The sequence below is a fragment of the Gallinula chloropus genome (genome assembly GCF_964237585.1).
Source record: "Gallinula chloropus genome assembly, chromosome: 19".
NCBI lineage: Eukaryota > Metazoa > Chordata > Aves > Gruiformes > Rallidae > Gallinula > Gallinula chloropus.
In genome coordinates this window covers 4072904-4141094 of record NC_140104.1, presented here as the reverse complement: position 1 = coordinate 4141094, position 68191 = coordinate 4072904, and the positions used below count along the sequence as shown (strand labels likewise).

General features: G+C 44.2%; 2 protein-coding genes across 2 annotated transcripts in view; one reads left to right on the top strand and one right to left on the bottom strand.

Annotated features, from left to right (window-relative positions):
* Positions 1-28231: 28231 nt before the first annotated feature.
* On the bottom strand, positions 28232-48464 carry APPBP2 (amyloid beta precursor protein binding protein 2; the record flags this gene model as incomplete). The annotated part of the gene is made up of 13 exons (XM_084273175.1): positions 28232-28836; positions 29649-29814; positions 30198-30388; positions 30742-30827; positions 31006-31130; positions 31416-31521; positions 31597-31664; positions 31982-32071; positions 32658-32826; positions 37150-37273; positions 37832-37983; positions 38415-38503; positions 48324-48464. 13 exons carry the CDS (start codon positions 48462-48464, stop codon positions 28583-28585), a joined length of 1761 nt encoding a protein of 586 aa, XP_084129301.1. The 3' UTR covers positions 28232-28582.
* Positions 48465-57777: 9313 nt separating this feature from the next.
* The window catches only part of PPM1D (protein phosphatase, Mg2+/Mn2+ dependent 1D), a gene marked incomplete at its 5' end in the record, with an annotated part of 26567 nt that continues 16153 nt past the window's right edge, over positions 57778-68191 (top strand). The window contains 3 exons of the mRNA XM_084272828.1: positions 57778-58228; positions 64791-65019; positions 67435-67559. Coding sequence (XP_084128954.1) covers positions 57778-58228; positions 64791-65019; positions 67435-67559 — 805 coding nt within the window. The remainder of the gene's footprint in view (positions 58229-64790; positions 65020-67434; positions 67560-68191) is intronic.

The window sequence follows — 68191 nt, the reverse complement described above, 5'->3', positions numbered from 1 at the left end:
ATAGTGTTCTATGGAAACTGATGGCCCAGCAGACAAAAAAACCCACACACAGCACCCCCCAAAAAAACCCAACCACACAAAGGGATGAGGAATTGATAGAGCAATAGGAAAACTCATGTCAAAGGCCTAGGTCGAGAAGAGCAAAGTGAATCTCCAATTTTGGACTCCCAGAGAATAGTAGTACATAGCACCAGAGATTCTCTGTCTGTCTATATTGCATAAATATTTCCTTATAGTTATTACTTGTAATATTTTTGTAAAGTAGCTTCATATTATGAATATGGGTTATTTATAAAAAGGAGAATTCTGCTAAACCTTGCTCTGGGATGGATCAACATTAAGAATTTGTGTTAGGAACTCAGTAAGGGAGTTTTCTGAGGTTTTCATACTCCAGCAACTGAACTGCTGATCATCAAAATCAAATTTTTGACTAGGAGAATACATGACCATTGTAAATGCTCAGTCATGTGGGGCTTAAATTTTTACATGTCCAAGGTCAGCATTTCAGTCTTCTGTCTGTTTAAGAAACCCTTCCTTGTCTGTCCCGATCTAATCCAAGCAACTAGAGCCAGAGAAGGGAAGTGTGTCCCCCCCCGGCATTTAAACTTACTAAAACTAATTATTTCATTAAATAAAAAACCCTAAACCCGAGCAGAACCACAGTCCTGCAGGAGAAGCACATGGAAAAGTTTGTTTTCTCAAAAGGTCACAGAGCAGAAACGTAAGGGTGGAACTTGTAATTGCATTTCACGGATTCTGGCCAGATGAGCCCTACTCACTGCACAACGATTTATTCTATTAAGACATCCATGTGCTTTTGAAGTGTAGATCCCAACCAAAACAGACACGGCCAACAGAACTATCTTCACCCTCCAGACTGGAACGAATCTTGGTAGAGGACTGAGAGAGACGATTATCACCTATAATTTGCATTTATCACCACCAGCGAGGGTTTGAGACACACTGTGCTGGGCACTGCACAAACACGGGACTTCTACCCCTTCCTGCTTCACAGAGAGCGCAGCAAAGCACATCTCAAACATTTGGAAAGAGCAGAAGGTGGGAGAGGTATCGAGGTGCAGTAAGAGTATTCATTCACTCTAGGCCTGCAGTGATGATAACTGATGGTTCCATATCTTTCCCATTAGAATGGACGGACGAATGAGAGAAATACCTGGCATCGTTATCTGCCAATTTAATTCCGATGTTATCAGAGGGAGAGGGGAAAACACAAAAGGCTTCCTCAAAGAACAACAGGACCACACATGCAATTTGCAGCTTGTATCACATCCCACGTTATCTAGGAAACAAGTGGTTTAGAAGAGTAGGCAGAGGGTGACAGTCGCTACAGATTAATAAGAACCAGGAAAAAGAAAAAGAAAGGAACAGATTCTTACCAGGACCATCCTATGCCACATCATTGTGAGCTGTACTCCACACTATGCCAGCATGAACTCTGTGGCACAACAGAGCAGGGGAAAAGGCCATGGCTTTAATGGTCAAAGCTGAATTAAGAAAATAACAACAACAAAAAACACACCAACCAACCATGAAAAAACCCTTAGAAGTAATATCAAAGTGATTTACAGAATTCAGTTTTAATAAGCTCGCTGTAAGTAGCAGATAAGAAAATGAAGCCTTAATATTATCTTCTCTCTCAGGAAGCCCCACCCTATGCTTAATCAATTCTGTGTTTATGTTTTTAACCACAAATCCTGCAAACCCAGTAATCATCCCCCTGGTTGCAAGGATGTGTTAATGAACACGGTGCTCACCAGCGTTGCAGCGCGGCGTAGCCGGGCGACTTGCAGGCTTGAGATGATGTGGGTTTTCCGTCCTTACTTGCAGTATGAGGGCACTTTTTACACCTGCACTGCTGGGAAGCAGGGATCTACAGCACAGCTCTGTACAGCATGGAGGTGACAGCTCCTGCTATGCAGGCAAGAGCGACAGGACACCTGTGGTGTACACCCACGCGTGGCAAATACCATACCTGTATATCAGGTTGTAGCGGATGTGGGAAGATGGGATTGAACAGCAGCTCCCAGTTCTCTCCAGGAAGAGAGACAGTAAAGGAAGTGGAACGATTCCCACAGGCCTTATTTGGGCTGTGGGCTACCCCTGTTGAACTTTGACACCCCTTTATAAGAGAGTTAAATAAATACTTTTGCTGAGCCACTTCCCTCTGGTTGTTTTTGTTCAGGGAGTTTAGGCCACTCAGAATTGCTGCTCATATTACTACTGAGTACATCATTTCAGCTTACATTATTAGTAGTGTTATCCATACAACCAGAGAAACGAGGCACATCACCCACAGTGGGTAAGTGATCCCCCACTTTTAAAGCAGTTGCCTTTGAAACACACAGAAGAAAAGACGTATTAGGCACCCTCCATCCTTGGTGTTCTCTTAAGTACAGCTTCCCTGTGTGTGGAAGGGTGAGACAATCACACTTAAGGCCCACAAAGAACAGTAAAACACCTTTTTATCCTGGGAGACTTTGCTGATGTTCCTCCAACCCAGCAGAAACACGGTGGCACAACTAATGAAAGTCAAAAGCTAAGTAAAACATTAGAACCTTATGAATCTCACATCCTTCCTGGTTTTCTATCAACCTGCTTGATTATGCTGTATAGAGGGGAAAGCGTGATAGAATTAATCAGCCTGCTGGAGTGAATGTTGAAGGAACAGATAAGTGCTGGCAAAGCTATTGCTAGCATTGCAAAAGAAAAACTGTGACCAAAAAAAAAGCAGACCTAAATCCAGGGGCATGTCATTCAGAAAGTGAGACATGCTATGATTTATCAATGTAACAAAACCTGATGGGAACACAGATCTCCCATTTCACAGTGTTGTCTGTGAGTAGATTAAGAGTAGTATCTGTCACCAAGAAACAATAGGAAAATAAATATGTTTGGTAAAAGAAATTCTGTGCTCCCTTGTAGGCAGGAAACCACTGTGTCATTGGAATGGAAGTAAGGATTTCTCTGCAGTTCCATCCTCAGCAGCAAAACCCGTGTCAAGAGGAAGTGAAAATAATTAACAAAAGATCAAATTAAAGGAGCGGCTCTGTGAGAAGTGATTGTTTACTCCGTTTCAGAGCAGTTGAAGGAGGATGCCTGCATCGCCCCCAGAGTGCAACAGCCAACCGGGTGCACAGCAGGCAGTGGCTTACCACTGTGGCACAACAGGGCAACCTTCTCTTTCAAAGCAAAGGGCTGCTTTCTTCCTGGCTCAACAGCTGCTGCACACAGGGCCTCCAACATCTTAGCAGTTTGACTGTTGTGTATAGGAAGAGCAATACCAAAGCATCAAACGTGTAACAACTCCACGAAGGTTTTGCCAGCAGCTGGTACAATGGGAAGCTCATCTCAAAACAGCAGGACAAAGTAAAACAAAAACCACGGAACCACTATCATCATGTCATTGGCACATCCTTGCACTTCCCTTAATTTCGTTTGAGATCTTGGAAAGGAAGGCTGAAGCATCTTATTTAGTAATTAAGGTTTCTCGTGATTCAGACACTGAACAAGCAGAGGACATCCCCAAATAGAGAAACCTGCCAGCCTTCACGACCTTGCCAACTTCCTGATGTCTCAGTTCAGTGCTTTCACAACACAGAAGAACTCGGGACAACTGCATATACAAATATGTGTGCGCATGAACACGCTTTAGTGCTGGTATGCACACACTGCCACTGATCAGGATCCAAGAGTTCCACCTCCCTGTCTGAGTCAAGGATGCTCCAGACACCCTTCAGACAGATTAAAAAAAAAAAAAAAGACATTGCAATCTCAGACCTCTATTTATAGTGTGAAACAGCTAACCATAGTCATTAAGGATTTTTAAAGTTCTTTACCAAGTGGCATTATCTGAGATAGTATCACACCTGTAATCTGTCCAGAGTCAGTGATGAACTGCTGACCAACAAAACTAGAAAAAGTCTGACAGCTTACCATCTGCTCAGACTCCTAGATCACACCTCATGCCCCTAAAAACCAACAACTACTCACAACAGGATGCAGATGACCAGATTATTTAGCTGTCACTTCAGCTGAACACACAGTGGCTGGTGATGTGTTACAGTGGACTCTAAAAACCAAACATGACATATCACTGCTGGACAAAAAGATCCTTCAGCATCACACCTGGCTGTTTCTGTGGCTTGACTGTACCGAAGCAACAAGGGAAACCATTAGGAGTTAATCAAATTTTACCTCCTATATTAAGTATTTGCATGTGGCTTAATATATAAAACATACCAATAAATGATCCATAAAAGCCTTTGGCACTCATTCTCCCTTTGGTTAGAAGCCCAGCTACTCCTAGAAGAGCTTTTGACCTAGCAGCTCCTTTAGTGACTGTAATAAAAATTAGGCCTGGAATATTGAGTAGATTCTTGAGCAGATTTCCTAGCAATAGAAGGTAAGTTCAGAGTAGCTGGAGGTTGCCAAATTGTTGCAGCTTGAAAAAGAAAATTGGTACATTCAAGGAAGGGAGCAATTTGAAGTTGTTATAAAGCACTTGGATGCCACAATGATAGGCAAGAGTTTCTCCTCTCGCTTGTCTTATCACTTCACAGCCCTTTCTTCCACTTTCAGGTAGTTTCAATTTATCTTTCCATTTTTACCCACAGTTAGCTAACAGCTTTCTAGTCAAGATTCTGCTGGCTTTAGTGATGAGGTCCCAGCTGCACATCCCTACAAGCTGGTGCATCTATGACCTTGAAGTTTTCCATATAGCCAATCAAAAACCACCTTTAAACAGTGTTTCCTATCCCCTAAAGAGCATCTCAATTTTTAGCTTTACAGCAACCGGAGTGTGGTGGAACCAGCTAATACCAACAAGAATCACTCCCCTCCCAGCCTATACCCTGTTACTGTACAAGTAAGAGTTCCTCCATTTCCCTGAAGCCAGCCCAGGCAGCTCTATCTTCCCTTGCTCCTCTGTAGGAATATTAAAGCAGAATGAGAATAAAGATAGCTGTTAATTCTGTGTCACAGCTAGGAAACCAAAGGTCTTCAGATCACACTTTCCCCTCAGTCTTTAATTGCAAAATTATACTTCAGGATTTGACACAAGCTTCTCACCTCCCTATTTTCAAGCTTCTTGCAAGCAAAACCAGACAAAACCCCTACTTTTTTGCTCTTTATCTGCAGAGCCTGCACAATGCTTTAATTTCAAATAGGTGAAATACTGCTAATTACTAGCATATTCTAACAGTCCTTGCAATTTTACAGAGAGCTATGTCAAACTAAACCAAATTATAGGTCAGAACGTGCCAGTCTTTTCATCATTATCACTAATTTCCTTTGTGGTTTATGCCCCCCTCCCCAAACACATCTTCCCAGGTTCGTTGAGCCTCTGGCTAGCATTGCTCAGCCGCTCTATAATTATTCACCACACTAGATCCAGCAACAAGACATTCACAGCATGTTCTTCTCACATTTTGTTTAAGCATTAGGCACAACTGCAGATAATAGAAAATTAAGATTTTTGAGCCAGGAGACACAGGAATTTGGGTAAAAGCAGACAACTAATAGAATTTTTTTGCTAAAAAAAAAGGAGGGGTAAAAAAGGATTCTTGAGCAGATGTAAAGTACTAATCTAGACTCTAGAATACTCCTTCTTCTAGATATGATGCTTAACCCATTCCTAATTTCATATTCAATTTTAATTAAAATAATTAGAATGTTCCCTAAACACATTAGACATGTGATCCTTTTCCAGACCCCACACTTTCTGCCTTTGCCATCAGACCTACATTAACTCAGCAGTGCTGTGACCAGCAGTGTCCCCAGACCCTCGCCTGACATCAAGTCCCTCAGCCTCACCTTCTCTTTCCCCCTGTTGAAACTCCACCTTCTAAGACAGAAACACACACCCTGCATCTGCATAGCACCTAGCACCACAGGCTCTTACCACCCAGAGGCCCAGCTGTGAATTATACAAACAATAAATCATTAAACCCCATTTTTTTTCTGCAGATTAATGTTATACAAGTTATGCCTGCCATAAAAATATAAACAGCGTAAAATGCACCTCTCTGCATTCCAGCGTGTTGTGGAAGATCATAAAAGCACTTAATATATTATTTAAGCCAGTTAAGCTAGATAGCACAACTGCTGTAATTAGCAACTATTCTCCAAATCCCCATATGCCAGACAAAGGATCATGTTTAGCATTTCCAGGCTGGTAGGAGAGAATCCAAACACTGCAGAAATTAAGTGGCATGAACTGCCTATTTCTTTTTTTTTTTTCCTTTAATTATTTTTTATTTTTCTTCTGCCTACCTCAGCAGAGCCTGCGTTTCACTACGGTTGCTGCACTGCACTCTCAATAGAAGAGACAAACACAGCCCATAAATAAGGCTGGCTTTTTTTGGGTTTATTATTTTCAGCATATCAGGGTGTTCAAAGAGAAACGAAGCCGCTTCTTTTGATAGCTACAATCTGTAGGCTGGAGGGGAATTTCCTTGTCTTTTTTTTTTTAAAAAATAAGCCCAAAATGAATAAAAAAAATACCCCCAAACCTGACTTCCTCTGGAAAATCCATGAACTGAGTGTTAACTGGAAATGTAAAAATACTACAAGCCCTATCCACGCTCCTTGTGTACAGGGTCAGGCACGGGGCAGCGTGAGGTGAGGCACGAGTACGGGGCTGGGAGAAAGGCAGGGAACTCAAGGTGGGATGCATATGGATATGGCATCAATGACAGCAGAGGGATGAGACAGGAATACTACTGGCAGACTGAACTTTGTTACCTCTTGCAACCCTGGCACACATCACATGCCCAGAAGCCTCATCACACTGCGTGCCAGCAGGCAGCCAGCCCAGCAGTACCAATCGCACCAGGAACCGCAGCCAGCCCGACACTCCTGTGCAAAGAACAAGATCACTAGAGGTAGATATCAAAACCTTCTAAAGGAGCAGGGAAAGAAGGGAGAGATTTAAGAGCCTCTGCCATAAAGGGAGGCTTTGAAATTGAGGGTGCCATGAGTCAGAGAGGAAAGAGACCTGATGCAGGCAGCTCCTGGCTCTGAGCCCCAGCTGCTCCAGCCAGTTGTTATTTTCCATCCCCTTCCTACGTACAGATACGACACAGCAAAAGTTTTTCCCCGGTGAGCTGTTCAGAGAAAAGCCTCAAGACTGGGAACAAGAAGAAAAAAACCAGGACAGGAGAACCCCTTCTGGTGGCCTGAACATTTCATTTCTCTATTGCAGAGTCAGGAAAATCCCCTTTTATTCCTCTACAGTTTTTATTATTTTATGAGTTATTTTATTATTTTCTTCCTCTCTATTGCAAAGAGAGGAAAACACCTCATGGAAGAGCAGCTTTGTGAGGAGGGCTCGCAGCATGCCCAGGGCAGAGCTGTGACCATGGGGTACTGGGCACACAGAGGGAGATCACAAGCTTCTCACTTCATCTCCCCAGCACAGAGCTGCGTGCAAGCAGGCCAACACTTAGCTCTCTGAACGAGCAGGGGCTTTCCCAGGAGTTCAGATTCTTCATATCTAACTGCAAAAAATTCTCCCTGAAGGCATCCTTGTCTCAATGGGCATTTCTCTACCAGGTTGTCTCTCTCCCTCTCTGCTTCAGACTGTCTTCTTCCACAGACTAGGAGAGCTCTTTCTCCAGCTCCCAGAGTAACTGGGTTTCCCACCTGGCTATGCCCACCTTTCTCCCTTGATATCCATTTCAAGCCCTCTGCTCCCTCCCAATCAGTGCTGAGCTCTCCCTCCTCTTCTTCCTTTCTATTTTTCACTCCCTCCCTCTGGGCTCCTATCAGGTTTATACACGTGGTGCTTCAGCACATCCTGCTAATCCCACACAAACCCCTGTCCCATTGCCCAGGCAGAGCTGACCTTTTGGCAGAGGCATACCATTCCCACCATTTTCCAGGCTGCTCCTATTTGTTACTGACAGGGTGAGCAGATTTCTTCAGGAGAGGGAACAAGGCAGATAGTACCTACCATAGGTTGTATTACATAATCCAAGAGATTAACAAGAGAAGTTAAATTATTTTCAGTATTAGCAGAGACCAAACTTATTCTAGACTCTATTTTACAAGCAGCGGTGAAGGGATGGGCTTATTAACATCTCATTAACAATACCTTTTCCAGTTTGCATAAAAATCTGAAAACTTAGAAGCACAACAAGGAGGAAAGCCTTTAACTATCTGGTTACTCACAGGCTGCAAGTTGCAAAGCATGGAGGAAGCTGATAATGCTCTTTCAGTTCCTGGGAACTTCAAGCAGCTTAAAAATTAGATATATGACATTAGCAAATGCCACTAATAAGCTCACTAACAGCTGGCTGAAGAGAGACAAACATCTACAAAACTGTTGAAGCATAAAGCAGTGCAGGAACACCTACAATACATCTATCAACAAGGAGATGTCCAGCTTGTGAAGTTAGTCACCAGCAGCTTGGGGCACTGTGGAAGATTTGGCTAGCTGGGTCGTCCTGTCTGGGAATACTGGAACACACCTCAGCAGATTTTACAAGTGGATAAAGGAGATGCAGATATATTTATGGCTCCTACACATCACTGGTCACAAATCATGTTTGGGTTCTTTACCACATTCATTCAAACGAGTGATTTAACAAGCAACTCCCAGCACTTATCAGAAAGGGACTCCTGTGGTATGTTAAAATGCCTCTAGTAACACCACACAGAAACAACACCGAGACCCAAATTCTTTCAGATCCCCTAACACCAGATTTATTAACTTGAGCTGTATTTATTGGCGTGCAACTGCAGGGAGAGGATGGGTCTCCAGTTGGCTGTGAGAGTTATCATCCTGAAGCACCAGGAAAGAAATTTCCAGATCAAATTAGCAAAGCCTCCGCCCCTGCAGCGCGAGCGGTTGCGCCATCGAACGAAGCATTCGCCACCCTCCCGGCAGGAACAGGTTACTGAAAAGCAACCCTTGGTCCAATTCCTATTTAACATCCTATCACAACTCGCCTGGCAATGCCCTTTGGTTTTAGTGTTTAACTAAACCACCCGTACAGACAGTCAGTTTAAGTATAATGTAAAATACCTATAATATTTATCTGCCTTTATCAGCCCTCCTTCCCCGTGACCTACCAGTAAATAAATATTGCATCAGTTGCCTGCGTATATTATATGCAACCTGACTCATCGCATCACACGTGACCTTCATGCTAAATCTGCCTAAACCAGCAAATAACAACCAGCAGCATAAACAGAGCATCTTCGCAGCTGTTTCTCTTCTGGCTACGTGCCTATTGTCACACTGGAAGAGGTGCTGTACTAGAGAAGGTGGTTCATGTTTGCACTCCCACAGCCCCTGGAAAGCCAAAGACACTCAAATAGTAGAAATTAATAATCACAAAAGAGCTGGCAGGGGAAAAATGAAAGTTTTCCCTGAGGCACGCTGTTACAGTGCAGTGTTTGACTGGTGCTTGGGATCCCTTCCCTTCACAGGGAGAAATAGGAGATGCATCATCTGTTTGTAGTGCTGACTTCTCCCCATCCAATTAGAACTTGGTGTCAAAGGGCTCCTGACCTTAAACAGGCCATATAATCCCACAGATTTACATAGATGTGGTCAGGATTATGCCATCACCCAATACGACAGGCTGCAGAGTGGGAAGTAACGTTTCCTACCAGAAAGGCAAGGGAAGGGATATAACCAGATACTTGGGAGGATTCAGAGGCACGTCTCATGCCTGGTTGCCCAGGAGTTGGCTTGCCCACAAGACCTTACATGATGAACAGAAATAACTGAAATCTGACTCAGTGCTACCACAGAAATTCAAGAGATGGGGAAGGTTTATAGCTTCAAGTGGTCAGAGCACAGCTTTGAATGTTACTGCACAGTTCAACAATGAGAATTTTGCAGCCTCAGCCTTCTGATCTCCTGCTCTGCCACTGTACTAAGGAACACCAGAGAGAACTACTGAGATCATTGCTGCACTGCAAACCAGGGTAATGGACAGCTCCTAAATAACAGCAAGATCCTCAGATGAACACGGGCCAGAGAAGTCCATCTTTAACTCCTGCTTGTGTATTTATGGCTTTGGCTGAGCTCCGAGTACAGTGCACACAGAAAGGTACAAGAACAAAGACTAGGAGTTTTCAAGGGGAACTCAAGGCCTTCTCCATCTTCTAAAAGAGAGGAGTGTACACATGATAAGCCAAGAGAGCCTCTCCGTGCTGTAGTCACGTGCTCCATGGAAACCATAACCTCACAAGGACACAGATACGGCCATACAAATATTCCCTGTGCCTATGCTAATAGTTGTCCTATGTCCCTAGGGCTCCTGAATGCCTTTTAATCTAGCTGCTAAGGCACAGGAAAGTTTGTGCTGAGGCAGGTTCATTTCTCTTGTGCTCCTGTTGGCCAGGAACACAGCACCCTTTGACAGTCTGACTTGAGAGGTGTGGACATAAGCTAGCAGGTTCTTGGTTTAAACCTCTGGAGGTGAAGAGGAGAGGAGCTGCCTGCCATGCCGGGGACAGATGTCACAACTGCAGGCAGCAAGAGGACAGTTGGCAACAGGCATTGAGAAACCAGCTGCATTTTCAACATCCCCTTCAACCAAACCACCTCTAACACAATCCTCACAGCAACCAGGCTGAAGCTGGCCTAGATGTGCTTATCCATGTGCTATCACCATTGCCTCACTCCGCATCGCTTACCTTGTGTTAAGTAATACATAACACAGTGTAAAATCCTAGTATAGGCTACACAAGTCGTAACATACCCCAGATGGTGAAAGGAAACCTAACTGCAGAGCATTAGGAGGTAATTGTCTTTGCATCTGCTCAGCACCAGCCTGTACAAGGCTTCTGCGTCAGAGCTGACTGCAAAATTTCAGACGTGGGGGAGGCAGAAAGCAGACACAGGAGGGAAAAATGCCACAGATCCCTTAAGGGGAGGGCTCATCTTCATGGATTTTTGTCATTATTGGCTTCAATCACAGGGAAAGGCCAGACTTCCTGCAGACAGCCTGCAAGCAAGAACCCGTCTCTGCTTTGAGACTCACCGATAGACACTCTCTGGGCTACTACCTGCACCAGGCCTGTGGCTCGGCAGGTGCTCAGCAGCGCTGGATGCACAGAGAAATGCTTGACCAAAAGCATCCAAACTTCTGCCAAGAGCAGCGCCAGTCCCTCCACACAGGCGTGCCCGGGGAGACCTTGGAGAAAGGGTGGCCTTTGTACAGCCCTAGAGATCACTGGGGTGCCAGAAGCGACCTGGCACAGAGGCCCAGCCTAATGCAGCTGCAGCAATTGCACTGATTGTCCAAGGGACAAAACAATTGCACTTGTCTGACCGGTCAGGGCATGATGGGAGCCTGACACTTTTTTCTTTGTGAAAGCATTTTGCCTTGAAGTAAGTTTGCTAAACAAAGGCCCTTTAAGTCCAAGTCTTCCCAGACTTCTTCCTGGCAAGTACAATTTATTCTTTCTAAAACTGAGAGCTTTAAAAAGAGATGTTACCCAGGAGAGAGAGATCTTGCTGCAGTTGGCTTTCACCACCATCTGTGAAGGAGGTAACTCTGAATTTCCATTACGCTGTGATGGGAATTAAGGTCTCAACTCCAAGCAGCTCTAAAAAACACCTAGGGCGCAGGTCAAGGTCCCTTTTCATGGTTAAACCTCTGGTCCCCACCACACAGGGCTGCCTCTGTTATGGACATCATCCCCAGCCCCATGCAAGCCAGGCTCTCTGGCCCCGCCCCACCATGGCTCAGCATGTCCTATGGGAATTGGACAAAGGCCCACCTGTGAACTTCTTGGAGCACAAGCCATAGAGGAAAACTGTGACTGATCACACCAGGAGCTGCACCCACACTCTCAGATAGCCACTGCAGCACACAGAGCCACGTGTGAGTCAAAGAGCTGCACTTTGCACCGCCTTCAGAGGCCAAAATAACCCTGGCTAACACAGTTACAGGTGCTAGAATCACTGCAGGTGCAAAACCAGTTCCAACCAAGAGACACAGAGACTCTCCCTAGCTCTTCCAGATGCAAACAAAGGCAAGGGACATTTCCCTCCCATCACCCACAGGAGCTGCTGACAGCACTGAACATCATGACCACTGCCAGCAAGGGGAAAATCCAGAGGGTTCTACCCATTTCTTTAGAACCACAACTCAATGCCAAAACTGATGGAGAGAGGTGATGGAGGCTGGAGGGTCCCAACAGCCTCCACAGTTGGCCAAACTCGGAACTGGTGTCTGGGCAACCTGGTTGCCTTGGTCACCCCAGCACACTGTGGTCCAAACACAGATCTGTGGCAGCTTTTGCTTCACACCCGGTGCGAGTGAGCTCCTGGGGAACAGAGAGCGTGTCTGTGTCCCATGGAAGGGACAGGCTGTAAGGATGCAGTGGATGGAGGGACAGGCTGTAAGGATGCAGTGGATGGAGACAGAGCAAGGGACAGCAGTATGGATGGCACAGCCAACCAGGTGAGCGTGGGCAGGGAAATCAGCACGGAGAGAGGGCAAAGTCCAGCTTTGGATTCACCTCCAAGATGTAATTCAGGATCAAACTCAGAGAAGTAATACTCCTGCAGAGCATGTTGGAAAGGAAAGGACTCCTCTTCCTACACACTCCGGCGTGGTTTAAGGCAACAGAAGCTTGTGTTTGAGGCAGTTATGTAAGTGTCGCTTCCCAAAGACAAGTGGAGGAGTTACCTATGGAAACACTGACACAAGGAAAACAACCAGTGCCCTTTGCAAGAAAACATATCCCCCTCCCTGGGCCTGGGAGACACAAGAGCAACAGCTCAGGATTTGGTTTGGTTTCCAATCTGGCTTGGCAGCAGGTCAGCCAGGGTACCTTCACCATCAATCACACCTGCGGATGGAGCAGCGCACTGGTACAATGAGCCTATTGTAACCACTGTTCCCACTTAACGAGCGGCTGCCAGCCCATATTTGATTAATGCCATTAGGAACGAGTGACCATTGTTTACCCTGTAATTTATTAGGGGTAGGATTTCTGAAAGGGACTTCAAGTAGGCACCTGATTCTTACAGACTTTTAATTAAAGCTCGATACCTGGCTTCTTGAAGCACCCCTGAAAATCCAACCTGAAGTGATTTGGCAGGAAGAGAAATGCTTCTGAGCTTTAGGACGTGGTTTTTCCTTGGCATGTTTTTAAAGGAAGAATGCAAGATTTGCACAGGCTGGAAGACTAACCTATGGCTTTGGCAATTTGTAGCCCACAGAGGAGGCTCTGGCTGGTACAGCAATGGAGGCAGCATCAGCAACGGGAAGTGAGAGCGCTCCACCGTGCAAGACCCCACTCATCTGCTCTGCAGACGGCCTCGATCATGACACCTTTAAAATTGTGAGATACTGAGTAGAGTGTGGTAATAGGAAAAGCCAGCGGCACCTCGGGTTCTCAACAAAGAGGGAGCAGATAAAACCCAGGAGTTGGGTTGAGGGAGGGGAAAGAGCAGGACAAGACGCTTCATTCTGCAGCTGTCTGCCATGTCTGAAAGCGTTTAACCTCATCATTGTTTTCCAGTCACCTGGACGTTGCACTTTTGCTTTTAAAGAAAACAAAACAAACCACAAAACCATAAAACCCCCAGAACAGCAGCAACAAGTTAATCACATCTCCCATACCCTGTTGTGTTGTCTGAAACAAGCCCAGCTGCGTTATCATTTCACGTGACACCCTTGGCTACGATGCTCTGGGTCCTCTGCACCACTTAGGCCACAGCCAGAGCTCCATCTCACACTACCCTCCTCCGACTGATGATACGACCTTCCTGTTCCTGGCGCATCGCGGCACAACCACACACAACCACAGGCAGCCCCGGTCACAGCCCGTGCACACAGCAGATAAACAAGTTGGCAGGCAGGAGGGAGGGCATCCAGACACAGCATTTGCTCCCCTGTCACATGCAAATGTTTGCAACACATCCCAGGTCTGGCCACAGGAAGAAGCTGCATGAGAAAAGGAGTAAAGAAGTTCCTTTCCCCTGCCTGCACAACAGCAGCTGGTTTGTAGACTGAAATTTAAGACTTTTTTGCCTTACAAGGTTGAGAAGGTATTCCCAGACTTGGAAACCCCCCAAATCCCTTCCCTTTGCCCAAGGTGTAGCAAACCTCAGGATGTGCAGAAATGACTCCTGGGTGCATCTGACACAAGTCCTGCTAAAACCCCACGTCAGCTCTCCTATGTCTGCACCCACCAAAACACAACACTCCATCAGAGCTTTCCCAGCCACCATTTAATCCATTTCTTTAGTGAAAGGGAATGCCTGAAACTGAAATTTTAGGTGCTTGAACACTTCTGTCAACACTTCTTCTCTACAGTGCAAGGAGCTTTTCAGACCCTTCAAGAAGTCGCTTCGGAAACTGAATTTGTCTCAGGACCTCCCCACAGAGAAGAGACTGAAGTACATGAAGGAAACTCTGAGTGTCATTGGGGAGCGCATCGATCTCTTCCTCCAGCGGTACTGCAAGGCCTCAGAAGTCAAGCTCTGGCAGAAGTAAGGGTCTCCTCTTACTGGCACCAGTGGTACTGCACCACAACTGCCAGCACAACTGGCTCCAGCCCCTGCTGCTCCCAGTGGGTGCTTCAACATGTACTCTGGCCCAGCATTCCCAGGCACTGGAAGGGAGGTTGGGTGTCAGCAGCAGGCTTGTACAGCTGGCTGTAACCACTGCCTGCTCACAGATTCCATGGGTCATTTCATCAGGGACGTACAGCACTTAGTCCTGCCCAGGACAAGGCCAGTTTTGATGTGCTGTCCATCAGCAACATCCCTTTGCAAGGGAAGAGGCTGCTATGTGGCCACCTGAGTTAACAGATAGTCCTTCCTACACTTAGAGAAGAGCAGTTCTTTAAAAAAATTATAAGTTTGGGGTAGAAAAAAGAAGGGGTATGTGGGGGGAGAAGCCATGCCAAGGGTACGTCAGTGGTTACACATGCCATGCCAGAACTAGGGAGCAGGATGAGGAAGAGGATGAAGTTTGTACTCACAAGCTCAATCCATGCCTCTTTCTTTTCCCAAGAATGTTATGGCAGTTCATCTCCCTCTTCTCAGAGATGGATGCAGATGTGCTGCAGAAGCTGCACGAATACATCAAGAACAACCAAATGGATAAGTTTCAGGTAAGCAAACAGGACAGTTAATACCCCACAAGGAGTTCCTGCTCTGCTGACTTTGAGGATAACCATACCACAGGGCTTACATGGCTCAACCCATGTCAAAGGAGAATCCTGTGACTGAGAAGTCAGTTTGTCAGAAAGCCACAAACCCCACAACACCAGCACTGAGCTATTGCTGGTGCCAGGAGCTTTTCCCAGTTAGCTCTAGCTGTCCCCAGCACTGCAGTTCCCAATTTTCAGGGCTCTCCCCTGATCTCAGGTTCTCCATCATGCTTTACAGATAAATCTGATCCATAGTTTTACATGATGATGTAATAGTTAAACCTCAAAAGCAGCAGCTAGTTCAGGTATGACCTGTGTTTGCCCAGGCTGATTTCTGGGCCCGAGCAGCAGCTGCACAAGGAAATGGCCCTGAAGAGCTTCCTGAGAACACCAGCTCCAAAGGGTTAACCCACTTAGGCACACTCATAGCCAACCATAAATACATCTCCTGAGCAAAGGCTGGGTACACCAGGAAGTTCAAAGGTCCACAAGAAACACTTAAAGAAGTTGATTAAAAAGAAAGATTAAATAGATCTACAATTAAAAAGAAATCAACTAGGAAATTGTTTTGAGTAGATTAAAACACTGCAGGAGGGGAGAGCTTGTTGGGTTACACAGACACTGCTTTCTTCATGTCAAGAAGGCAGCTATCTCCAACCACCCCATAGCTGGCAGTGATAAGGCCATAAATAAGTTTGGGGCCCTGGGTAACCAGATCTCCCCTCTGGTTAGAGAGACAGGGGGTAACTGGAATTAATGTGTCACTACAGGTGACATGTAAGCAAAACTGCTTGTTGATTTTTCAGGCTCTAAGATGACATTCCAACAATGAGGAAATCAAACCCATCTTGAAGGACAAACCCCAGACGAATTCTTGTTGCCTGCAGATACCCAGGGTGAATCAGGAGGTGTTAACAGAGCAGCTGAGGGGGGCAGGCAGCAGCAACAGGTGCTCCTGCTCCCTTAAATCTGTGAGGGAGAAATGGAGCTCCATTCCCAGCACTGCCCTTCCCAGAGGCTTGCTTGAGCCCAGGACACACCTCAGCCAAGGACAAGCCCAGCTGTCCCCCCAAGCACAGGGCTGAGGCAGCTCCCCATGGCCTCCTGAGTAAAAAGCAAACAATCCCCCCCACACACCTTCCCATCCTTTTGCTTCCCTAAGTAAAAACACAGCCACACACCTCCAAGGAAAAACCCAACCCACAGATGGTGGGTGACAGGCGTTAGCTGCACCGTGTGTGACCAGGAGGCACCAATGCATCCCAAAAAGCCTGCTCCACCCCGCAGCCAGCGGGAGCCTGCCGGCTGCGCGGCGCTGGGGCCCAGCCTGCCTCCGAGAAGGCCGACAGAGGCAGCGACAAACTCTGCCGTTATGTAACGGTTGACAAATGCCTTTTGTTATGCAAGACAAGTGGGAGAAAAATAAGTATCTTTGCCCTTTGTGGGAAGGGAACAGCAGTCAGCTCCCTAGCAAAGCATAAACAACAGGCTGCGGATCTGGGGGGGGAACCGGCGCGCTCGACGCCCCAGAAATAGATTATCTGGAAATGTCTCGTTATTTAGACGAGTGAGCATAAAAACACAGACTTGGGATGTAATTAGGAAGTGACTGAGGTTGTCAGCATGGTAATCTGCTAATTTTGTGAGTTTTGGTAAAGGAGAGAAGGCAGCGAGCAGCCATCCACCAGCCACGCTCGCTGGGTATCTTAGCATCCAGCATCTCTGCCTCCTGCCCTCACATCTGGGCTTTCAGGCTTTTTGGTATTATTATTATTTAAAAGAACACAACCACGGTTCTATTTCAACACTGGCCCCTGCTCTCTGTTTTCAGAATTACTGCAAACACCAAAGCAGACCCACTTCCCAGCGTAAAGCCCGAAGGGAGCATCACTTTCACTTTGAGAGCCGCTGTTTCCCTGAGGCTGCTCAGAGCTGGGGGAATCAGCCCCACGTCTCAGAGTAATAAAACTCTTCCGGGCTGAGGCTCTGGAAGGTGATTCTCCCTTTAACAAGTCAGACAGCACGACCACCGGCACCACAAGAGCTGTTTGTCTCTGGGACTGCCTAGAAGGATGTGCAGCACAGGCAGCCAGCTCCGTGGTACCACCCCAGCACCCTTGGGAAGCTGGGCCCACCCGCACCCCAAACCCACAGGGTGCCATAAAGCGACAGTGACATCCAGTGGCAGCCGGTCCACAGCTCCCACATCCCATTGCACATCCTCGAGCCTTGTTCGAGCACGGCCACCCAACGGCAGTGCTGGCTACTGACCATCTCCCTAAAGCACCTTAAAAACGAGTCAGCTCACTACTGCACTGAGAAGAGCTCTTGCTTTAAGCCAAGGGGGGTTTTGGGCAGGCTGGGCTGGGTGAACAGGGCTGCACGGGGAGCTGAGCTGGATGTCCACGCAGGGACACAGTAACAGCACGGAAAACACGGTTTTATCCAGGTCAGTGGGTCTCCGTGCTGGGCGGGACGGAGCCTCAGAGCTCAACTGCACGGAACAAACACAGCAGCAGGTGGGGAGCTGTGCAGGCAGCAGCGTCATTTCTCGGCTCACTGCTGCTGCCACCCGACAGGACCATGGTTAAGCAAGAGTTATTGCCCAAGCATGAGTCAGTGTGTGCTGTTTGCTCGTATAAATATCTTTAAATATGTTTTTTGTTCTTTTTTTTTTTGTTCTTTTAAAGCAATTATGCTGTCCTTCAGAAAACCCCAATTCAATTCTGGAAGAAGAGAAAATGAAGCAGCTTTATATGAGTTGGGGGCTCTACAAGAGTACGACAGACCTGCAGGAACACCCAGGTCGAGAAGACGGGCACCAGCAGCACAACCCCGAAGTCACCACCCAGCAGGAGGGCTGAGGGATGACAGGTACTGGTGTAGCCTGTGTCACACCAGCAACAAGCAGGAAAAGCGTTTTCCTGCCACCTACACCCAGCATTTTTGCAAAGGGATCAGCAGTGGAGCCCGAGGAGCTGAGCAGGTTGAACTGTCTCAGAGAAGAGACACGGGAGGAGAAAGAAAACCAGCAGCAAGAGAAGCTGCTGTAGCAAAAGGCAGTAGTGAGGACGATGACATCCCTTCGTTGGCCCGCGTCAGTTGGTGCTAATTACTGCGCCTGTACATAGCAATCTGCATGCTCAGAACATCCCTGTGGTTTGCCTCGGGGCCCAGAGCTTGTCTTCTGGAGCAAAAATGCAGACCAACCTGTAGCAGGCATGTTTGCTGGCCGAGCCCCTGGCAGCCTGTTTACCCCAGCAAGAGCTTGGCACACAAACCCTGAAGGAGGAAGGAGAAAAGGGACATCAGAGGCACAAACAGGTGTCGCAGTCTGGCTGTGGAAGGAGGGTTTGTCCCACGTAAGCCTATTTTCAAGCTGCTAAAATGCAATCACGTGTCCTGTGGGAGTTCTCATGTGTTCAACCATCTTGCTTTTCATCTCTTTTTTTTCCCCCTCCAGTCTCTCTATTTACCTCTAGAGAAGTCCAATCTGGTATGTAACAGCTCTGAGGGAGCGCTCAAAATCCAAAGTTGATAAACTACAAGTCAAAATACAAGAGCTAGCCAGACAGCACGAGCTGGAAGGCTGCGGAGGAGTCCCACACTAACCTGCTGGCTGTGCAGCTCCAGGCAATCCTCCTCCACTTGTCTGCTCCCTCAGAAGAATGGGGAAAATACCACCAGCCAGTTCTTACGCAGATGAACACACCGGAGATGCAAAGCACATGAAATCCTGAACAACAGTGGAGCTGGAGTGTAAGGAATGCAGCGAGGGTCTGGGACTGCTGGCTGCTTGAGAGCCCGGCGGTGAGCCAGCACGAGCAGCCTGGTGTTCCCCAGTATTTCGGGTGCCAGGGTGTTTGTGGGATGAGCCACAAGCAGAAGGCAGGAGGTCAGGCCCCTGAGGGCAGCCAGGGCAGGTGCAGCTCCCAGAGGAGTTGTGAATCCACTGACTTGGGTTTTATTGTTTTTAAGGTTCCCAGTCAAATTCGGAGGTCAAGAGAAAGACAGAAATGGAGAACACGGTGCTATCAACTGGACAAAAACCCATCCCAGGCAATAAAGGCAGTCTCCATGGTTTCCTCAAACCAGAAAGTACTGAAATACTTCCAGCGTCATAGCAACAAGCTTCGATCCCAGCAAAACGAAATCCACGCTACTTAAACCCACTTTATCTTATTTATTATTATCCTGGAGTTTCCCAACAGCTCTGCACCAGCAGAGAGACCTGAGTAATGACATGTAAGCATCAGACCTCCCTTTACTACCTCATTCTTTTTGTCTCAACCTCAATAATGGAGGATCAGCCCTTGAAAAGGAGGGGGCAGCTGCTCCTTTCCTTGCTACGGCAGGAACCCTCTCCTGATGAGAGCGGGACCCATTCCCCACTCACCTCTACTCACACATGCAAAGCCTCCACATGGTTACAATGGGGAGGAGGGAGTGAAAGAGGAAGGGAAGAGACCAGTGCATGGAATACATTCCATCATTAACTGCCCAGGTGCCTGCACACACAGCGCTGCTCGTGGCCAGTGCAGCAGCTGCCATCCAGTGATCCAGGCAGGGAGAGACTGATCTGAGAGCGAACACATCAGGATAGGAACAGCAAGAACATGGTAACAAACCTGGCTGGGCTTCAGGGTTGTCTAGATTTGGATTATAGCAGATTCCAGGTTTAAGGAAACATCAGTAGGTTGGCAGGGAAATCTTTTAGTCTGACCAGTAAAATCAAACAACCCCAAAGATCCTTCCTACATGGCCAAAGTCAGATGGCTGGGCAATGGCTTAGTTACCGTCTTCAGATCTGAACTCAAGCAAGAAAAATCCCTCGTAGATGCCTTTGGAAGGGCAGAACACACAGGCCATTTTTAGAATCACAACAACAGATTTCCCTTTTAAACAGCATCTTGGATCACATCCACAGACCTTGGCAAGAGACTAAAGTCCCTGGCTGTGCTGCCCGGCGAGGCACCACTGCCAAGCGCTTCCAGGAGAGGTGGTGAAGGAGGATGTTGTGCGTTGCCGTCAACGGGCAGCAGATCTGGCTTCTCTCACTGGCCTCTATGTGCCTACGAGCGGATGTGCAGTTATCCTGACGGATCCCAGCCACTTGCACAGCACAGACCTGGCTCAGCAGCAGAGCACAAGCAACTTTCTACAAATAACAGAGTATTTCTTCCAACCAGAGGTTCTGTGCTTTCTCCAGAGCACAAACTGTATAAAACCACATGTAGCATCACGTGCAGCTGCATCAGAAGAACACTGTATGCCCTCAAAATGTCACACCAGCTTAAGATGAAACTGAGCAAGATTAAAGCCTACTCAAGACTTGGATTACTGTACAATTTTTCCAGTAGGACTTGAGGTGATTTAGAAGTGACAGGAGAGCTCTCAAGGAAAACAGAACTCTGCCAGAAATAACCTCACAGAGTTTCCAGACCAGAGGATGCAAGCAAAGCAAGGGAAAGGATTCCAGCTTTGGAGGTCCCTGCTCTAAATGTAGGAGGAGAAGACCTCAGGTATGAACTCTGGGATGCATCAGCGCTGCTCCTGCTCTGTGGCAGGGATCTTTTCCCAGCTGTTTCATTTTGGGGGTGGGCAGGCAGCGGGGCTGCTTGCACAACTGCACAGCTCGTAGTGTGCACAGCTCATAGCGCTCAGCACACGTTTCCTAACTTGGGCTGTTTGCTCTTCCCTGTTTAAATGGAGCATCAGGGAATTCAGGGAAGCATTACACAACCTTGGCCTTGGCTCTTAAGGAAAGTAACACTTCCAGGCATTTATAAAGTGTCAGTGTGCAGTGTAGAACCTAAGGAGGAAACCCAAAGGGAGACACAAACCCCCATTTACCCCCAAAACTCCCAGTCTGAAGGGAGTCAAGCTGGGGCTGCTGTTGACAGTGCGGTTCAGGACAGCAACGCACACTTTTTGTGCCACAGAAAGCAGAAACTTTGTTCAGAGGGGAATGAAAGATGTCGGGAATAAGCAGAACTTTTACTGCCCACAGCATGATGTCTCCTGGCAGCCAGTCACCCCAGGCAGACAGTCCCAGCACTGAAAAGGTCCCTTTGAGTCAGAACAAGCTCCTTGTGCTTCAGAAAGTCCAAGAGAGCATCTGTCTGAATGCTTAAAAACCCCAAGCCACCCACAAACTGAGCAGCCTCAGGCCAGATTTAGGGGAACTGGGGTTGCATTTTGTCAACATGAGGAAGAGCAGGATCCTTGCTGATGTCAGGGGAAGAGAGCAATTCCTGGGAGGCAGCTTTTACCCAGCTTGGTTTGCTGACTCCACAGAAATCAGCAACACAGGCTCCTACCTCAGCTTTCAACACCAGGTCACCTTTACCCAGGCAGGAACAGCTTGTGAGTTGGCGTTAATTCTTCCTTTGTGCCAGCTGAACCCAACAGACCTTTCACCAAGCCTCCTGTCAGTGGTTTGTGCTCAGTAGTTTGGCTTCAGCACTTCCAGAACATCCCTGGAGAAAAGGAAGAGAATTGAGAAAGTTGTAGGAACACACAGGGACACCCAGGGACTGGCATCTTTCACCCATTTAATTGGCATCTTTCACCCATTTCAGCTTCCATGGATATGACTTACGGGGCTATGCCACCGAGGGCACTGCCACAGCCCCGAGGCCTTCAGCCTCACCACCTCCTCTCCAGTCATCCTGGAACTACACCAGGTGAACCTGGCACCAAGACCTTACCTGGGCTCCTCAGGGTGCAGCACCTTCCAGCTGCGCTCACACTCCCAGCAGCCAGGCGAGTGGTTAAAGGTATTTATCCTTTGACAACTGAAATCCCAGACCTGTGGAATGAGAGACCTCTGACTGAGCCCAGTGCACCCTGGGGGTGGGGTTGGAGAGGGAGGGGAGCAGGCCACTGACAGGTGACCTGAAGACAAACTCAGATGACTCAAATCTGATGGTTGAAAAAGAAAAGCTCCTAGAAACAGCAGTTTCCAAGCTTTGCTGTGCTCAGGCAGCCTCAGGGGAGGCTCGATGTGCTGTGGCAGCTCACTCACATGACAGATTTTGTATTCCCATGGCTACTTTAGGGGAAAAGGCCAACAAAAGCAGGGTGGGACCCACCTCTGGCAGGTAAGGAGGGCTCCACCCTCCCCTGGTTCACACTTCACAGGTACCCAACTGGCACAGTCGGTTACTGCAGCTCACAAACACCATCTGTAGTGATTTCCCCACAAGTGCATCCGAGTGTGAAGGATCACAGCCAGCACCCCGGTGAACAGGGAGCAACTGGTTGGGGTTGCATACCCAAAGTAAGGTAAGAGTCTTCAGAAACAACTTCATCCCAATGTCCCTCTCCTGGAAACGCTTTCGGACTGTCCCACCCAAGTGAAACATGGAGGCTTGGAAGAAAAAAGGTTTCCCTGGACCCATACACCACCACAAGACAAGAACCACCACACCACCCAAAGTCTCATTACAGACCTGCTCCAGAAGAAGCTTGTCCACACTCCTGAAGGCAGGAGAAACCCACCTGCTCTTCCACCAGAGGCCTCACTGGGTGGCTGGAACACAGCCCCCTTCAGCAGCTTTTAGGTATCTGGAGCTGGAAGGGCAGCTCTTCAGCAGCAGCAATGAGCTTTTAGGGATGTTTCCAGATCAATCTGCATACATGGTCAAACCAAATAATCAACAAGATGTGCAGCTCCCTTCCACCTCCCCGTGCCTGCCAGAGCCGGCCTTGCTGGAGGAGAGCTCAGAGGACATGATAGAAGACCTGCTGCAAGCTGGCCCCAGCGTTCAGACCAACCTCTGGCCTTGCTCTAACTCTGAGCAAAAGCAGACCCAGCCCCATACTCACTTATCTATGCACTATGATAAAGGGGGGTTAAGGGGGGGGGCAAGAGGGGTGGTATTTAATCAAACTGAATTTAACCCAATTCAATGCAGATACTTCGAGGTGCGGGAACACTATATTTATTAGGTCAATATCTCATTTTAGCAATACAGTTACAGAATATCACAATGCTGGTTACAAACAGAGTATGGTTTGATGGTTACAAATCATGTCGGGCACTGCAGTCCGTGAGAAGTAGGATACGAAACGTTAGTCTTGACACGACAAGTAGGGTGGTCTTCAAAGCCTAGTAATGAGCAAGATACTCTCCTATAAACGAACGTGGCACTACAGGTGGAGATTCTGGGTTCCAGGTGGGGTTTGGGTAAGTGGTTCGATTTATACAGTTATACAGTTCAAGCAACATCATTTTTTTTTTTTAAATGCTATTAAATTAAAATCCCCTGTAGTTCAATAAAGTATAAAAATAGTACTGAACCTGGTAATATTCAATAAAATGTAGAGTTCGTTCACATCATTAAGTAGTAAAGAAACTGTAAAGTTGTAGTTACCATGGCAACATCGCTTCCCATAAAGGAATATACAGAAGAGAAAGAAAAGTTACACATATGGTACCTGCGACAATTATTTAGCGATCCAACACTGAACTTGTGCACCACAAACCAAGTTTCTAAATAGCTCTATATATTTATATAGTATATATCTTTTTTTTTTTCATCTTTAAATTTACTTCTGGAAAAAAAAAATGTGCACTTCAACAAACTCACTAAGGCCACTCATGCTATAGATACCCAGGATTGCAACGAAAGAGTGTCAGACAAAACCCTAGCACACGCACCTTCGTAGCGCCGGAGGGAAACCTGTTTCACTGCCTAAAACATTCCTGAGATTGAGGGACAAAAGCATTACCAGTGCCACCAATTTAGGGTCAGTTTAATCTCTGGGTAAAGGGAATTTCCCCCCCCTCGCCACTGACCAAACTCCTCACCAGGCCCAGAAATACAACAGGCAGTGGGCCAGACAACACCACAACCAAGAGTCAGATTTGCAGCTGATGCTTGGCTCGTGATTTTCTTATTACACAATGTAATTACAAGGAAAATGATGCCCATTCGATGAAATCAGGTCTCTGCACAGGCAGGAGCTGGTACAGCAACACCTGTTGGCCACTCGCCTGTTGAGTCCCATCCCTATCAATCAAGTAACATTTTTGTCAACAGCTTCAATCATGTTTTAGGCATGATGTGTTTTCCTTCCCATGCGCTACCAACACGTAAGACTGTGGGGAGGAGATGGAGTTACATGTGCATTTCTCTGTACCGTGAGAAGCAGCGCAATGGCACCGTTAGCAAAGTTCAGGCTGCAGCACGTTTAAAGAACAACTTCATTTCGAAAGGTAACGCCAGAACATCGCTGTCCTAATGAATAAGTTAGAATTCAACAACAAAACCCCTTCAAAAATATCTAACAAGAACTCTGTGCAAACAAACAAAAAAGTCTTAACCCATAAGTCTTGATACAGAGGATGCCGAGGCAGACACTGGTTGCAATTAATACCGTGCTACAAAAGTGACCTAACGACTATCTGGGGCCAAACAGTCGTCGCCTGTTTTACTTCAAGTAGCTGAGGGATGTATTTATTTCCAAATATCTTCCTGCAGGTCCTAAAGTCTCTGCGTACTCTGCCCCTTCCATCAAGCCATGCAGAGCAGCCCCAGCGCCAAGCACAGCGGAGGGACCCTGACTGCACCTTCCTTCCCCCTCACAAACTGCGGCCTTTGAATGGTACAGGACACACGAGCTACAGATTCAGACAGCTTCAGGCTGCAAGTAAGTTACCAAGGGCTTAATTCAAGCAACAGGTACAATAACTTTCCTTGAAGGTGACCCCATCCTCACCACTTGCATCCCACTGCATTACTTACCTCCAGATGCATCTCACTGGATCTCTGCTCACGGTCTCCCCCTTTAACACCAGCACTGGGCAGAACAGCTCAGCCAGCCATGGGTGTGCTGAGCCTCTATGAAACACCAAGAATTAGCTTCCTCCAGCATTTTATAGCCAGCTGCTTGGGTCAGAGGGGGCACAAGCTCTTCCAGGGCACAGGGCTACCATGCAGCCCCACTACTCGCATTCAGATGTGCGCAGAGAACCCACCCAGGGTATGTTGTGAGGGGACAGACCGCCCTGTTCTGCCTCCCAGGACAGGGAGGTGCAGGGGTCCTGTCTGGCAGATCTGCACTGTTAAGCCACACAGCATTGAGAAGGGAGCGATTACACCCTCTGCCTGGACCAGAAATCATGAAATGCCAAAGTAGTGGCAAGACCTACTGCTACCACACCAGCATGGGGGATCAAGGCATTCACCTTCCTCAGAAGCCATCCAGTTGGACTCCTCCTTCCTCACAAACACCAAACAAGCAGCTGTAGCAGCAGACAGGAACATTAACCAAGGACTCACACCACAACACTGCAAACAGCCCCCACAGCCCAACTCAGCCACCTTTGCAAACTCGATTTAGGAGACACAGAACCAAGAACTAGAAAGGTTGTGTTTACGTTCTTACATGGAGAACCAGTATTATGCCTGCAGCAATGACAGCAGCAGGCGAGGGTTCTAAGCTGTGGCACGTGGAATGGGCAACAGCGTTTCGCAGGCAGCTGTGAAGTCGTTCTGCAAACCTCCGTGCTTAACAGCTTCAGCAACGTGCCATGGCTGCCCTTCCGAGTTAACATGCCTTGGCATGACCAGAGTTGCAGAGATGCTACAAGGAGGAGATCAGGCCAAGACTCAAGCTGGGCCTGAATTCAGCCACATGGAAAGCTCGTTAGTAGCCCCACAAGGATCACCGCAGTTTCTCTTGGCCAACGTCCCTTATTAAAGCAGATTCTTGGTGACTTTCAGGACCTTAATCCCTTCCAGACATGCCAGGGCACCAATGCAAAGCAGCATGTGGGGGAAGGAGCTTCAGGAAAGAAATATAAATACATCTGCCCAGAAAGATTTGAGACCAAAGCTACTGTTTAAACACACCGAGCTAGTGCCTTTGGTCACCAGAAGCACACCAGCACCCTGATCTGCCCCAGGCTGAAAGCTTTCCTCCCGGTTGCTGTAACTGGCAGGCAAACCATGCAACACATACACAAAGCTGAGCTGCAGTAACACCTTTGAGAGCGGCCTCCATGAGACAAGGCGACCAGCCAAGTAACCCTCCTCATCCCAAACACACACCCTTGAGATCAGAGAGATTCCTTAGCCAAAAGCTGGGAATGGAGACCCACAACTGGAAACCCTGAGCCAACAAACAGTCTCCAGACAGTGCAAGTGCAACTCCATGTACCTGCCTGTAGCCTTCAAACCCTCCCACAGAGAAGAAGTTACACACCTTCATTAGGATAACTTTAAGCAGACCTTCCCTGCCTCAGCTCCAACCAGCATGACACGCTCCATTTAATTGTACATGGTTTTAATAGGATTCAAGAAACCATAAAGACTCTGTAAGTCACCAGGGTCCTGCTGTATGGGCACACAAGGGAGAAAAGGGTTTGCTTTGCAGATAGCTGTGTTTATTTTTAGTGCTCAGAGCAGCCATAAACAAAACCAGCTATAAATAAAGTCATTTTAAATCCACACATCATTTTAAGTTGGATCTGCATCGAACAGCCGTTGAGGAGATACTGCAGTGTAAGTCTTAATACCACAGGGCGTTTATGCAAATACTTCTTTTCACATCAGTGAAGCTATTCCAAGCAAGGAATCATTAACTGCGCATTCACTCATTACAGAACTGCATTGTAAAGTTGGTATTATTCAGCCTTTCCCCCCCAAAACGCACTTGAAGGCACCAGCATATGAACTATTGGCCTGTAAAGTATCAGTTCTCAGAAGAGCCGCAAAGCTGAGTTGCACCCTAAACCTGTTTCTTCTCTGCACTCCCTTGAAGGCCAAGCAGCAGCTTTCCCTGTCCCCAGATAAACTAAGAACCAGACCCCCAAACAAAATCCAGTTCAAGTCCTGCAGGATCCATGCTCAGAGGGACCTTCACTGCCCAGCTGAACCCCTGAAGGTAGCGGGTAAGGGAGAAGACCCAAATCAGAGAGAATCCTCACCATGTAGGCAGTTTGTACTGCTCAGAACTCAGGTAATAGCAGGGAGTTGTTTCTAGTTTGCTGTCACACAGACTTCCAAATAAGAATTACCTCAACATTACCAAAACAACCAACCCCCCCCAAAGCCCCCAAACCAAAAAGCCACTCAACCAAGCAGCCCCCCCCAACAGAAGAAAAAAAATTAAGACAAGCTAGTGAGATAGGCATTACTGAAGGGTCTTTACAGCTGACTTCTGCTTTTTAAATTAATATAAAGGAATCAGTTTCTGGTTGTACTGTTGTTTAATGTAGAAATGAAGCATCACAGAAAAAAAAAAGACCTGTTGTGCTTTTTTGGCATTTTGCGCTGACCCCTGCAAACTGTACAATGAGTTTGTGTTCTCCAAAAACAGAACATGGAACTGGATTGGAATACAAAAAAAAAATCATTAACCAGTATAAACAAGTTACTGCCTCAATGCTGAGAGCAAAAGCCCGTTGGGGAAGGAGGAAGATGGCTGCAGCAAATAGTGAAGCGTTTCTAGTTTCTGCCTGTGGCATTGACATTAATACTTGTATAAAGCTGACTAGCTAAAGACATGCCATCGCAACCGCTAACGAACGTTCACTTCCTAGTTTTGTATCTATTACATGAATATAGTTTTGCACTGATCATACATCTAAATGAAAGAATTCTACCGTAAAAGTGAATGCAGGGGCAGAAATATTAAATTAAAGCCACTGGTCCAAAAAACTGGTTCTAGCAGGCTGGTCCACTTCTGATTTTCCTGGTCCTGTTCAGGAGGTTAGCACTCTTGGTTGGTACCAAAGGAAAAAACCAAACCCTAGGATTGCTGGTCTATGGATCTTCTACTGCTCCTAGGGGAACACTGGTCCAGTTCAGGATATGACAGAGAACAGACGGTGGTTACTTGCTTAACAACCTACGGTGGTTCACAAGGAGTAGGTTGCTCTCCAGAGTGGCTCCTCACCACTTCTCTTCACAATGCAGCAGCCAAGGCTAGGGCCTTCTCCCTTTCCGTGGTATTTAGGATTAACTTTGCTACAACACACACAGCAGAAAGGCCTTTCTCCTGTAACTTCTCAGAGCACAGCATTTATTCTTTCTATACGCCAGGCGAAAGCTCTTGATGAAACCTTCCATTCATAATAAGAATGCAACTCTTTTGAGCTCAAACAGTTTTATTTAATCTTTTCTCGCAGACTTTCTGCAAAGTAGCTTCTTGTGAGAAAAAAAAAAAGAGATAAAAGAAGGGGTTGTCAGGAATACCACGTTAAAAGTGTGAGCCGAACTAAACATGCCATAACATGCTGATAAGAATTTAACACACATTCATCCGTATGGGCACTCTTCAGCAGACTGGACCAGTGTTTCAATGCAAATTCCAGCCCCCAGAGAACTACATGATTTAGGTTTCACAGTATGACTTTCCCCCCTTGTAACCTGGGGGAAAAAAAATAAACCAAACCTTAACTGGTTAATTGACTGAGTTCTTAGCTACTCTGTCCATCAACGTTCTGAGACCTCAGAAAAGACTGGACCACTTCTTCAGTGGACTGAGGGCTGGTGCTTACGTCCTCCAGAGCATCCGTCACGGAGAACTGCCGATCCCGCAACCGGTTCCAATTGGCCAAAATATTGTGGTATTCAAAAACTTTCTCATAATTGCCAATGGAATTGTACAGTTTGATGAGACCTCTGTAATCATATTCAAGTCCACTGTATCCTTCACCAAAAAGTTTTTTTCCTAGAGAAATCCAAAAGAAAAGAGAGTTAAAAAGGTAATGCACCCACACACTGCATCTTATCTCACGTGTCATGTTACCAACACTGTGAATGCTTTTGTTATGGCAATAGGAAATCAAGATCCCAAGCAATGTGCAAGCTTCCTGGCTGACAGAGTGAATTCTGCCCCCCCATCTCCTTTCAGGGTGCTGTAGCTTGTCGTCAGGGACTCTACTAGCCCATCATTAACTGCACCACAGACTTACACACATAAAAAGTCTACCAGGCATACCAAGGTGACAATCCTTTCATGTCCCAATTGCACCCAAAGAGTGAAGCTAGTTTTCTACTCTGAAATTGTATATTGTTCTGGAACATGCTGTGCCCAGAAACGTATGAAGTACAACTGTGACTCAAACCTGAGCTACAGCATGGGCCAAAGATGCCTTCAATTTGGAACTGTAAGTTCACTGCAAATGATAGTGGGCAAGAAAACAGTTAATAGAAATACAGTTGGACTACAGGCACAATTTTTCCATTTCTTCCAAAATTTAACTGCATTCTGTAGCCCACAAACTAACACCTAAGCCTCAAATTCACCAGTTTTCAGATGCTTCCAAGAGTGACAGCTGACAGAGCACTGGCAAAAACAGCTCCAGAGCTCAGTCCTCAGGAGAATGATAAAAAAAAAGCATTATATTTAGACTGAAAACACATACACAATAAACACCTTGCATTTCCTTAAGTTCTTCACTGAAAGCTTTAACACCCTCTTCACTGCTATGTCCTGTAGCACGAGAACTGCTATAAAGCCCCGCGCGTAAGGCCACCTACCAATCGCTATGGATCTCAAATAAAGCTTTTCAGCATTTTCATACTGGTTCATATCGTAGTTATAGAGAGAAGCTAGATGACCCACTGACAGGGCAACTTCATAATCTTCTTGGCCCAGAAGCTGCTCCTTAATCTGAATTGCCTTGATGTGCATTTCTTCTGCTTCCTGTGAGGATCAAATTCACACAGGTCAGTCAGATACCACTTGCTGTGCCACAAGAGGAAGAAAAAGAGTAAGTTTAAAAAAAAACAACAGTGTGATGGCTGGGTAGTCTGTGGTGTTTTATAAAAGGCAGAACAGCAAGCCCAAACCAAATCAAGTCCTCCAAATTCTTGGTTAAGCAGATCAGTAAACACCCTCATGTTTTCTTGTCATTAAAACTGCCATCACCCTGTCTCTGAAGGCATCGTGCATCTTAATGGGTCAGCTTTGCACAAAGCTTTAGAGAGGAGTTACAAAGTATGAGTTTTCCACTACCTGGTGTTACGAACCGTGGGCACTGCAAATGATCCTTTGTGCTACAGACCGTTACATCAATAGACCCTTACCTTAAACTTCCTCATGGACTGATACAGTCTTCCAAGGTTGCCATAGTGTTTTGCTGTTTGGACATTAAACTCCCCGAAGGCTTTTTTAGCTAACTGGAGTGAGGACAGGTGTAAGTCATGAGCTTCCTGAAGTAACCTCTGCTCAGTTTCCTTGTTGTGACAGTCTATTGCAATCTCCTCCAGGATAAGTGCTGAGTACAGGAGAGAAAAACACAACGTCACTGTGTTCCAAACACAGAGATGTGCACTGTGGGAAGCAGAAAGCCTGTCCCAAAACATCTAATCAGGATTTGTGTTCATTACAAACTGTTTTCAAACAGGTACAACCAGATATATTTGTATATTTTGTATTTTCACTCCCTCCTCCCCCACGTTCTTCAGCTAAGCTCTAGAGAAGTTTTTCCTGTAGTTTCTATTTTACAAGCATGTTGACAGAGACCACTGAGTGAGCGCTGTTTGAACAAGACAACTCAAGTTCCATCAGCTCTGACAGAGAACCAAACACAGCTAATGACCGATTCCCAACCACAGCTCCAGAAACTACCTTTAACTCTCTTTGAAGATGCCAAGAGAAGATGGTCTTCTGGGAGAATGTGAGTAATAATGCCAATAGCACGTTCAGCGTGGAATCTGAAAGGGTATAAACACAAAACTCAAGATGAAAATACATTAAGTTAGCAGCTGACTAATAAAATACAGACAATAAGCAGATGCATTTAAATTCCAGTTGGAAAGCCTGCATCGTTAAAGATTCTTCTCCACTGACAGTACTAGATGTGCTTCCAGTACCACAAACACTTGTACTCACAGTGCATTGTCGAATTTTCCCGAGCTGTACTGGTGAACATATGAAGAATAAGCCAAGTCTTCATGAGCTGTAGCTACATGTATGTTTTTGCCTCCAAATACCGACTGCCGGATATCAAGAGCTGTCTAAAGTTAATACAGGGAAAAAAAGAACAAATAAATCTTCCTCATTGTTAAAAAGGCAAAAAAAAATACTGGCTCTGAAATTCTGCAGGCCTATACCCACGTACATGAGGGTGTAAATCACTTAGCAGTCAGGGGGAAAAAAAAAGCTTGTTCTTTTTTAAAAGCAGCAGTACTGCAGTAATGAAGCTAACTACTACCTATCTCTGAATTAACTGCAGGTGAGTTTGGGTAAAAACATCTGAGAACGTGTGAAACTGAAGCCAGAAATTGAGTCTTGCCACATACCTGATAGATAGCAACAGACTGGCATATATTGTCTACGTTGAGCAGGTAAAATCCATAGTCTAGTAGAGTATCAGAGTATTTGGGGTGCTTGGCTCCAAAATGCTCCCTGTAGAAATACACTGATGTTACAAACTGAGGCAAGGAGAGCGTAACTGAGAAGGGTTTTGGGAATGCTACTCACCGGGCAAGGTACACTGCGTGTTTTATCAGCTGTTCAGCCTTCTTAAACTCACGTTTTACAACACAAGCCTAAACAGGTCGAGATGAAGCATATGAGAAGCTGCACACTCAGAACTCATCTCCTCCAGTTACCAGCCTGATAACTACAATTGTTCACTTCAAAACATTGATTGGGTTACTAACTGACTTTTCAGAACAGCTGGCCCTCGGGTTCAGAAAGAAGGAAAACAACCGAACTCCCCAGTCTGGGACTGAGTCAGACCAACCCAACACAAACAACTCCTAAGGCTCCTGAAGACAACCCGGCTGCTCAAGTATTCTGGAGGTACCACCCATTCTTAGAGGTAATTTAGTTCCAAGAGAAACGTGAAAGACTTTAAATTCACCTTTGAAGCTTGTCGTAAAACATCCACTACTACTTTTACAGGCAGGCCAACTGTGATCTCCTTCATAGCTTCTATACACCATTTATAAGCCTGTGGGACAAAGAGTTACCAACATGACAGAGCTGGAACTTGACCACATTGAGAGCTTTTTAAGTCTGTCTAAGACAGAACTGTATAAGTTTCATTACACATAAGCAATTAAACAGATTTTTAAAACTGTCATGTAAATGACCAGCTTATTTTTCCAAGCCAAGTATATTTTTTCTTAATGTCTCAATCTCAATACTGAATGTGTAAGCATTTATGCAATCCTAAGGTTCATACTACTAGAACAACTCTTACAGACAGAAGAGGTTATTTTATAATTTTTAAGTAATCCTCACAGTTCCTATTGTGTAGGGCAGCTTCCTGGTCAGTGTACTTTCGTGCTAAAGGAAAACCACAGTTTAAACAGCAGTTACACATGAGTCATGGGTTTTTATAGAAGAGGTGCAAATAATTCTTCCCTATGTCCTGCTATTCCTTTTACCTATTACAATGAGCTTTTCAGAGCACTTGATTCAGAGATGTGCCAGTGTGGCTGGGAAGGTAATGCGAGCAACGAGCCAGCCATTGAACACCCTCACAGACCCCATAGCCAGCATTCTGAGGAGAACCAAAGCAAGATCCCACTCACCTCATCGTAGTGGCTCTTGGCGAAGAGCAGCGCGCACAGCTCCCCATAGAGCGCTGCTTTGTTGGCTTGCTGACCGTGCTTTGCCAGCTTGTCCATGTAAGACTGAGCGAGTTTGAACGTTTCTTCTCCCAAGTGATATTTACAGTTGCCGTTTCGAACGTGCAGCAACCTTTGGAAGACGTAAAGAGATCTTCTAAACAGTGTCCAAATGAACTGTTTTAATATACAGCAGTACCATGGGTCTGCAATCTAGTATTATACGTACAAGAGAACTGGGCTGTCATCCCAACAAGGCTGTGCTGCCTGAATTCAGTAACACAGAAACACTGTCTACAGAACATCATCACAGTACACAAAGCTTTGTCTCTTGCGTGGCAAGAATTTTAACTGTTGGAGATGTCAAGTGATTTTACACATTGATGTATTTTTACATATCCAAAGCTCAAACCACTTCAGTGTGGTGACTGCTTTATTTTTCATAAAATCCTTCTTCTGAACACTGACAAAATCCCATTCCCAAACCCCTGTAATATACAGTATTAAATCCCTTCTACCTTCTTCCCAAAGCACGGTACACTGAAACAAATATTAAGCAGAGACATTGCTATTTTCACTCATTTTTCCTCAAACCTTAAGTAGCTAAGTGCTTCACAAGTGGGCACCTCTTGTTTTGGGAGTGGAGACAGGGGGAGTCTTCACAAAAGATTCAGTCACACCCACCTGACTTCATGTCCAGCCCTGGCTTAGCACCACCAGAAGACAACTTTGTTGGCCCACTTCACAATCCCAAAGCCCCCCTCTCCCATCTTGCCCCATCTCCTGACCCTTCCATCTGAAGGATTAACAGAAGCTTCATGAAACCAGAGCCAAGGCTGTCAATAAACAACAGCACTATTAAACATACTCTTTTTTTCCTCTATGGAAGTAACAATTTCAGCTTCTGGCACTTATTTAAACCAAAAGCAAAGAAGCTTTTTCATAAGCTTATTTACTTTAAAGAGATACATTCTAAGTGTGTGTGTTATTATATTCCAAGCCTAAAGGGCAGGACCATATTCCTACCCATTGCAGGTTAAGAAGAGACAGCTGTTCTGTCTCCACCACCAATGCCTGACATCTAACACACATGAAATTTGGCTACATTAACCTCCATTGCCCCTCCTGGAAATCTGTTATTAGACAAGCAATAACTGGGATTGGGAAACATCAGGCAAGCCTCTGCAAATCAGGAAAAGAAACACACAAAGTGCAGCAAAATGTAATGCTGTATTGCAGAGAGGTTAAAACTGAAAACATTAGTTAATGTAAAGGTACAGCATTTTCCATCTCCTGTAATACCTTATGACAGATCTTCCAATAAACTGTTAAAGGGGGAGGAAAGAATGAGGGTTTGGTAAGTGTCTGAGCCTGTTTCGTGTTACCCTTTGCCCTGTGCAGAGATTTCTACGTTATTGTAGCAATGCCTCCCACAAGAGCCAAGTAATACATCTAAGCTGGCCCTACAAATTCATCCTCCTCCTCTACTTTGCCATTGAAATGTATCATTAAACACTAAAGGAAATAAAGTTCACATTTTCCCAAGGAGGGAGTGGCTGGCAAGCACACAGCAGATGTGTATTAGCCACGCAAAGAGAAGATCAAAAGAAAATGAGACCTTCAAAAAAGCCCCTGAATTGAGCTACGTAAACAACCACCAGTTTTCCAATGAGAAACACAGCAACATGGCTCAAGAACAGAAAGAAGAAAACAACAGCCACATTTTTCCTTAAATAAGGTCTGAGACCTAAACATGCTGCAGAAGCCCATTGTGCTCTTGGTCCCAGGCAGCAGAAAGCTATTGAACATTCATGCAACAAGAGACAGGAATTTTAAAGAAGTTTGAGAGAAACACAAAGCAACTACAGTTTCCCCAGAGGGAAACACTTTTGCCTACACCATTGAACTGGGAGCTGCTCTGCAGCATCAAAAATACAAAGCCCAAATCCCAGGAAATGGCATAAGCCAGCAGGGACAGTTCTGCAATTTGGGTAAGCACCCACAAAGAGAACATCCAGTATGGGGATGCTTCAGTGATAGTGTCTAAAACCAAACAAAGCGGCCAAAACCCAAGCTAAACCTAACCAATCCTTTAGGATACATGGAGTTCATGTGATCCAGTTCTGAGCAACAAAAAAATCTTTTATTAAGCCAGAGGAATTTTAGAAGATAAAGCCAAGAGGAAGAATAAATGCCTTAGGACGTTTATGCTAATAGCTACAAAACTCCTTTGATGTCTGCAATAATGTCTTCAGGGGAATAACTTGCCCCCCACTCAAGTAAAATCAGTCTCTAGGAGCATACAGATACAGGAAACAATGTTACATGGCAGCTTTGGAAGTACAGAAACATCAGAAAACACTGAACTGGGAGAACCAGGTATTTGTAGCATGTACTTGTGCCTTGGTGGGTAACATATCATGAGAGGAAGCAAACCAAAAGGAGCACAACCCATGCAGAGAGTGTAAGAGCTTGTAGAGACATCAAATCTTCTGAAGTTTCTCAATCTAATTTACTACTGCTAGTACAGAGAACATAAATTTATAACTACGTAACTCAAAATTCTTTCAAACTGCATTCTATTAATGACATGATGTATTTAACTCCCAGAGATCTGACTCTCTATCTCTTCAAATACAAGCAGCCACATTTATTTTTAAGGACTGATGTTATTTTCAAAAGCTGGACTTGACTTTTATTGTCTTCAGACTTCACTGAGCCCCAGTGCAGACACAGGGCTAAGAACAAGGTATTCTACAGTAGGGATTTCATGGTAACAACAAAAAGTTTATCTTCCTGCCTCATGACTTCAAAGCTTGGTATAATTACTGCTCTCTCCCACAACAAGGATTTTAGGTTTTGCATACTGAGCGCTTCTGAACGTGTTTCAAGTGCTTTTTATTTGACACATTTCCAAAGCAGCCCCACTGCTATTTATCTGATTGTTTGGGAGAAGCCTGACCAGAAAGCAGTGTCTCCTCAGTTACACACAGGCCACCAGCTTTACCTGCGAGAACAGTGGCTGTCTCCACCCCAACAGAAGAGTTCATTCTAAGCTAGAGTGGGATTTTTTTTAACATAAAATGAAAACCTTTCCACAACTGTGTGACCTGTACACTGTTGGCCAGCAGACAGTTACCTTTTCTCCCTTTCTTTACCTTCTTTTGTGTGAAGAAAGGGAGGGACTTTACTTCTAAGTCAACTTCTCCAGGTTTCCTAACAGCCTGACACAGCCTGGAAACATTTTACATTAATCAGGAGGCAAAGGACCAAGTACTGACAGCAGTACTGTATCCTTCTCCAGTTCTAGGAAGAAGCGTGCCTGTGGCCAGGCCTCTCCTGGCATCATCTTATTTTGGGAAGGAAAGCCAGAAAGCCTGAAAGCTGTGGTAGCTGGCAGGGCAGAGCAAGGCAGAGCAGGCACCGAGGCCATGGCCCTTCGCTTGGCACATGAAATAAGCAGCTACTGGGAAAGCTTATTTACTCTTCATATTTGTCCAACCATAAGCAAGATACAGGGGGTTTTGTGGAGCAGTTTTCCTAGACATGTTTTGCCCTGTATTCAGATACTGGGCAGCTAAAACCTCCAATTTAATCCTGGTTTAGCTATGCTCACCAGCACACAGGTATTCAAGAGCACACCCGCAGCATGCAGAAGAGGTCAGTCACAGTGTTACCAGCAAAACCAACCTGGCTGCTTGCTGCAGACTCCATCAGCGTGCCAAACCTTTCAACACATCTAGACACAAGAGCAGGGGAACTAAAAACTGAAAGCAATAATCTTTGAGGCTTCTATGAAGGGAATGTGAACCTCAACAGACCCCACAACACACCCTGAGAAAGGAGGTAGGTACAAAACACAAGTGCTTCCTAAAAGAAAAAAAAAATAATCCTTTTTCAAATGTTTAAGCTGTGGCTGAAGATCTCTGTGAAGATCCACAGGATCTGGACATTTGGATATTTACCTATCCACACATCTAAGATGCTCTGCTTGAAGCAAGAGAACTCACTGGATCAGGAACCAGGAAAGGTATGCCTTCCTTCTATTTCTGCTCACCTGTATTTATATAATTTGTGTGTGGATTTGGTAATTGCTGGTAGTAAATTTAACTTCCCCAGCACAGAACATTTTTTCATGTATAAAATGCTTGAGGAATCCCCAAGGTGCTGGATTACTCTTGCTGTCCAGCACTCATTCCCTATCAGATATTACACAGAAAGGCAAAATGTTTTGGTTTTCCCCAGTCAACTGCTGACACTTCTTCCCCACTTCCAAGCTGACAACCCAGGGATAAGTGTAAACAAGCACCTTGAGATCTTCAGCTCCAGCCAGGAAGGTGTGTTGGTGGGGAGGAATACTAAAGGAACCAGCTGAAGCTTGATGGCTCCAAGGCACTTGGGAACAAGTTAATGTGCATTTCACAGTAAGACATATACGAATTCAATGTGAGCTCACCTTACACAACACTCTACAGCACGAAACCAATGGAGGATTTCATCATGAAGGGTACATAACTGAAGGCAGGAGAGAAATACCTTCTCAGCATCACTGTACCAGCCTGCATCTGATAGGAACCCCCCTAGGGAGAAAAAAAAGTAAAAATCAGAAACGGAGAAATTTGAACAAAACCACCTGTGGTTTTCGCTAAGTCTTGTAAGGAGACTACTTATTGCACACAACTGCAGACTACAAACGGGAAGCCTGCAAAGTTACACCCTCCAGTCCTGAAATGAAAAGGAAGAAATAACAGAGGAGAACAATTCTCCTTCAGTTTAGGATGACTTCTTGGTGTTACATAGGTTTCTTACGTTTTTCTGCCAAGAAATACTTACTAATGCTAAAATTATACAGAGTCTTAACATTAAGCATCACATCTGCAAACGAATTTTAAACTTAAAACATCTGAAATAGCCAAGGTGAGTGTGCAATAGCAAAGATGAGCCTATATATTCTTAGATAGTAAAATACAATCTATTTTTCTTAAGACAAACCAATAAGTGTTTAGAAAAGATTCCAAAACCACACATGCTCTTTAAAAAGAAATCACAGACATTAATTTGAAATAAAAAACTGCATTAGTTTAACTGAGGCTTGCATTAAAGTACCATGCTTTATACATCCTATCATCACTAGTTACCTAGAACAAAACCAATCTGGATTGCTTTTTCTTTTACAGCAGAGTCCGATTCTGCTATGTAGGAGCACCGTCTGCTGAAGGAATAGGCCAGTACAGAAGCAACTTTTACTCCATGGTCCATCAAAGCCTGAAAGCAGTGATGAAGCAGATGTCTGAAACAAAAGAAAACAGAATTTGATTACAGGCAAAATGTTTAAAACACTGAAGTCAGTTGACTCTTGAGTGCCATGAATTCAAACGAGCAGTGATTCAGAGAAACAACTCCAGCCCTCTCCCAAACCCAAACCAGATGAGTACAAGCGTAATTGTCAATCTTAAGGCTAATGGATTACAGTTGTTGGATTAGCCAACAAATAAAGTGAGTGTACACAGAGTTCTTTACAAGGACACCCTCCAGTGTGAGGAAAACACAAGCTACCCAACACAGTAGAGAGAAAAAGTTCATCTGTAGATCTACAGAAATACTCTTATGGTTAATGGACAGGCTAGTAAGACAAAGAAAGCTAGAGACACCTTCCAAATCAAAATGCAGATCGAGAGGTGAAAACTGACATAGAAATTAGTGATATATTAAGGTACTTACCTTTTATCTAAAGCTCTGAGCACCTTTGCAAAAACTTCTAGTTCACAAAATTCGCTACCCAGCTGGCATAAGCGGCCCTGCTGGTAAAGCTGAAAGAAAAATATACATAACTTTTAAATTTTAAGTCTGAGTTTTTCTGGGACATTTTGCTTATAGTAAAGATGACTTATGATGAAATCTAGATTTCAAAGTATTGAAACAGGGCACAAGTACTCCACTACCTCCACACAGAAGCACAACTTGAGTGCTTAAAAGCTGAGTACACATGCTATCAGAGCTCCATAAGCAGTTTCAAGCTGCTTCTATCTACAAACATATTTTCAAGTATCTACTATGCCCACGTGGATCATGAAGCACTGCAACACCTGAGCTAAAAAGCCAAGACAAAACAGAAAACCTCCTGAAGTTAACAGCTTCTTTGAGACCAATTGCTTTGGAAAGATTTTTTTTCCAATGACACACACACCACCATACAGCAACACAAGCAGATTTTATATTATATATAAGTATATATGAACCAACCCCAAAACCACAAGTTCTGCAAGGGGTGACTCACCAATATCCAGAGCTATAGACAGGTATGAGCCCTGACCCTGTTTAATACCTTAGCTTAACCAAATAACTCCTGCATGAGTAAGTGGGAAATGCATGAGCAGATTCACTTGAGTTTTACCAAAAGCAACATCCAGTTTTATGTTCCAACTGATGTCTGCAGATAAGCAAATATATCAGTTGATTTGTTCATAAAAAACAAACCATGGAGACAGTCCTTCATGCAATGCATGGTTAAGTTGCAGAGCTTTCTGCCCCATGATGCTATAAATATTAAGAATTTACATAGGTACAGAAGTAACAGCATAAATATAGAGCAGAAAAATCTACTGTGGGCTATTAATTCCTGACATCTGGAAGCCCCTGAACCACAAATGACTGAAAGCAGGGCATGCAACCTAAGGAAGTGTCACTGTACGCTTGCCATAGTCACATGGAGTATCACCAGCCTCTGCTAGAGGCACAGAACTGGATCACATAGGGCTGCTGCAGTACAACCCCTTGGTTTTTTTAGGTGCTCTAGAAAAAAAGCACACATGCACTTTTTTTATTAAAAAAATAAAGAGAGAAATCTTTCTGTGAAGCAGTAACTCCATGGGGAAAAAGGGAGAAGCCCATAGCTCATGTCTCACGGACACATCTCTCTAGAAGCTGCATCTTTCAAGCACAGACCACCCAGGACCCATTTCTGTTCTGTGGTACCTGTGCTACGCGCTGCGGGGATTGGGAAGCTACAGTTTACCAGCAGACCCCAACCAGATTATACACCACAGCTTCATGTCACAGGGTGCACACAGGTAAAACACTGACAGGTCACACTCGTCAGTTATTCAGAAAGCTCTCATTTTTAATCCATATGTTAAGACCTTCAAACATACACTGTGTGAGATGGGTGCAGTGATACCTATGGCAAGGCATTCTGTGCAATCTAAGCAGGTTCCACAGCTGTGAGGATCTGAGACATGAGGAGTGCAGATACCCTTACGACATAAGCCAAAGTAAGGCCAAGAGAACAACTTAGAGATGCTCAATTGTAAACACAGACTTAATGAACATGTTGATATTCCTTTAAGTTTTAATAATTTCTAAAAAAAAACCCTCCCAACTTTGATAAGCATCTTGTGTCTGCTTTACTGTTTTCTCCACAAACACTGGAAGCAGATGAGTTAGTATTCAAAACAAAGCACCCAAGAACATCTCTTCCAGCCAGAAATTTAGTTTCAGTCAACTTTTCTTACAAAAGCTTGACACCAATTCTACAGCACAGCAAGCTTGTTATTTTAACAGAACCTACAAAAAAACTTCAAAAACACTTTGACCTAATAACGTCAATTGCCAGAAATGAATGTTTTCCTTTTAGTCATCTATTTCACTGGGGGGGGTGGAAGGAAGTCTTTTAAAAAACAGTGCAAGTTTGCATGCAAAGTTACTCCTCAGATAAAACGGTGCCACATCCCTGTACTTCAAAGGGATCAGAATTTCTTCTGAAGCTATATTCTCTCTGGCAGTGAAAGAGCATCCAGTCCGGTGTATTTAAACACTCAGCTACAGTTAAGTGCTCTAATTTTCTTCACCACTGCTGTCTGATGGTACCTGTTCCATAAAACCTAAACAGTATTTTTCACAATCAAACTCCCCCCTAAATCTTGCCTACAATGCCATGCCCAGAACTGAAGGAGGACATCAGTAATTGATAGATCATTTCTGGAAGAAATTAAGTCACATACCCAAGCTATTTTACCAGGATTTATAAGAGTCAAAAGCACTATCACATGTTCAACACTGAGGCTTTCAACCTCCCTTTATCACCCTGCAGCACTAACTAAAAAGCCCAGAGATTACTCTGAAACTAGTTTATCAAATACTAGCTGCAGCAAGACTGTAAAAAATGAATATATTCATGAAGCTCCATAACCACATGTTATAAGACACCCACTGTTACACATAGTTCTTAAATTCTTAATGCATAAATGCCCTGGATTGGGTGTGTGTGTGTAGGGGGGGGAAGGCCACAAACCACACCCCAAATTTTGACAGATCACTTATTTCAGACAAAGGTAAAGTTTGGCTTACAGGCCAAAGGTCCAAGCCTGCTATCTGCACATCTTTCATCCCAAGTCAAAAGTACACATTTGCCCCATTCTGCCATGCTAAAACCTCCCAGCCTGTTTTCACTGGTATAACCAGAAATACCATATCCTTGAGACATGTACCACACTATTCACCCCTTCCCTCCACACTGGCAAACGTTTTTCAGGAACTGGCTCTACTTGCAGTCTCTTGAAACTATTGTTGCTGATACAGCAACAGTTTCAAACGAAATTTAACATGGAAATAGTGAGTATACGTCAAACTGTGAAGCAATTCCAGGAGATTCAGTAACACTCATTTGTTCATTGAGAAGTGGTTGCAAGCACTGAAGAAATGGGTCTCTTGTTAAAGCTCCAGAGACAGAATTCCTGACCACAAGCCTTGCTACATAACATGAAAAACAAAACAAAATAGTCATTCAAGAAAAACATGCCCGGACAAGAATGGCAGAGGTTTGGACTTCAGAAGAACTATTCTTTTCTTAAGAAAGAAACATCTTTTAGACACAAATTGAACCTATTTGGAGCTTATCAAAGATTCATTTTGCTTTAGCTACAGAAGAACCAGTAAAAGATTTACAACGTGACTTCCAAGCTCACCAGCTCACACTGGCATGTTAATTCTGGTACTGAAGACAGGAAACAAGGTCTAAGCTCAATGTGTAGGCACATTATTACACCATGTGCAATCAAAGCCTTTTACATGGCTGTGAGAAAAATCACCATGATCTTCCCTAGGGATCTAAGGCTTAATAGTTAACCCCCAACACATCCAACAACACGTAAGAGCTACATACAGCAGTGTCCCCAATTAAACATATTGGTAATATTAACTTGCAATTTATCTGTTATTGTATCATCAGGCATATGTCATTCTAATAAGGTTTTGTCAGATTCCTCTCCCTGGATAGGTTAAGCTGAGCTCTAACTGCTTCCTAGCAAACACCTGAAAATAAAGGCAAAGCTTTGTTAAGCTGCTAGCAAAAGCAAAGCCATAACACAAGAGGAAAAGCTACACAATATTTCTGTCACCAGCATTCTGGGCCATTTCACTGCATACAAGCCCAAAAGGCTTTTTTCTAAACCTAATGAAAAAAAAATTAAAAAACAATTTTTTTAAGCAGCTGGAGATTAATTCTACCCCATTGTAAAAGGACCCTTGAGAAGAGGAACTGTAGCCTACGCAGTTTGAAAAATATGCTCCAGTTTGGAAGAGAACTGAAAAACTAACAGGGATGTTTCAGTAAGAATGAGACACCAGGAATTCCAAGGAACTCCCCAGTATATTTACCAATGCCTAATAACGTGATGTGGAATGTCATGCCAAATTTGGGAAGGACTGTGCACCTAATTAAACAGTAGTATTTGGGAAAAATTTTGGCCATACCCACAGTCTTCCTTCCCTGTTGGACAAGGAAGGAAAAAGTTTCCTGAGAGGCAACAGCACACTTAATCAGTGTTGACAAATGGACTCGTTATAAACAGGGGGAGGGGAACAGCCTAAGAAAAAAAAATCAGTTCAAAATTTATGTACATTTGAGTCTTTTAAATCAATTTCAAAACCTTCTACAAAGCTTCTGGACAAGTGCTGGTTCTACTGGATAGTGTTTAGAGTATAAAAAAGAAAACTTTACAGATCCTCTTTGAAAAAACAGAACTACGAGGCTGATCTTTATGAACCTCAGTCAAATCATCAAGAAAAAAGCCCCAACCTTACTCAATATGCTAAACTTCAGGGACAACTTCTAGAGCCTACTACACTCACACAGCACACTCCTCCACATCTTCCCACTCCTCTTTCAGTACTGTACCAAAGCTTTTTGTTTCTCATCTACAAAGCCCAGCAAGAAGGATGTGAAGCCTGAGGCCTGAGCCACAGAGTCACACACACACACACGTGTGATTCTCTGCAGCACTAAGTGGGGAAACTCAGTTTGTTTTGAAGTTCAACCAGTACAATGGAAATGAAGTGGAAGTAGGAATTATGGTTTCAGTAGGAGCTGAACATTTCTGTTTGTAATGGAACCTCATTATCTGAATTATGGTCAGTTCTAGTGTCTAGGACTCAACACACACACTGAAAGACAAATAGGAAGGCCAGAGCCTATCAGGATTAGAAAACATGCCCCATATTTAGAGGTTCTAATAAAAAAAGCAAACTGAGTAATACAAGTTAGAAGAATGGTAAGCAAAGGCAAGAAGTTTTAAACAAATAAAGACATCACAAGGAAAGACATTTATGTAATCTAAATTTAGACTAGAACTGAACTAAGGCACATGCTGAAATAAAGAGTAATAATAATTGGAAAAACACCCTCATGAAGTGATGATTCTCCTTCACTGTGAGGCTTTAACTTAAAAAGGAGGAGATCTAAGGATCCAATTCAATTCAAGCAGAATTCTGTGAAGTCTGGCTGCACATGCTACTCTGGAAGTCTGACTAGATGACCAAAAAGGTTGTAGGTGTGTGTGCAAGCATGCAGGAGCCATGATCATTTCCTACACATACATTTGATTTCTGACCCTAAGATTACAGCAGCACAAACATAATTTAAGCCTTTGTGAAGCTGCCCTGATCAGTCACAGCAGAAATCAGACAGTGTACGACCCATTTTGCTCTGGGGTTTCTCTGCCTCCCTCACACACTGCTTGCACTCCCCTGGTCAGAAACCCACCAAATTATTTTTATAAATCATTCTTCATCAGTAAAAACAACCTCTACTGCAATGCAGAGAATGGATGCTCTATTACTTGTGAACAGTCAGCAAATTCTTGTTTATTAATTTTGTTTGGTTCAGAGAACACCTAGATGTGATACAAGAGCTTTTATTTGCCAAGCTTGATTTTTTTTTGTGGATTAGCAGAATACAGTGAGGACACATGATACTGCAGCATGCTCATTATTACACAAGTTGGTGTGAGCAGGATCTAAACACACTCATATTTTGGTTCATATCAGGGTAAGAGCTCTTCAGAAGATTTATCTACCACTTCAAAGAGAAAGTATGATTATAACCCTCTGGATTTTGACTTAGAATTTTCAAGTGAAACAAGCTACCATCGTGCAATTACTCAAGGTTATAGGTCTGCAGTAACTATAACAAATCAGCATCACCTCCAGTTGTTCTCATGGTCAGCAATCTCATCACAGAACATTCAAAGAAAATTGGACCCAAATTATTTTCAGTTAAAATCAATGCAAAAAAGAAAACCACACAATCCAGAGAAGACGTCCCAAAGGAAAATAAACATGGGATGAAAATCCTTTTTGGTCAATACAAGTCCAAAATCAGCCTGCTAGCACATAACTGCAACAAATACCTATGGTGGGGAACACTGACACTAATGAAGCAGTCTTTCTTCAGAAGCACCATGAGAATCAAAGAAATGAGACAATTACACCTAACAGAATATAAAGCTGAGGCATGGGGCAAAGAACTGAATTCACAAGTTGTTCACTGAACAGTCATTGGGCTAGGTCTTCTTTCTGTTGACAGGCACAAGATTCTTTACATTAAGTCTCTCTCCCTCAAAACACTCTCCTCTTGCCCATAAACTACAATTTAGGGTTTTTTAAATTATTTTTTAGGACTTAAAGTTTATTCCAGTTGTCACCTACTTTTAAATACAAAATGTTGGCATTTGCAAATGCTGCCTACCTGCCAAGAACGTCCTATTTTAGCTAAGATTCAGCATATTTTTTTCCTTGGCTTCTAAAACCCAGCCATCCTCTTTCTCTTCCTTCCTAAAAACCAAGAAATAGAACCTAACTAGTTATTTTAGGAAACAACACAACTAGGATATATAAAAACCTGGCAAACACACAAAAGAAACAAAATATGCAAGTTTTTAATATATTAAGACTTCTTAATGTCTTTTCACACAAATGTATACTTGAAAATTTCCAGGATATCCTCACTGGTGTTCTGCTCTGCCTCTATTCTTCTAATGGTTGCAAGGGGAAAAAAAGACCCAAAACAGCAAGTAATTCTTGAAACAAACAATAATAAAAAAATAATCCAGGAACACCCAGCCATCCAGTATGGGATTGTTGTTACACTACAGTCATGATTATTTGATATTGCCTTTTAAAGTTTTTGTTTAATAATGCTACAGAAGGATAAACATGCTTAGCATCAGGAACCTGCCTGCTTCTGTCACCTAGCAGCAGAACCCGTTTCTTACCACTTCCACAACAAAGAACACCCTGCAACTGTCCCAGGCTTGATTCCTCACTGTGCACTGGGAACGCACAGGTTTATCAGGCATGTCATACAAATTAATAGTTCTGAAATATGTAAATTAAATGTAATTAGATTTATTTATGGAATGGAAAATAAAGGCAATATATTATGACATTGGTGACAAACATTGCATTAGAAGGTACTCTGAGGAAAAAACAAAGACAAGACACTCTGCTAGCATTTTCCTTCCCTGTAAATAATAGCACATTGACTATTTCTGCTGTGATAACAGTGCTGCATCCTACCTAGGTTGTCTTCATGAATCCAAATTTGTTCAGATGCATACTAATGAATACAATTTTAAAAAGTTTTGTATGGCCACAGCCAATTAGCATCTGTGTGTGAAAGTAAAACCTCACTGGTGCTACCTTTTAGTTTTTGGAAAATCAGTTTCTCCAGTATCACAAACCACTACTAACACCTGGATAACAAACCATTACTTACAAGCTAGATGAGAAAGATATTTTTATTTCTTTTAATAATCACAGGAAGTTATCTTTTTTTTGAGGTCTAAAAGTATATTTATGCAAATCCTCAGTTACAGACTACTACTTCTTAGTTGTATTTAATTAGTATTCCATACAATATTAATAACTGACACCCCTGTTGAACACAGCAGCAATCACTACCACCATGTAATCAGAACAAGAATTGAAAAGCCTTCTAGCTTGTCTTGCCTTAAAGACAATTAGCAACTTTGGAAATTCTGCTTTAAAGCACTCCATGGTCAGGATGTATTGACCAGAGCTCACCAACTTGAAATGGTATTTAATACCCACACGGTTTTGAAAATAATTCTACCCAGAACTGAAGCAGTAAAACAAGCACCATCCACAACACAAGAGACTATCCAAAGGTAAGATGCTGTCCTCATTTTAACCTAACTCAGCTGCCATTCATACTGCTGTAGCCACCCAAATACAGAAAACAAGAACCAGATACTAAGTGTCACATAGGGGCACAGAAAAATACACACACTGCTGCAAGAGGTTGTAATGCATACAGGGTTCAAGGCACTCCTTGCAGGCAGACACCTCTTTCCATATCCCATCCAAGGTTTAGGTACATTTATGTATAAGCTAATTTGAATGTGACTACTGAAGAGGACAGGTTCTCCTACACAGGGAAGATAAAAACACCCCAAGGAGTGAAGACATGGCAGACAAGGCTACCATTGGCCACAACAGCAAGACACTCACTGCATCACGTAGCTTATTTATTCTGTACCTGGACACCTCATAGATGTGTATTTGTAAGACAAATATAAACACACCATTTGCTTTCTAGATTGTCAAAGACTGTCCTGCTCTAAAACACAGAAATCACAGGAAAAGCAATGCAATGTACTGCCATAAACATGAGTTATACTGGCTAGTGATTCGTACAACTGGAACATTGTTTTGAGGATGGGTCCTTAGCATGTTTATCATCATCTGCCCAACAAGATGATGTACCAATGTACACAAGCAGAACTGATCAGATCTCTTCAGTAGCCAGATACAGCACTGGATTTTTTTTTTTTATTATGGAACAACTCCATGTGAATCTGATTCAATGCCATCACTGAAGATGATTGATGACACTTTATTAGCACTCTATTAAGCTCATCTACAGATGAGTTTTTAAACAATCTAGGAATAATACATACTTGGATACTCCCATCATTAGAAAGAGTTTTTTGGTTTTATGCTTTTAAAAGCCACAGAGGACTGGCAATGCCAAGAAAGTTTGTCAGTGGTCATACCTACTAGCAGTTAAAAATAAACTCAAAAGTTCCTTCCACATTGTTAGTTCCATATCTTAAGTCTTTACCTGACAACTGATATGTGTGAACCACACCACTACCTGTGAGCACATGCACAGGTGGTAGAAAGGGGTTTCCATACTTTGCATGTGAGGTAGAGGAAGAATATAAAGAAAACAAACATGCCTGTTCCAACGCAGTAGAAGCAGTTTTCCTGTCTCTAAGTGAAGGGCAGCCTTCCTTACAAATACTATTGCTCTATATGCGACTGGCCACCACTCCTAGTTCATAAAGGTTCATATAAACAATTACTTAATTTAGCACATCCTACATTTCTAGAAATTTACTGGCAGAGGGAAGAAGGGTTATACCCCCTCAAAGCCTACAGGGTTTTTTTTTGTTAGTTGGGATTTTTGTTTTGGGTTGTTTTTCTGTTTTTTAAAGACATTGTTTCTCTCCTGAGGAATGGTCATCTCCAGCTGTTCTTGTACATGGAGAAATGTGTATTTAGTGGACAACAGAAGTTAATAGACGATCTTAGGGTGTTTTTAACTCCAGGTATTTTAGAGGCAGATCAATGAGAAACAGCCCTTTCATGAAAGAATAATTTACGGCTAACAAAATACATCCTTCAATGAGACTTGATTCTTTTCTTCTCATTCCTACCTGATCATTAATGAAGGTGCAAGAGCATAGCAAACTCTCCTCCTTCTACCACTGACATCACCTTCTCCAATACATTAAGAAAAGGAGGGGGAGGGAAGTGGGAAAGGCGTAAACACACCCCAATGCAGACAGCTTGGTCTCCCCCTACCCTCACCCCTTCTCCATCTCCAAAGGCGGAGTGACATCTTCCCCCTCCCCCTAGACTCACTCCAGACCCCAAGGACAGGCCCCCTCTCCGTGTCGCCCCGTGCGGGGCTCCCCCGGCCTCCCTCTCCGAGGACCCCGGGCCCTTCGCGTAGGCCAGGGGCCCACGAGCGGAGGGCAGGAAGCCGCAGGCCCCCGGCCCTGCTCGAGCCTACCCCAGAGCCTCCTCTCTCCTTCAGCCGCAGCCCAGACGGCCCCACACAGGCCCTCACTCCCCCAGCCCCTCCTTCGGGCCCCGCTCCGCACCGCCGCCGAGGACCTGCATCCCCGAGCCCCGGGGGGGAGAGGCCTGGGGCAGGCCGGACGCAGACCTTCCCTCCTTCCTCCTCCCCCGGCCCGTTTCTCCTTCCATCTCTCCCAAAGCCAGCCGGGCCCGAGCCGCGTTCCGTCCCCAACCGCCTCTCCCTACCTTGTAGTACACGTCGAACTGGATGTTCTCGGGCAACGAGCGGATGTCCCGGCGCCGGGCCCGCCCGTAACTATCCACCACGGCCGAGATCGCCGTGTTATAGAGCGTCTCGGGCACCCACTCCAGCTCCACCGCCGCCATCTTGGGTGTGCGGAGCCGCCTTCCCCCCACCCACCTCACCCCCCCCCTCGCCTGCTCGCCCGGTCCGCTCCACCTCCCGCGCCTCACGCCCCGGGGCTCCCGCCGCCCTGCCTGCGGAGGGCAGGGGAACGATAGGGGGAAGGAAGGAGGAGTGGGGGCATCCGCCTGCGCAAAGGCGTAAGAGCACTAATGCGGAGCGGAAAAGAAAAGCCTGAGGCAGGGAAAAGCCGCGGGGTACGGGGTTATACCGAGGGGCTGAGAGGAAACGCGGGGGTGAGGGGAGTTCCTGTTTCCTGAGAGAAGTGACTTGTAGCGGGCCCTGGCCCAGCCTTCAGGTGATGGCTGAGGCACAGCGCCATCCCCAGAAGCCTTGGGGCTGTCTGGTCTTGGGGTTCAGGGGCATTGCTTCTACAGGAGGACAGGCTGAGCGCCCCTCGGAGCAGACTTCAAGGCGGGGAGAGCCTTGAGTGCCGCCCCCCTCCCCTTAAAAAGCTTCAGGGCCTGTCCAGCGACATCCCCCCTGTGAGCGGTAAATGTGGGTATTTACAGCTTCACCTGCAATAACGTGCCGCTAATGTTGGGCCTTCTATGGCTTTCAGGTGTGTCGGCAGCACAAGGTGAGGATTTCTGGGGAGTCCTGCGTCTCAGAGGGTTTGCCAAGGTACCTGAAGCACACCTGTGTCATCTGATGTTCCTCGTCAGCTGCCATGTGGTAAAAACACCCTTTCCCCTGCACAAATTAACTCTGTGACCCCTCGTGGAAATGGCACTATGTTTTGTCAGTATCTCATTATCTGCATCAAGCTGTTGGAGGCATGTTTCTCTTCCTAATTTGCTTTCCATGTGGGGCTTGCACACGCCACTAGGAACATATTGGATAGTTCTTGGACACAGATGGTAGATTTTTAGGCAGAGGCAATTAAGATCATTTGGTTTAAAAAGGAGTTGCACTGTGGTGTAGCCAGTGATTTAGCTACCCCAGTACAACACAGGTAAGGGCACTGAGATTGCTACTTAGTGTAGGTTTTGCCATCATGCTGTTAATACTGCTCAAGTTTGACTGCTGTAGTGTGGTCCTGAACAACAATTTTATTCAGAGTTCAGTATTTTGCATTTTCCAATCTCTTTATCATGCACATGCATAGAACAGCCCCACAGCCTAGATACACTAGACATCATAAGAAATACTTCTCCTGTGAGGTCTTGGTTTGGGTTTCTTTAGCTAATATAGGACTGCTCCTGTGACTTGCCATTCTTTTATTTTTCTTTCAAAAGTTATAGGAGGCTGAGCTGCTGTTGTTTCACTTTGGGGACTGTTTTTAATAGTTCTAAACTGTTGCTGTTCGTCCTCCCCCCTCTTTTGTGAGGGGGCACTATTCTTTGTCCTTTACTTGCAGAAACAAATGGTATTGGGTGGGAAGAAAGGAATTTGATGTAAACAGATGATGGAAGATTGCTTTGTCCTCTTTTGCCTGGTGGCTTCATTGGTTGTTTTTTTAATTATTTTCTGAGATGGTGTGGAGTTTTTCAGGGAAGACAGATGGTTTCTATTGACAATTACACCCCCCCCACCCCACCCCCCCCACCCCCCCAGCAGAGGCTATTTACCTCAGTTACTTTCCAGTAGCTAGTTTGGAAAGGTTAGAGTTGAAGGCCTGAGTGGTATGGCAGCTTTCTGGTATGGGAAAGAAAAAGTATTGGTAATATATGGAAAAGGGTAATTCTTGAGCTTATAGTGTTGGTGGAGGGTTTTTTGCTTTCAAGTAAAGGGTCTAATAAGATTTCTGGAAATAATGGCTAGGGTAAGTATACTTTCTGAGTGCTGTGACAATGGGCTTCTTGGTAAGTTACTGTATCTTGAAAAATTATCTAGGCTGTATCTCCTGTATCCCTTTTTTTTTTGTGGGCAAAACTTGAGCCTGTCTATTCAAGGAGAATAAATACATCTATGAAAGAAGGGCATGGTATGAACTCTTTCTGCAGCATGTTATGTTATGTGTTCAGTCTGTAATTAATTTTGGTAGAACCTGAAGGGTAACCTTTATGGCTAAATTATTTAATCTCTAGGTAGAAATAAAATTTTGATATAGTAGTACTTGTTACTTATTAGTACTGTATGGCTTGATATATTTGTGTTAACAGCTTGATGAGCTTTTACTGGAGATAGGTGTTTTGTTCTTAAAAACATTATTGGAGAGCTGGTGGAGTCCTTGATTCACTGTGTGTGTTTAATGTTGGGATAGTAGGTAGCTATTTAAAGTAACATAGTAGCAAAGTGTGCTGTGGTGGTTTAGTCCTGGCTGAAAGCCAGATACCCACCAAAGTTGGTCTATCACTCCCCTTTTTAGTTGGATGAGGAGAAAACATGTTTTCAGAGGCTTAGGAGGCAAGGTGAGGACAGGGAGAGATCATTCTGTCACCAATGACATGGGCAAAACATACTCAACACAGAGTGAAGGAAAGAAAACTATCTAATTTATTACACTACACACACAGTGAAAACAGAGTTGGGTAATGAAAAGCACAACCAGATCTTAAAACAACGTGACCACAGTTGCAGTTGGGGTTTCGGCCTTTTCCATGGGCTGTGGGGGGACACTTGCTCCACCATGGGTTTCTCCACGGGCTGCAGGGGCATCATGTTCTCTGGCACTTGGGGCACTTCCTCCCCCAGCCTTGGTGTCTGTGCAGCTTGTTACATCTTCTCACCCCCTTCTCTGGTGGCAAAATGTAGCTCCTTGAGGTTTTTTTCCCCTAGATGTGATTCCCAGAGGCACTGTGACCACCACAGATTGGCTTGGCCCTGGTAAGCAGCAGTTTTGGTCTTGAAACAGCCAATGTTTTACTGTCTGGGGCCTGCAGAAAACTTCTGGCTGCTTCTCCCAGCAGCCGTTTTCTGCAGCCCCCATTCTCTCCCAGCACCCAGCTACACAAAACTGCACCACATGCTTAGAGAAATCTGTTTTATTAAATAATTGCTTCTCCAAATACTGTTAAACCCTGTTTGAATGGAATCTTTTTCTTAAGCTGTGTTTGGAACTTATAAGCAAAATGGCTTTGTTTAATGATGTGCTTTTCACATCCGAGAATTATTTAATGCAATTACTCATTAATAGTTGCAGATGTTAGGAACTCTTTCTGACTCCAGTGCTTGTTGGCAGAGGTTCTGATAGATATTCTTATCTTTGCTGGTATCTTTCTCTCTTCTTTTGCCTTTTTGCTATATAGGGAAACATTTAAAGGACACTTACAAATACTGGCGGTGTCTGAAAGCAAAATGGTAATGTATGTTGTTTAGGCAAAAGCATTCAGTCAGTCTGTCTTCTGTAATCTCAGCTTTTGAAGATGCATCTGGGTATCTGAACAACTCACATGTAAAGCGTATGGAGTGCACTGGCTCTGTACATCTGTGTATCATTGTAGGGGATGGGGATGCCTAATAACGGGTAAGTGTATAAAGAAAAACTAATCGTAGCCTTCTATTATAAAAACTGCCCCTAGAGATCAAACAACCTCCTGGTTGTCAAGATTTCTTCTGTTGAAGAAGTTCATATATAAAGATCTTATATCTGCCAAGAGAGATGGTTGTGTAATTTCAACAGAACGTGGTTAGAGCCTGATGTTGTTCTGCATGACAAAAACCCTCTTCAAAACCCTTAAAAACTCTAACCAGATATTGGTATCAATTGACTATTTCTGGACAACAGTGAATTACTGAAGTTCACCTCCGCTAGAGGAGGTCGCTCACATGAGCTTTTCCAAACCTGTACCAGAAACTGTGGTTTCATGGTGAACTAGACAACATCTGCAGAGTACTGCAGAAAGTAGTAGCATTGTCTTTGTCTTGCAGTATTCAAATCTGAGCTGCAAGCTGAAGAGGTTGAGGTTTTTTGTTTTGGGGCTTGCTGTAGTTATGTGCAGATTCATATTTCAGCCGAATTAGGAGCTATATATTTGCTACATCTTACACAAGAAGCAGCAGGATTGCTTCTTTTACTGCTGCAATTTTTTCACTGGTTTGTTCTTAGGTACTGTTAAGTCAACAGCAGCTTCACCTGACTCATCTTTAACTGAAATGAATTAGAAATCATTCACATAATGAGCATTTTTGGTGGATGGCTATAGATGCTGATTTTTGTCAGAAAGGTGGTGATTAGTGTTTTTTGAATCCTTTCATTGACCCAGTGAGGTACTGAGATGGGATGCCTGCAGATACTTTGCCTTTTATATGTCTATTTCAAATAACTTTGTGGTGTAATAGTGTAACTACTGCAATCATACTGTTTCTGAGCCAAAAGAATGGACACAGCTTGAGATATATAGGTGAAAAATACTAAGTAAATCCTGTGGGTGTTTTGTAGGAATATAATTCTAGCAAGCATGGATGGAAAAGATCAAATCTGTTTCATATGCTGCCAAATGCAAGACTATTGTTTGCATGTTTTCATTAAGGTACTTGTCAAAGAGCAAAAATATGTTTGTGAAACTGATGTGTGAAGATAGATGAAGCTCAATATGACTGTAGTTAAAGATTCAAGTTAAATCATCAATGGAAAATGTGGCTTTGGGTCATAATCTGGCATAGTTCAGGCTTTTCAGATTAGACCAGTGGTTCTTGTTTGTCGTGGTTGAAATATGAGCTTGTAGATATGAATGGTTTTATTTTTTTAATTATTATAGCTGGACATACTTAGTGGAAAAAAAAGGTTCTAAGAAAACAATAAAAAACCTGCTGAATTTTCCTGCAGTGTGCTTATTTTGAAGTGGGAAGGAAGTGAACTGACATGGATAACATATGAACCTACTATATCTCCTTGATGTGGATATTAAAGGAACCTTGAAAATGGTTTATGGGGAAGTTGTTGGAGGCTTCTAATTTTAAGTTCTTAACAGGAAATCATTAAACTGTAGAGGAGCCAACATAACAGACTGTTGCTCTAAAACAAGAGCTAAATGCAGAGTGTTCACATGAACTTGTCAGATCTTTTTTTAATGCTGGTGGGTTTTTTTCTTTCATGTTTACTGCAAGCCAGATAAATATATTTTCATTTTTGTGTTCTTGATATACAGCAGTTCAGTAGGCACATTCTGGATGAAAGGTTAAAGCAGTGCAGTTATGCTCATACCTCAGGGGATGTGTAGAAACTGAGACACTAACAGGGTGTTAACGCCTTGCCTGGTCAGGTCCTACATGCCTTCATTGGCTAGAGAAAAAACCTTTACAAATGTGGATGCTGTTCCATTTTATTTTCTGCTTTTACATGAGTTTCTCTGGTGTTATTGCTGAGATGACTGAGACACATTTCACACAGACTATGCAAGAGCTGTAAGAACTACAATAACCAGTGGTCGCTATCAGCTTGGCTCATTGAAGCTTACCCTAGGGGCTGGAGGAAGGAGGAGGATTATTCTGTAACACTCAGCAGTAAGACATGAAGGTTAGTCACCAAAGTCAGCTGAGGTGTTTTAGGAGTGAAGGAGGCTTTGGGAATGTAGGTTTACCAGAGCCAGATGGGCAGTATTGCTGTCTGCTGTTATGTGCTTAAAAAGTTTGTGCCCAGGTTAGGAGCTTTTTACGTATCTGAGCTATTGATAATTTTATATTTCTCATCTGTCAGACAAAACTAATGGTGGCTTTTACAGAATAGAACTTTGTGTGACTTAGAGTGAAAGCATGCAGCTAGAAAAAAGAGGGCAGGATGCTGGCCACCCAGCACAGGCTGGTGATGCAGAATTAAGATGAATGTACCTGTGTCAGCTCTCTTGATTGTCTGACACAGCTGAGGGAAAGGAATGCTGCTGAGGCTACCTGTGTGAGCATTCGTCTGTGCTGCTCCTGCAGAGGGGGTAGACTTGTTCATTAACTTGGCTGGGTGTAGACCTATAAAATGTTTACTTTCAGATTCGTAGGTGGTGTCATTTGAGGAGCACTGTTGTGCATTGGTGCATAACGCTTCCCCTTGGTTCTTCCGTCTGTGGTACAACATACCTCTCCTTTCTCAGCATTTGAGCTCCTCCAGCACCTGACCTTGTTCCGCTCTGTCTCTTTTTTGCTTTTCAGTGTTTCAGCCTGGGGACAGGTAGTCTGCAATGCTAGTGAGATTGCTGAGACTTCTAACAGGCTACTTGATGTGTTAGAAAATGTTAGAAAGTGAAGTTACTCATGGAAGTCAAGGCATTCTTCTGATAGCTAACCAAGCAGATTTATCTTGGTTTAAACTACAGCTGCTTAATCTGTTTTGGCTAAAGGTGGGGTCATTCTTTTTTCAAAATGTAACTAGTTTAGTTTAGCTTAAGCATCTTAGTTTTCTTTTAACTGTAGTTTAAAAAAAACCTGAAGGCTTTTAATCAACAAAAGAAATTGTGACCCTTAATTTTCAGAAATTATTTTGAGTTCTTTGAACCAGAACAAGGAATAACAATGCCTTCACAGCTGCTCTGAAATGGTTTTATTTCAGTAAGTGTTAGCCAAAATGGGAATAAGCTCAGGTGAATATCTGATGGTATTCGCTTTACAAACATTTTACATTAAATGTTTGGAACTTTCATTTTAAAAAAGCAGCTTTTAATTTTGATGAGCCATTTTACTTCTGTCTCTCATGTAGCGGTGAGACTGTGAGCAATTTCTGCTTAGCATTTGGTTCTGTTAAGTATAAAAACAAGAAAAGCACTCCCTGTATTTATATGAGAGGTTTGCATGAAAAAAATGCTATATTGCCCTTCAATTGTTGCCTATTACTTAGGTTCTGGAGTGTGGAAACTGCAGTGGTACTCTCCTTAAAACTTCATCTTTATTAAAAGCTTTTCTCCTTGCATCTTTAACTTTTCTGTTCCTATTTTGGCAAGCATCTGGTTTAGTTCAATCAAAGTTTCTTGTGAGCTAAAGGAACTTCAGGAGAAAATTAGGAAATATGGTTTTGGTTGCTGGAGGGTCTGCTGGTTGTGTGCCCTGTAAATCTTGAAGCACTTTTGTTTTCCAACAGTGGTTTTGGGAATGTTGTTGTTGCATGCAAAAGCATCTTTAATGTATTGTAATTTGATTAAATGTGTGAGTGTAGGTATGACATCTATGGTGCTATTGTCTCGATTGTAAAAGTTAGTATGGACAGAAGTAATTTTGTTCTGCTTGAAAATGCAAAAGCAATATTGGACATAAAGAGAGACAGAAATGCCATGGAGTTTGAAGAGGCGTTTCTTCCATCGTAACTAATTATTTTTCCTCTTTGTTTCCTTAATTTCTTTACAAATACCAGACTACTTAGACTATGTTCACATGAAGGATAGGGAGTAGGAATTAATCTGTTTGGTTTGGTTCCTGGTGTAGCCTATGATTTTCCACTCAAGATGGCTTGGGAAAGTACTACCTGTATTGAGTAGTACTATTCCTTACACACCACCACTGCTGGCTATGTTTATTTAGCTATGAAATAGGGATTTGTACTTTTCAGAAGTAATAGAATTTAGTTGTCCCTATGATGACAAAGATCTGACAATATTATTTTGTTGTGTTGTTCTTTGTCAATGGTTTCAAGTCAGTTTTCTTGTTTTCTGGCTATTTTGTGTTGAAAAGTGATTGGGAAAAATCCATTCAGGCACTTCTGTGCATGCTGTGCTCTGGATGGCTGTGGATCTGCTTCAGGCCTGGTAATTGATGTGCCATGTTTTGTATGTTAATTAGAAGGGAAACAGGGATACCTTGTGGTGCTTTGGATTGTGTATAGCTCAAATTAGTCCTTGTCTCCTGTATGTGTCTTTACAATATACATTTCATCATAATGATGGAAAGCAAGCCTATATAAAGTGTGGAGATCAGCAATGGGCAACATGCAGTTTGATATGAATTTTAGGTGAAGCCATTTCTTGGGTGAAATCACACAGATTATACACATTTGTTACTGCAAATGTGGCAAGCTAAAAAACTGCTAATTGGTTACACACAGTGTTCACACCACACTGATTGGTTAGTGATTATAATGTGCTCTGATGAGCATATCATATAGCTAAATATCATTAGTTTACCTTTGATGTCTAAAAACATCCGCACAGTGGCTGTTTTGACCACCTCTTATGGCTGGTTCTGCTACTCACAAATACTGTCCCATAACTCCTCCTTGGTTTAGGGTAGTCTGTACCCCTGTCTTCAGAGCTGCTGTGTTTTGAGAATGTGATTACCAAAATCCTCTCAGCATGAGGAACTTTCCTGTCTCACAGGAACTTGAGGATACTGTCAGGGCTTGTGTCCTCTGTGAGGAGAGTCCGGCTGGCAGGCCTGCTGCCTTCCCCTACAATAAAATACTTTATGAAAACTTAATGGGCAGACTTTTGAAGCCAGATTTCTCAGTTCTGCGTTTGGCTGATGAGGTGATGATTGATCTGATGGTATAAACACCTGTAAAATAGGAAGGGATAGTTATCCTATTGGATTAGTGTGGATTAATTCATTAATGTTTGTAACAGGTTTTCAAATCCCTTGGTGCTCTAGAAATCCCAAGCTTTGTTGATATATTCCTTATTTAAAAATATGGTTGACTTTAATGTGGTTAATGGAAGGAAATCCAAAGCACTTTCAGTCCTTGAGCCAATGATCTCCACTTTACTGCCTGTGGAAGTATTTCTGCGAAATTCAGCAATGGTTTAAGCTGGTACTGGGAGTTGAAAGTGGAATAAACCAGTGTCTAGAAATGAAATTATAAAAAAGAATCGCATAAAAGCCTCTGCTGTGCAGGGACCGTGTTTAAACAGTGCAGCAGCATGTCCTGTGAGATGTGTAACTCCAGGGAGATCCCCGCAGGGAATCCTTTATGTCCGGGAGGGAAAGCAGGGCTTTCAGGCTGGGAGCGGGGAAACACTCGAGTAACACGCTGGGATTCCTGGAGCAACGTGGAGAGTCCCCTGCTTCGAATGAGTAGTTGGTGCCCTACATACCCTTAGCCGAGGGTGCAGGGACCCTGGAGTGGTGTAGGCGCCCGTAGTCCGAGCGCAGCCCCGAGGCCTCTGCGGCCGGCGCTGTCTGCGTGGCCGGCGCTAGGGGGCGCCGTGGTGCCCGCGGACGCGCCAGGCCGCCCCTTCGGCCGCGGCGGGGGCCTTGGTGAGGCGGCGGGCGGGGGCGCGGCAGGGGGCGCTGCGGTGCGGAGCGCCGGCCGTTCCAGTGGGGTTGGCGGAGGCGGGCGGCGCGGCGCCGGGGACATGCCCGAGCGGCGCCGCCGACATCAACAATAGTCCGCGGCGGCGGCGGGCGGGGAGCCATCGCGGGCGGGGAGCTGCGAGTGCCGCCGCGCCGAGCCTCTTCCTCCCCCCCAACCTCCCGCCCCTCATGGAGGGGCTGTACTCGCTGGGGGTGAGCGTGTACTCTGACCAGGGCGGCAGGAAATACATGGAGGACGTGACCCAGATCGTGGTGGAGCCCGAGCCGCCGGCCGAAGCGGAGAGGGGCCCCCCGCACAAAGGCGGAGCCGCGCCCGGAGGCCCGAGCGCCGCCGAGCCCCTCGCCGACAGCGGCCGGAGGAGAGGAGGGAGCCCGCGGGCGCCGGAGGAGGCAGCGCTGCCGCTCGGCCCCGGCTCCGGCCGGCGCCCGCGCCGCTCCGTGGCCTTCTTCGCCGTGTGCGACGGGCACGGCGGCAGGGAGGCGGCCCAGTTCGCCCGGGAGAACCTGTGGGGCTTCATCAAGAAGCAGAAGGGTTTCGGCTCGGCGGAGCCGGCCAAGGTGTGCGCGGCCCTGCGCAAGGGCTTCATCGCTTGCCACCGGGCCATGTGGAAAAAGCTGCGTAAGTTACAGGCGACTGGCGCTTCCAGCCGCCCCCTGCGCCCCCGCGGCCCCGTCCCTTCCCGCCCCGGTCCTCGCCGCGGGAGCAGGTAACGCTGCCGGCCCGCGGCCTTTCCGCCCCGCCGCCGCGCCTGGCCGTGCCTCTGTCCTGGCTTCCTCTTTTCCTTTCTGCAGGGCCCCGCGGCGAGGACTAAGCGGGCAGCAGACCCTCCTGCCTGCCTACCTACCCCCGAGACGCCGGTCGCTCCCTCTTCCCCTATGCTGTTGTCCCCTGAGCGTGGGACGTCCCGCTTTTAGCCGCCTTTTTCTTTCCCCCCCCGCCTCTTCCCCCCCCCCACCCCCGCTCTCCACCAACCACTATTGTGAGTTGCGTGCCTGAAAGCCTCCCTCCATCTCTGTGGAGGAGCAGGGCACCCGCGCTGCCGGTGGCATCGCTGCCATCTGTGTGCAGGGAATGGCGGGGGGGAAGCGGTGTGTGGTGTTGGCTTCAGCAGTTCGTATAAACCAGAAAAACAGGAGGGCAAACTGGGAGAAAAGACAGAATCGGAAAGCTGAGGACACGTTGTGCTGTGCAGCTGGAGATGGTGTGATTATAAAGCTGCAGTTTGTTTGCAAGGGTGTTGCAAGGTAGTTCTCCAATTTCATTTTATTGGGTGGTCTTAAATTTGCTGCCCTGGGGAATTGTGGGGCATCCTCCCCCTTAGATTTCCCTTGTCCAGAGTATCATGGAAAGGAAAAAAAGCCCCCATAATTCTAGCAACCTTGAGTGGGCTGGGACAGTGTTTTTTCCCTAGCTGTCCCTCGATTCTGATTGTTTCTATGGAGCCCTGATGGAAGGATTCAGGATATGGCTGTGTCATAAATGGTAATCATTCACTCATTTTATTGTTTGATCATCATGAAGTATGCAGGCTGCTTGCCAAAACAGAAAACACAGTCGATATCCTGAAGACTGTATAGATTGATTGCTTAACTGCAATAGGATAGAAGTTGAGGTCCTGAATAGGTAAGGAGAGGACATTGTCAAGGCAGGTTACAGTTATCATTCTTGTACTTTTCCTTTTCCCTGAGGTCTAGTGAGTGTGGAATTAAGTTTCTAAAAGGTGGTGGGTTTTTTTTGTTTACTTTTTCTTAGTAAAATGAGGATTATGGTTTAGAGTATGGAGGTTGTTTATATATAATGCATAGAACGTGTATTCTGTATGCTATTATGTATTCAGTGGCTCCAGAAAATAGAAGAACCATGAGCAGCATAGGAAGACAGGCAGGTAGGAGGGTAACACTGCAAAACTGAATCAAAACCACAGTGATATTGACAGTTGGGCCTGGGATGCAAACACAAAAATCAAGAATTGGAACTTACATCACTGTGGGTTTTCGGTGAAGTGATTCAGGAGAGGGGAGGTGTGATCATAGTGTCAAAACAGTTTAATTTTCCTATTTTCTTGAATAGCAAAATAGAAGTTGTGCGAATGTCACGTACTTGAAAAGATATGGGGGAAGGAATGGCAAGGCTGGGGGACACTGGTGTTGGGCAGAAAGGAAAAGGGTGAGTTTTAGAAGCAACAGAAGTTGGCCACAGCCTGGATGCTGGGGAAGGAGTTGTGAGTGGCACGTGACCTCCCGGGCTGCAGCCGTGCGTGATAAGGGCAAAGGTGTGTGAATGGGGAAGATGGTATGGGGGAGCCAGATAAAATGTTCAGCTGTGTAGCTGTAGTAATCCCAGATCTGGTTGGCACTGTAACTGTGACTACAAAATGGGGAGAGGTGAAGTGACAGAATGCAGGAAATACTATGTAGTAAGGAGTATTTAGCAAACAGTGCTCAGCTTGTGAAAGCAGTTTGAATTGTTGAGAAACAACACAGCTCTGGGTAGGAGCATTTGATGACAGGCTTGGGCAGGCTACATAGTAAACTACGTAGCATGTTTGGTCTTCTTGATTTCTGCTGCACATGCATAACAGCTAGAGTTCTATGGGACAGAAGCATTACTCTGCTTTGTAACTTGTCAGATGAAGTTGTAGCATCCTGGTGCAGATTTTACTTACAGTAAATAATTTTGCTTATATGTAGAGCAGATCTTTGTGTATTGGTGATGCTGTGAACATGAAATGGAGACTGGGTATTTTGGTACCTTGAAACGGAGTGGGGGAACGGTTTTGAGTTTTGGTGTAAAGGATGAAGCCTGTTGCTTCCAGTTGATGGCAGTTGGAAGAGAAGCTCATACTCTGCTGCTCTGTCAGTTCTTGGAAGCTGTGGGGTCAGTCATCCCAGTGTCTATCTCCTGTGATAGACAGGAAACATAGTGATAATGAGAGTACCAGAAAGAATAAACCACAATTTTGCCATGGCTAATTTTTGTGGGGTTAATTATACACTAATTATCTGTATGCTAAAAAGTTCTAATTTAAAGCCTGTATCCAACTGGCAGCGGTAGGAAAGGTGTTTACAAGAAGTATACTCAGGAGGTCCTATATTTTGGTGTGACTATACCAAGGATTGTGTTGGTTTATGTTTCTTTGGCAATTCATTATTTGCAGAGCCAAGAGCTTGTTTTGAAGTGGTGTGTTTGACTTGATGCTATTAAAAGCGTTTTTCAGCATTGCTAGTTACAATTTAGAAAGACTTGCATACTTCTGCTTTGGTTATAACTCCATTAAATTTAATTGAAGCAATAAAAGTCAAATACGATTTTTATCTCTTGTGTAATAACAAGTTTTTTGTATTTTTGACATTAGAGTCATAATTTCAGTATAATTCTTAGAAATGTTTGTGTTTATGTAAGGCTTATGTGAGGAGGACCTAGGCCACTTCAGGCAATACAGATTTTCAGGATAAAATTTGTATGGTCTATTGCTGTGGGAAAAGTTCATGTAGCATTTATTGTTTGAAAGTTTAATAAGAACTCGAGAATCAAATTAATTTGAAATGAGGTCTTGTAGTTCCACTTCATGTATATAAACCCAGTCAAATAAAAGTGAAATATATTCTTCAGCAATTTTTGAATAGCAGAACAATCCTGAATCATTCTCAAAAACAAACAAGAGCAGGACTTCCACATGTATTTTGGAGCAGTCCATGTGTTTCAGATCACACACGAACACACATCGTAAGTGAATTTGCTTTTTAGGCTGTGGCAGAGTGTCTTTTCTGTTAGAGATTTGGTATCCAGGTGTAGTAACACGTACTGTTTGGGATGGATTGTTTGCTTTAGACTAATTCCTGCCCCTTGCTCTAGTCCCATCAACAAACAAAGGGTGAAAAAAGTAAGAAGTAATTGCAAGTTGTGTGCAGACAGCTTGTAGTCTTAGGATGCTGCATGGATTTGGCTCTTGAAACTGTTTCCTGATGTAAGGAAGAAATCAGATTACAGATTTGATAGCTTCAGAGACCCTGAACACTTGATGTGTGTTTGGGGTTTTTTTTTCCCCTTTTTCCTCTTAGAGTGGAAAGTGCAACTCTTAAACTGGGAAATGTATTTTGTGGGCAGGTATTGGGAGAGTCTGTAGCAGGCGATGTTAGTACCCAGCTAGTCACAGATGCAGGTTTAACTCCTGCTCTCCACATCAGCTGGTTCAGTGTGTGCAGTGCAGAGTTGCACAAGCAATGTGATTTTCAGATCTGAAGCCCTCTAGGTGTAGTGCAGTCGTGTCCATCCTGGGATGTATTGCTGGTCCTAGTACGTACTTTAATCAGCCATGACAATAAATGGAGGATTAGGGATACAGGCCCACAAGGAAACGCTGCCTGACTTTGTCTTTCCAGAGGACTACCTAGAGATACTCTAGGTTAGAGTGGTGGAAGTGATTATGTCATCTATGGAGGTTTTGGGTATATCTTTGAGGTGTGATTTCATTTTGAGGGCTTTGTTGTAATTTCAGGATTGGAAGGGATGTTATTAATACCGGTTGCGTACTTAAGAAAAAGCTTGTGTTTCTGTTGGAGCTGGTGTGACCAGGTAGGGAAAGAAGTGGCGGGTTCATATTTAAAGAAGAACAGCAACTGGAGATGATGTTTTTACAAAAGGAAAAGTTTAATGCATTGCTGCTCTTAAGTGTTAGCTAATATATGCTCTCAGTTAACTTGTTGGAGGAGAAAATGCCTTTTGATCATACCTGGTCATTTGGACTATTGTGGTATCTTACAAAAGAAATATAGGCCTTTTTAAAAGTTAACATAGTATTTTGTATCCTGCATCTCAATATAAGAAGAGAACAAGGTAACAAGAATAGGTTTTAAAAATAGAGCTTGGTGAGTTTTGCTGGATCATGGTAGTGTGTAGGAAAATAATTCAGCAAGGAAGGAAACTTGATAGCAATGCGTGTTTGTATTTAAGTGTTCCATGTAGTTTGCACTTTCATTTTTTTCCCCAAATGAAAAAGGGGAAAGAAAAGGTGTAACCAAGTGAAGTGAAATGCTTCCTGTCCTGGGCAGCAGGTAACAGAGTCAATTTGCTGGCTGATGTGCCAGCTACAAAACCAGTTGGGTTTACAAACTCACAGTTGCGAAACAGAATGAAGGTTGGTGTTTTTCAAGTAGAGGGAAAAACTGTTTTAGAAAGAAGTCCTGTTGCGTAAGTTCCAAGATTGGTTAAAGCACACTCTTGATAACTGAGGAGTTGAGTAAGTGGCTTCAATTGCAATACTTGAGTGCAGAAGAAAACTCAGGAGTTTTGACACTTTTGTTAATTTCTCTAAAGAAAGGAATATGTGATGCTACACATGATACTTGTCTGTAAACAGGAACAAGGCATAAACTGAAATCCCTCGATGACAGGCATGTCTGATTTCTGGTTCTGTTGGAGCTGAAATGCGAGGCTGCTGCATTATTCTTTTAAGTGCACGATTTCACTCTCTGGGCTCTTCATTCCCATAAAGGCTGATGCCACTCTCTAATATATTTTATTGCTATTGAGGGGCCGTTACACTGACAGAAACTCGTTAGTTGCAGCTTGTTTTCTGTTAAGTGCATGGTTGAAGTCCTTATTACCACTTGGCTTCCTCTCATTTGCTTTCCATTTGGAATGTGTTAGATTTAATATCCACAGTTAAAACTGCCAAACAAAGTACTTCCAATAAGCTGATTGAATGTTTGTGTTCTTGAAATAAAGCTGGTCCTAGGGAGAAAGTGTATTTTAGTATTTAAAAGCACAAAGCTAGAACTCTGTGTCAGAATTTCATGTTTAAATTATGCTGGCTATCTTGGTAGCAGCCACTGAGGAAATGCAGCTTTTTATCATCAGCCCTTCTGTAGAATTCCGCCACTCCTTCAGCATGTCTTCTATGGATCCTTTCTTGCCTCAGCCATCTGAGTATCCTTCAGTGGAACTACAACTTATTTACCTCCTAATCTTCTGCTGCTTCTTAAAACTTCTGAAGTTTCAATATCTATTCTCACAGAAGGGAAGGACCTACCTAATAGTGTTGTGTGTTGGTTTATTTTTCCTTGTGTGTGTTGTGCCATGAGAAAAGCAATAGCACAGTGTGCTGGCAGCTGGCTGGGGTGTTCCTGCAAACAGGACGTGCGTCGCAGTGGAATTTATGTCGTGCTGTGTGTGACTTGTGAAGTGCAGAAGATAGAATGTGACAAGGAGATGAGTCCTCCTTCTGAGTTTGTCTGCAGACATGAGGGGAGAAGAAACATGAGGTTGCTTTTGGCAGTTGATATCAGCTAATTTGGAACTTGAATTCTGTTCTCTGAGGGAGCTGAAGTAGGGAGGAGGACCAGTATATCTAATATTTCTTAACTGAAATGTCTCAGTCATTTTGTGGAGCTTTGGAAGAATATGAACTTGGGTGCATAGACACAAAAAATGGACAGGAGGAGGCACAAAAGAGACATTTGGATTGAATGTAAATTAGGGAGAGTGTTAGAATAAGAAATCAACATGAAGTGTTTTGAGGGCAAAACAGTGGAGAGAGGATATTTCCCTGACCATTTCACGCTAGTATAGGTGTTCTATTGTTCTGAATTCAAGGGATATCTTCTGCAGAAGGTTTGAAACTGGGTTATAAATAGCATACTGAAGTAGTCAGTCCTCCAAAAGGAAATGTGAATAAAGCAGCTGAGATGTTATTCCACTTAAAGTGTTGTTCAGCATATAAAAGTAAGAAAGCATTTTCTTTCCTCCTGAGGGGATCAGGAATGTCCAGAAAACCTGATCAGGTAATTTTCTCTGCACATTTGACTGGCAATTTATAATGTTTCTGCCTCTTCAGATCTTAACCAAATGCTTGATGGGTTCTGTTCAACACTCAAGGACCACATCTTTTTCCATAATCTTCTAGTGATGCTTGGAATATTACACCAGAGGAGACAGGTTTTTTTTAATCCAATCTTGGTGCCTTGATACTGGCTTTATTTATGTGTGCCAATTGAAGCTGCAGCAGGGGGAGTGATGTTAAAAAATTTGGGGGGGACCTGAGGGTGCTGCTTTGCCTGGGTTAAGCACATGTGAGCCTCTGTGACAAGGCCTTCATCTTAATCCTCAACACGTTACCAGTTCCACAGAATTAAAACCAAAATGATTTTTTGCCTTTTTTTTTTTTTTTTCCTCACTGCAGCAGAGTGGCCAAAGACCATGACAGGTCTCCCAAGCACGTCGGGAACCACTGCCAGTGTGGTCATTATCCGCGGGTCAAAGATGTACGTGGCTCATGTGGGCGATTCAGGAGTGGTGCTCGGAGTCCAGGACGACCCCAAAGATGACTTCGTGAGAGCCGTGGAGGTGACACAGGACCACAAACCAGAACTTCCCAAGGAAAGGGAGAGAATTGAAGGCCTTGGGGGCAGGTAACTGTGCTTTTTACTTCAGGTTTGGTCTCCAGATGCTATTTGTGTTGTTCTAACTGAAGTAGGTATAAGATTGCTGGTTTTAGGGGGGGCAAACAAGCTGATGAACCACGTAGTCTATCTTACCTATCTATGCTCTGGTTTTTTCCCAGCTGGTTGGGGAATAAGTTATACTCATTCATTGTTACGCTGTTGTGCTTTTTGTTAGTGGTTTATGGTATAAGCAAAACTTTTACTTTTCTGGTGGATTCCCGTGCAGCTGAGGTGTGGTTATGATTCTAAATGTTCACTGAGAACTTTGAAAGTGGAGGTACTGATACTTAACCTACTTTTCATTAAAATATGAAAGAAAATTGCTTTTCCCTATAGATAATGATACAAACTCCAGAATATCCCTTTTGTCAAATGGTGGAAGCATGGTAGTCTTGACACACATACTCTATAATTTCTCAGGCATTTTTGCATTGTTCCTGAGGTTGACAATAGCAGCTGTTGAGTAGGCTCTTAAAGCTTTTGTTTAAGGAACAGAAAAAAACCCCTTAGATATGAAATAAGATACTATATTTGCTGTTTAAATGTATGCCTAAAATGTTAGAATATCACATTTTACTATCTTTACATTAGTGATTTCTTCCCTATTAGGATTTGGCAGATGCTAGAACATCTCCACGTTGTGCTTGATGAGTGTTCCCTGTGAGTGGGGAGGAAAGCAGGCAGGTTTATCAGATGGCACTAATGTTTTGAGACAAACCTCAGGGCTCGCATTTGGCTTAGCTTCACAGGAGCTCTCTGTTCTCTCGTTCCGCAGTACCGCACCAGATGGATGGGCACAGTTTCCTTCTCTTAGCAGTTCAGAGGCAGAGATGACTGAAGGTTTTCCTGTTGACATTGTTCAGAGGAGAACCCTGTCAGCTCATTAACCTTCAGACGCTTGTATCTCTAGCAGGAGGAGGTTGATCACTTAGTTGTATTGGTAGCTTTACAGAAAGGGTAACTTGCATTTTTGCTGCATTAGTGTTTGTATAGGTTTCCAAATTGTGTACCTCAGAAAGTGAAAGTCTCTGGAGCTTCAAAGAAGCATTCCCTGGAACTTTGTGTCAACAGGAACGATTTTTTATTTTAAATCTTTATATTTACTCGTGCTCCCTCTGTCTTCCCAAGCTGGCTGTTGCAGACTGTTGTGAGGCAAATGGTAGGAGTGGGGTGGAACTACGCAGCTATGCTCATTAATGCCTTCTCTTTCATGACAAGAAATTGTGAAGACTTAATGGGAGAGCATGATTTAATCTCTCATTTTAATGATACTTTCCTAGTAATAGTCTCCAAACGTGGGATGAGGTGGTCTTTCAGATAATGACTGAAGCTGGCTTTGTGTGGGCATTAGTTGTACAAATGGATGAGATCGACTTTAGGATGTGGTGGTTGTGACTTTGCCGCACTGTGCATGAGAGAGGATGGAGCTAAACATGCCCTTGTTGTTAAGGTCTTTGAAGTTTCAGGAAATGCATCTTGAATAGCTTCAATATGAGGAATCTTGAGGCGGTTCCAGAGCTTCTCAGTTTCTAATTACCAATGGCTGCTCCTTGGGTAAAAGCTAGCTAGTTCTTAACTTGGTTTGGACCAGGTTTTATGAGTTCCTTCTTCCACTGATGACTTGATGGTTCACATTATCTCTGTCATTCTCTCATATTCTCTCTTCTTCCTTCTTTGCCTCCCCTGCCTGATATCAGCTGTCACATTGACTTGCTCTGTAGCTTCTTTGACCGTTCAATGCCATCTGTGAGAATTAAAACCAGTGCTCAATGCCTTAGAGCAGGTGTTAATGGTCAAATGCATAGTTGTTTCTTCCTACCTCCTGCTTTCAGCAGAAAGTAACTATGAACAATTCCTCTTTTATTTCTGCCTTATGTTGGTGCATCATTAAGAAAATCCCTGCGGAAGGCTGCTCTCTTCTCTCTTTTCCCCCAAACTGTACTGCTTTTTACTGCCAGACTTTGGCAGATGGAGAAAACTGAAGGAGGAACTGTATGATATTTCCACCCAAGTGAGTTGACGTTGATGATCCTCATCTGAAGAAAGTAAAATCAGTTTTGCCTTTCCTCCAATAGAATAAAAAGATACTCTTCCATCTGGTTGTTGTAGCAAGCTAGAACTTCTTCCACATCTTCATTCCCCTACTTTTTTCTTTTTTTCTGCCCTTCATCTCTCAATTTTCCCTTTGGCTTCGTAGGGAATGAAAATATATAAGTGATACCATGTGTGTTGAAATATTTAATGGTGCTGTGGACTTCCCTGAGGGTGCTGTCATTATTGACTCCATATTTGCACGTTTAACTGGTTTTGTATTATTAAAACTAACTTTCATTACACCATTTCCATTCCTATTTAACCCCTGCCTCTTTCTGATGGTTTCAGTGTGATCAACAAGTCTGGTGTGAATCGTGTTGTTTGGAAGAGACCTCGTCTGACTCACAACGGCCCTGTGCGCCGCAGCACCGTCATTGACCAGATTCCGTTCCTGGCAGTTGCCAGAGCGCTTGGTAAGTCATGCTGGTGTTTGGGATGTGACACACCACTGCATACAGACCACCAGAACTGGATTCTACTCGATTTTCTTAAGACATACAGCTTAGAGGCAGTCGTTTTCTTGCCTTGACTGCAAGGCCTTCTCAAAGTCTGGGTCCCCTTAACAATATTTTTAATACAATATGGATTTCATTTTTCAAATAAAGCTGTAGGTGTCCTTGGTGAGTGAAGAACTTTTGCCCTACAACATTCAGGATTTTAAATATCAGTCTTAGAAGGACGGTACTTCTGTTTCTGTTGCAGATGAAAAATATGCAAAACAGTATGTGTCTCCAAGATGGAGAATGGACTTGTCTTACTATAGTAGTAGGAATAACTTTTGATCCAGGTGGTAGAAAATGTTACTGCATAGCATATGAGTTATCTCTTGCAGTGAATCAGTTTTCTTTCACGACTCGGCATAGGATGGACAAGGGGATGAGAAGCAGGTCTGTATTTTACCCATAATTTGACTTTGTGAGGGTATTAATAATGGGAAACTATATCTGAGGAGTACTTGATTCAGAGGACCAAGAGTCATGGCACAGTACAGAGAAAACGTGTTATGAATGGGTTCTGGGAAGTACTTTGTAATCATTGCGTGTGT